The 56,438-nt window shown below is 33.0% G+C and overlaps 3 protein-coding genes, 1 long non-coding RNA gene and 1 other non-coding gene across 5 annotated transcripts; 4 read left to right on the forward strand and 1 right to left on the reverse strand.

Annotated features, from left to right (window-relative positions):
- The first annotated feature begins 1,262 nt into the window (after positions 1 to 1,262).
- LOC128288654 (disease resistance protein RGA2-like) lies at positions 1,263 to 3,158 on the forward strand. The gene is made up of 5 exons (XM_053024914.1): positions 1,263 to 1,268; positions 1,636 to 1,725; positions 2,240 to 2,435; positions 2,532 to 2,917; positions 3,096 to 3,158. Exons 1-5 carry the CDS (start codon positions 1,263 to 1,265, stop codon positions 3,156 to 3,158), a joined length of 741 nt encoding a protein of 246 aa, XP_052880874.1.
- Positions 3,159 to 15,178: 12,020 nt separating this feature from the next.
- On the forward strand, positions 15,179 to 15,250 carry TRNAG-UCC (transfer RNA glycine (anticodon UCC)). Its single transcript has one exon. It is a non-coding gene; the product is annotated as a tRNA-Gly (tRNA).
- A 3,543-nt stretch (positions 15,251 to 18,793) lies between these two features.
- On the forward strand, positions 18,794 to 20,730 carry LOC108462453 (putative disease resistance protein RGA3). The gene is made up of 2 exons (XM_053024915.1): positions 18,794 to 19,419; positions 19,532 to 20,730. Exons 1-2 carry the CDS (start codon positions 18,794 to 18,796, stop codon positions 20,589 to 20,591), a joined length of 1,686 nt encoding a protein of 561 aa, XP_052880875.1. The 3' UTR covers positions 20,592 to 20,730.
- Positions 20,731 to 37,096: 16,366 nt separating this feature from the next.
- LOC128288656 (uncharacterized) lies at positions 37,097 to 38,224 on the reverse strand. Its single transcript, XR_008278780.1, has 2 exons — positions 38,162 to 38,224; positions 37,097 to 37,351 (listed from the first exon to the last, which is right to left on the reverse strand). It is a non-coding gene; the product is annotated as an uncharacterized LOC128288656 (long non-coding RNA).
- A 1,705-nt stretch (positions 38,225 to 39,929) lies between these two features.
- Positions 39,930 to 42,509, forward strand: LOC128288655 (disease resistance protein RGA2-like). The gene is made up of 3 exons (XM_053024916.1): positions 39,930 to 39,962; positions 41,496 to 41,738; positions 41,841 to 42,509. The coding sequence occupies exons 1-3, from the start codon at positions 39,930 to 39,932 to the stop codon at positions 42,507 to 42,509; spliced, it is 945 nt and encodes a 314-aa protein (XP_052880876.1).
- Positions 42,510 to 56,438: the final 13,929 nt, after the last annotated feature.

A 56,438-nucleotide genomic window follows, 5' to 3' on the forward strand; every position in this document is an offset into this window, starting at 1 on the left:
GGGGGTTTATCTCGCAGCATATCGTCAGCAAATGTGTGTAACTAACACCTCTTTCTTAGTCTAGATCGGCAAAAGCCGAAAAGCAAATGCAAAACTAGTATTTTGTAGATTTGGTGTAATGCTCGTGAGGTAAATCGATTAATATTTTGGTAAGCTGCAAAATTTGGACTGCAAAGTGCATGATTTCTGTGCCCTCGATATTTTTGGGCTTAATGGGCCAAAATTGGAATGATGGGCCAACGGGCCCAATTCGGTAAGAACCCTCGGTAGTGATTCTGTTAGTACGTGAAAGGTAGGAATATGCATGAAAACCCTAAAATGGATAAATTACTGAAATACCTTTAAAAGTGAAAAATTTACAATTTTACTCCTAGGAGATAAATTACTGAAATACCCCTAGGGTTAAATTGACCTAAATGCATGTTTGACTGTTGTTATTTACTACATGCCATGTTGTTATTATCTGATGCATGGGACTGGGATATTGACGGAGGAAGTACTGAAAGTGGCTTGTCCACGTACTGGAGGCTTTGCCTCAATTCTTTGATAACGACAAGGTCAAGGTGAATGTTGAGAGTTTGGGTGGGTTGAGCTATTCCCCACATGGAGTGTATGGCTGGTACGGGTGGAGTGTAGTGGTTGGTGGGTTGAGTAGTCTCCCCAAATGGGCTTGCATATGTTTACTGATGTTGCATGTATTTTGAAATGGGCCTATGGGCCATACTATTATCTGAATAAGGGGCTAAGGCCCGTTATTGTAATTTGAAAGGGCTCGCCCATACCACTGTTCTGAATGGGCTTAGGCCCAATAGGCTTGAGTGACTTGGGCTTTGAATGGGTTTTCCTTACACCGAGTTTCCCCAAACTCACCCCTTTTATTTTTATCCACGCAGAAATCCCCAACCATAGTGGGCTTGGAGCGTGAGGGAATTGGAGTGGCCACCCGCTTCGAAAGTTTGATTTTCTTCGGTGAACTGAACATCCTTTTATTTACGTTTGAAGTTTTGGGTTTTAAATGTAATAAGGCTGCTTAATTATTGTTGATGGTTTTAATATGTATTACTAAGATAGGTATTACTTATTTTAACTGTTGAAACTAGATAGCTTTAGGCGCGTTTTCAAAAATAACGATTGATTTCAAAATAACACGACAACAAGCAAAGCTTCCATAATGTAAGTATTTTCCAAAATTAATCACTTTTCCTAAAAATGACTTAATCAAATTGGTTTCCTAGAAATATCCATGACGTTAAGGTGTGGCAATGGCGGTATGCATGTTCAGGATTGGACCCGAAGGAGCTTGGTATAAGCGATCCGATGGACTCACCACCTCTTTCCGGTTTCCTACCGGTGCATAGCTTCCATTCACTTTAATCCTTAATGAATTAATCTTTTGAACATCAAGTACGATTTTCGGACTTAGAATAGAAAAAAAATTTTAACGCTTTTGATGTGGTCATGGGATCCGCCATAACTTCGGGCCGGGTTTGGGGTGCTACAATCTTTATAGGAGAGAGTGAAATATGGAGACTTGAGCAAGATGAAAATGATATTTTACCCGTGTTGAAGTTGAGTTACAATCATTTTCCATCTCATTTGCAACGATGTCTTGCTTTTTTGTCCTTGTACCAAAAGGATGAGATCTATTTGAGTGACAAAATCATCCGTCTTTGGATGGCAGATGGACTCCTTGAGCATCCAAAGCAAAATCAAGAGTGGGAAGATGTTCGCAAACAATATTTAAATGAATTAATGTCAAGGTGCCTCATCCAAAAGGAGATGAAATTTTGCTTGTAATTTACCTTCAAAATGCATGATCTGGTACATGATCTTGTATTAGATGTGTCTCAAAAAGAGTGTAAAACAGTGAATTACGAAACAGAAACGATTGATGAAAATGTTCGACATTTATTATTATGTGATGAGAAGTTGGTTAAAGTTCCACGTGTTTTGGAGGAAATGAAAAAAAATCCGAACAATAATCATCAAAGATGTTTCAACAGAATCAAAGACTACTAATGAATCACTTATAAATCTGTGCATCTCCAATTTCAAGTATCTACGAGCATTAGAATTAAGCTATTCACCATTGAACGCTTTACCAAATTCCATTTGTACCTTGAAGCACTTAAGAGACCTAGACTTGCACAGATGTAGGGGTATACGTGAACTTCCGAGGTCTTTCTATAAGCTTCGCAGCTTGTAATCGTTAAATTTGGTAGGTAGTGGTTTGGAGCAGTTGCCTAGCAGCGTGCTAAGGTTGATTGAGCTTAGACATCTAGTAATAACCGTCGACGCTAACCATTTGAAAGAAATACGAGCAGGATATTGGACTTCTCTTCAATACTTGAAATTGCATTATTGTTTGGAATTAGAATGTTTACCTGAAGGAATGCAGTATCTGAAGTCACTTCGGACACGAACACTTGTCGTAAGTAATTGTATTAGACTTGTCTCATAGCCAAGGAGCTTGAAATTCCTAACTAAGTTAGAACAAATTGAAATAATTGGTTGCTATCAAATCAATTTAGAAATAGAAGTAGAAGAGGAAGAAGACAAAGACCTTCAGTTGAGCCTTAAAACTCTCTTACTCGTTGACTTACATTCTGTAACAGATTTGCCACGATTGCTTCTTCAAGGATCTTCTTCCACTTTGCAGCAATTACGAATTATGCGGTGTCCAAACTTGTCCGTTCTACCAGCATGGCTACTGAATCTCACTTCTCTTCATAGACTTGGTATTATGGATTGCAGAAATTTGTCAGCTCTACCAGAGGGAATAGACCGCCTCACCAACCTTAGAGATTTGAGAATTTATAGTTGTCCGCAGTTGAGCAAAAGATACAGACAAAATGGGGTGAAGATTGGCACAAAATTGCTCACATTCAAGAGCTTGTTATTGAGGATTAAGATTGAGGTATGTGGTAAAATTTTAATTTCTCTGTCAGATTTGATTTCATATTATATTTCCCTTTAGAGTAGAGTAGAGACGTTTGTGTTGTTTACTTTCTTTAAAAAAGCAGGGTTTTGGTTGCAAATTTCGTGTGTTTAATGTTTGTTAAAGTACTTAATGTGTTTTGAAACATTGTATGTAGGAATGTGAAGATGGAAGAATGAAGCAATGGTTGAGGCAGGACACGGAAGACTTTTGCATTTAGATTTTAGTCGTAATTCTAATGACCGAGCTTTTGCTTTGGATGTTTCAAATGGCTTCATGCTATGGTCTGTAATGTTTGTTTGATATGTATCAACTTTTAACTTTATGCATATTTATGTATTCTCATGGTTCCTTTGTTTTTATAATTTAGTATACTTTCTTTTTTTGTTCATTAGTATATAAATAAATTAGTATGAAAAATCAAAATGCCATTACAATTAATTAAAATTTATAAATGAAAACAACATAATTAAATTTGATATATATTAAAAAATCTCTTGATAAAATCTCTTTAAGTGGATCATCACCATTTTAAAAAATTCATTTCATTTATAAAAAGAATAATTTTTATCACGAATCATTGTTGAGTATCCTATTACAATTTGATCCAAGATTTCTAATGTGGCCTTATGGAAACATCACAACCCGACTGCTGCGCACGTAGTTCAGCAAGCTGGCTTGCTGTTTATGATGTGTAGACCTTGATAGCCTACCGTGGGAGGGGTTGATTGTTGGTGCAAGACTCCATTGGATAAGTTAAATTGCAACATTCAGTGTATTGTTTTCATAGATAGTGACGTTATTGAGTGAGCTGTTATTGTTAGAAATGACGTGAGCAGTTCTGTATTTTGCATTTATGGCTATCGAGGTGTTTTTTTGACCCTTATGTGGCTGAAGTTTATGCCGCTCGAAAGGTTCTTAAAATCATATTGGAATTTATTAGAATTGGTTTATAAGTATTTGGAGGTGTTTGGGATTATATAAACGAGTTTTGGAGGGTCGAAACAACTCAAAATAAAGTTTATATCCTACTTTAGCATTGATGTATCAATATAAGCGGGGAAATATATTGATACATCTTCTTGCTATTAGATGTGTTAAACTTCGGTTAAAACCGATTTAATCGACCGAATTGATCTAATTCGGTTAATCGGTCGGTTAAAGGATCTAGTTTGATCAGAATTTGGTTAAAGGTTTTCTGGAATTTTAGTTAACGGTTAACTCGATTTGAAATCGAGTAATTAACCTAACTTAATAAATAATATTATATATTATATGTATCGGCTACTACTAATTTGGTTAATTCGGTCAAATGAACATTATCAAATTTTTATTATTATATGTTTTATATTTGTTTTAACAAAAATATAAAATAAATTCGAGTTAACGGATCGAATTAACGGTTAAAGGATTAAAAAGTTCAATTAACGCGGTTAACATTAGTTCAGTTCAATTAACCGTTTAAACACCCCTATTTGTTACTTTAGCTTTTTGCATTATGTTATACATATTATAATACGACTAGGCCAAGTAACAATATGTATTATACCATCACCCAAAAATCACCTCAAAAGTCACTTATTTTAACACCTATAATCTTGACATCAAAACATGTACTTAGGAGACTCATAATTCATATTTAAAACATTCAAAGTTTAATTCAAATCATCTTTGAAACATGTGATCATCAATACACTACAAGTGTAACCAAAATCAAACATCATACTATCTAACTTCCTACTAGAAGCTAATAACGTGTTTGGTTCGCTGTAATGATAAATTCATTCCAGACTTACTTGCTAAAGAGTTAAAATTCATATGTTCAGTTAATTTTATCCCATTCCACGGAATATGTTATAACAAGAGAAACTTGAATAAGGTCTGCATAGCCATTCAGAGCCTTCCCTCATAATGGATAATTCAATGGCTCCCGTAATAAACATCACCAATAACTCAAAAATGGGTAAGCCAACTAAAAGTGAAGATTTACATAAAAAAATGGAGAATTAAAAAAAAAAAACACCAATAAAAGAAGGAGAAAGTGGGTTGATTGTAGAGAATAGGGAGAAATAACTAGCATGATGGAGATCAAGAGCTGAAATTTTCAGTGTGAGGACACGGTGGTTGATAGCAAAAACCATGGTGGCTGGCGGCGGCAGCTATTGAAATCGAAATGGCAGTGTTTGTTCCAACATTTTCTGGGTTTTATTATGCACTCTTCTAGGAGAATAGGACATTCTAGAGAGGAGAGGAGAATGGATTGTATAAAACGTGATTCCACGTCATCCATATCACTTTCTAATAGGAGAATGACAATTCGGCTTTTTCTTCCTGATTTTGGTTTTTCCAACTGAAAAAATTCAAATCCAACTAAATGTAACGACCCGAATTTTACCGTTACAGAAAAAGTGTATTTTCGGGTCTCCGTTTCTGAAAAACGGATTTGTAAATATTTATTAAAAATATTTACAAAGTAAAATGAGTGGTTAATTAAAGTTTAATTAAGTGAATTTAATTTAATTAAGAGTAATTAAGAAAAGGACTAAATTGAATAAGGGTAAAAGTTGAATTATAAATTAAAAGAAAATAAAAAGGACTAAAAAGGAAATTATACAAAAGTATAAATTGAGGCGGTTTACCGTGAAGAAAATCTAAGATTTTTATGTTTAGTATATTATTATATTATTATATTATTATATTTTTAATTATATTATATTATATATAAAAATAGAGGTGTGCATGGGTAGGCTACTCGGCCTAGGCCCACTGCCAAAAATGGGAGGTTCGGATAAAAATATAGGCCCGAAATATGGGTTTGGGCAAAAAAGAGGCCCGTTTAGAAAATAGGCGGGCTCGGGTAAAATTTTTTTGAAATATATATTTTTATTTTTAATCATATTTATATTTTAATTTTAATTTTAATATAATCAATTTTATTATATTTTTTAATTTGTGTATTGTTTTAAGAATTGTTTTAATATATTTTTATTTGTTTCTTGTTTTAATATTTGTTTTAAATGTATTTGATTATTTAATATATTTTAAAATTTTTATTTAATGAAATAAGTTAAAAAATTTTAATATGGGTCGGGCGCCAGGCTCGGGCTTAAAATTTTATTTCGGGCTGAGTTTGGGCAAATTTTAGGCCCATATTTGGGAGCTGGGCGGGCCTAAAAACGGCCTAAATTTTTTTGTGGGCTGGCCGCCCGCCCATGCACACCTCTATATAAACTAAAGAAACAAAAGAAAGGAAATAGAAACAGAATGAAACGAAACAGAGAGCAGGGGAGAAAAAGAAAGAAAGGGAGAAAAGGGAAAATTAAAGGTTTGAAGTTTTAAGCTTTAATAGGTAAGTCAATAAAGCCCCTTTTTACTTAATTTTGATGTTTTAGAAGTTTTGGAACAAAGTTTTGATAAAATTAAGTTGATATTTTGAAAGTTATTAGATTTCTAGATATTGCCCATGTTAAATAAAATGATGAATTAAGGGCTAAATTGATAGAAATTCAAGTTAGAAATGATATAAGGGTTGAATTGTAAAGTGATTCATAAGTTTTATGCTTTAAGGACTAAATTGAAAGAATTTCGAAATTATAGTTTTATGATGAAAATGTTGGACAGCAGCAGTAGTCTAAGTTTGAAAATTCACCAAAAATTGTAGAAATTGAATTAGAGGATGAATAAAATATGGAATTAAATCTTATTGAGTCTAGTTTCTTATAGAAGAGACGATATAAGCAATTGAATTGTAAATTATGAGATATAATAAATTTTGTGAGACAAGATCAGAATGAATTCAGGTTCCACTGTTCTGACTTTGGAAAATCCCCAAAAATTGGAGAAAAATAATTATAGGTCTAAAGTTATATTTTTAGAATCCCTAATGAGTCTATTTTCAGGAGAAATCAACGGGAATATTATCAGAGTTATGTACTGTGAGATAATTAATTTTTAGTGAAGAAGGGACAAACTGTCAGACAGCAGAATAGGGTGAATTTAAAGAATAAACTGTACTTAATGGCTAAACCAAAATTCTGAAAATTTTATTGTAAGAAGATTTGTGAGTCTAGTTTCAGGAAAAATTAGCGGATCTTAATTTAGAATTCTGTAACTCAAGATATGAATTAGTAATTTATTAATGATTATGAATTGTATTAATTTCAGTAGTCAATGTGGTACCGAAATCTCGGCTAAGAAAGGACAAGACAATGTCAACGGAAGTTAGCTCGAAAATTACGGTTCGTATTTCTATAATCCAAACTTAGTCATTATTTATTATATTTATATACATATGGCAATTGTTAGTGATTGAATTATGATGTTTTACAATTGAAATGGATTGATTTTGGTATGCGATGAATTTATATTGATTGAAATTATTTTGATTGAAATTATATTGATTGAATTATATAATATATATGATTTATGTAAAAATTTGAATATTGAATGAATGTTATATTGAAAATATATTGATTGGAAATATGAGGAAATTGATATGAATATATGAAATTGTGATATTTGAATATTTGATATTGAAAAATGAATTGAATTGTATTGAATTATGAATTAATGTGAATAATTCAAATATATTGTTGAATTGTATGAATTGTGAAAATGGGTGAATATATGTCATTATCAGAATGGTATATTGATGAAAGAATTATTAAATTGAGAAAGTGAATGAAATACCCTATTAACTAGTCGGGCTGAGTCGGATATAATTGGCATGCCATAGGATCTGGAAGTGTACGGGATTTGTCGGCTTTATCGATTAGGCACTTTATGTGTCGTATTTCAGGCACCTCGTGTGTCATATCAGGCACCTCGTGTGTCGTTTTAGGCACTTTATGTGTCGTACTCTGATCAGGCACTATGTACCGTTTTAGGCACAATGTGTCGTATTAGTGTATTTGGGTTGGAATCCGTGTATCCGTCAAAGTCCGGGTTTGTTAATAGGGGTAAATAAGTGAAAGATAAATCGAATAAATTTGATTGATCAAGCTATTGAAATGAAACGAGAAATTGAATTGAGAATTGAAAATTTAGATATGAAATTGAAAATATGAACCAAAGGTTCATGAAGTGATTGGAGTTCGAATTGATGATATATGATGCCACTTGATGAATCGAAATGTGATTTGAGATACATGAATCGTATGTTTATAGTGAAAGCTATCAGGGATAGTAAGTTGATATGATATAAATGAAATTGACTGTTATTGAAATGAATTAAAATGGAATATGATTGATAAGTGTATAGTTGAATATAGTTTAATGATATTGAATTGTGAATAAATTAAGGAAAGCTATACCAAGTAGTAAGTGAAAGAATGGAGTAAATCGTAATGGATTTATTTAAGAATTGAACAATTATGTTATTGTGTTTATTATATGAACTGTATAAAATTTTTATGGTAAATAGTTGAAATTTATCTATGAATAAATAATTGCATAATTGTAATTGTTATTATGATCTTAAGTATTTGTTATATTATTAAATGTTCGGATTATAGAAATACCACTTGAGTATACCATACTCAGGTGCATCGTTTGTTTCCGTGCGCAGGTTAAGTAAAGATAGTACGTTGAATCAGCATCCCAGGACGATCCCGAATTAATTAAGGTAAAGTATGTTGAGTATTGATAATGGCATATACCCAGGATGTTTAATGAGAGTCATTTAGGTTGTAGAAGTATTGATGAAATGAGTAAATTATGGTTGACAACGGTATGTAGTATGAATTTTGAAATTTACTAAAAATTCGTAGTGATTCTAAATTAGTCCCGAATTGAATTTACTGTTCATATTGGACCCGAGGGCCCATTAAAGGGATGACATCTTAAAACTAGAATGTGTGTGAATATTTATTTTAATTAATGACCGAATTGGACTGTTGATGGTAATGTCTCGTAACCTTGTTCCGTGACGGTATAGGGTTAAGGACGTTACACTAAAAATGCTAAAAATTAGGAGGAAAAATCTAATTTGTCATTTTACTATTGGAAAGTGATAGAGATAATATTAAATCATAGTTTTATACAATCTTTTCTAAGGAAGAGAGAGGACAAATTTGCAAAGAAGAGTTAATAGAAAGAGAAACATCTTTGTTTTGATTAATGTAGTTTTCTTAGAGTAATGGATTGATATAAACTTGATAAACTAAAATATTTTAAATTTAAATATTATTAAATAATTTTATAAAATTATTAATTAATTAATTTTAAAAGTTATAAAAATATCTAAAATTTTAAATCTAATAATAAATTATTTAATAAGTAAATTTAAACAATTTAACATGTGCTAATATTGATTATAACTATAAAATAATCATTCCACCTTTCATTAATAATAGTGTAAATTAGAACTTATGCAAAGATGAATGAGTTTATTATATTTAAATTAAAAGATATATTTAATTAATTCATATTTTTATTTATAAAATATTTACACATATTATAATTTAGTGTATATATAAACATTTAATTAATTCATATTTTATATATATAATATTTATACTTATTATAATTTCAGTGTTTATATTAAGATTTAATTAAATTTAAATTTAAATTTAACTTTTAATAAAAATAGAATTTAAAATTAAAATTAATTTTCTAATAAAATAGTGAAGAAATTGACATTTATTTAGTAAAATAGTAAAGAAATGAACATTCATTCATAGGGTAAGTGCAAGTATGAGAGTATTCTCTAGCAAATGTGAGGGTGAGGGTAAGTGTGAGAATGAGAGAGTTCTCTAGCTAGTGTGAGAATAAAAATGATATATAAGAGTATTTTTAATTAATACAGGATTAAAATTAACTTTTAATGGATATAATGAAGAATCATCACTTATTTATAAGGTCAATATGTTAATGTGAGGTTAAAATTAACTTGATATAATGAAAAAATTATCACTTATTTATAAGGTTAATGTGAGATATGAGAGTGTTTTCTAATTAACGTGGGATTAAAATTAACTTTTTAATAAAAATACTGAAGAAAGTGACTCTTATTTATAGGGTTAATGTGTGAGCATGAGAATGTTCTTTAGCAAATATGAGTAGGGGTGAGCATTTGATCAAATCGAATGAAAAAATTTCGAGTTAATTGAGTTGATGAATCATATTTTATCATCCTAATTTGATTTGAAATTTTCTCAAATCGAGTCGAGTGAGATGGAATTCGAATCGAATCGAATATATTTGTTCGAGTTAAATTTTAAAAAATAAATTTGGGTCCTTGTAACCACTGTCACCAATCGTAATAAAATTTATCCACCGTAATCAAATTTTTTATTACCTTTCATCACTTCATAATTTATTTATTGATCTTTTATATAGGGGTTAACTTATTTGCTTGCTTAGTAATTTCAATTATCTTCATATTCTTGTTACTATGTATTTTGAAATTAAAAAATATATTAAATGTTGTAGTGGGCCAAATTTGCCTGGCCCATTAACCTCAAACCAAATAGTAAAAAGCCCAATAATTAAATAAATGTCCATTTACAAATCTGTCCTAAATACAATAGGCCCAATATTAAAACCCAAGACCCAAGTTATAAACCCAATAACTAAACCGATACCTGACCCGAAATACAAGCCCAAATGGCCCAGAAATTTTAGAACAGAAACCCTAGGGTTTCTTTCCTACACTCAAGCATGACCAAGCCTCTACAGCCTTCAGATCCAGCAATGACCACGTTCAGCATGACATCGCATGCGAAAGTGCCACGCATCTTGTACCTGCAAAGAAGGGACAAACAGACAAAACAAACAAAACAACGAAGAATATTGTATTTTTGATTTATTTTTATCATTTTACCCCATTCGCTATAAAGCCGAGGATTTCACTAGTTGTAGGTTTTTACGCACAAGAAATACATTTCAAATACAAACACACAAAAGTAGAAGCAATACAAAGCATTATCAAAAGCAATTCTTTTTACGGAGGTGATTTTCATTTTAATAGTCGCTTTAGGATTTCGTCAAACAACTCTTTTTATCATCAATTATCGAGTTTAAAAAATAGAGAAAAAAAGGAGAAATCTTACCTCATGGATCGCCATAGATCCCTCTTCGCCGTCGGATGTGAAGTTGAAGGAGGGTCTCAAGGTGGAGATTATCGCCAAGGGCTCGAGTCTGCCGATCTTCTTTTGCAAGGCGGATCGACGCGGTGCTTAGAGAGACCGTGGGATCCGATCGAGAACAAAAAGGGGGCTAGGGTTCAGTTGTAGTCTGGCTGGATGAAGGCCATTCTTACCCTTATAAGGGAAGCAAAAAACGGCGTCGTTTCAGCCAAATGCAATGGCTTGAAAAACGACGTCGTTTGAAGTCACGCCCGACCCGATCGGGCTTACTGCCCCGATGACCCGCGTGTTTTAGCGGTGAGGGTTATTTTCCACATAAGTCCTTCCCCTTTCGTCCCGTTTTCAAATCAGTTAACATTTGCATTTTTTTCTTTTTAAATTTCACCCGTAATTTTCGTGCACTTGCACTTTGGTCCAAACCAAGCGTTGCGTTTGGGTCCTGGTTATTTCAGACTTGGTCCTCAAGCATTCGCGTGTTACACGCCATGTCCCTTTTGATTTTAAGTTTATTTTATTTAAATTTTTCTTTTTATTTTAACTTGATTTCAATTTAGTTTCTTTTAGTTTCATTTCATGTTTATTTATTTGTATAAATTGTATCATTGGTATCATTTATTTACTTACTTATTATAATTTTGGTAATCATATTTTCACATTTTTGCATACTATATTTTTTTATAAATGTTTTTATACATACACAATTATATATGTATATATATATGTACTTTGTAATAAAGCTAATGTCACTTCATACATATAATGTTTTTATTCTAACTATGTATTTTAGCATATATTTTGCTACGATAATATATTTTGTATATATATATATATATATTGCATAAAATTATTTTTCTACTTGCTTATATTAGTACACATATTCGGTTTATATATTATTAAATCTATACACATTATCATTTCTTTATAAATTTGCATGTGTTCTCTTTAAAATTTATATATATATATATATATATATATATACACATTAATACACTTATTACTTTAATAGATTTTTATTCTAAAACACCTTTTACTTTGTAATTTACCAAATATTTTCTTTATGTATATATGAAATAATTTTAAAACTTTTTAATTATAAAATTATTATTTTTTGAATGTTTCTTTATATTACATTGCTTTTGTGTTTTATATAGCCTATTATTTAAATGTTTTGATATAAAGATATGTATGGTTTTAGACCAACTAAAATTATATATATATATTATTAATCTCATTCTTTTTATAAATTTATATGTACGTTTTTTTACAAGTCTATTTTGGGCATTATGTTTTGTCATGTATTTTTGTATCATATATTTTTATTATAATATATTTTGTTAACTTCTAAATGAATTCATGTTTAAAATATTTTACGTGCAATTTGATTCAAACTTTTATTTTATAACATCTATTTCTATGGTTATATATCCCTATTCTTTATTCAAGCTTGTCAACCTATATATCTCAAGCTCATTAATCTATGCCATTTTGATTTCTACATTCCATTTGATTCGCATATATCTTGTTGTTTTTTTTTTATATGTTATAGCACATGAATATATATTATCATTGCATGGTATTCATCTTATTGATATGTTAATTGTTCTTCATACGTGATTGAGATTAGGCTACGATTTTTAGATTAATCATATTCAATTGCTTATTCGCTAGTTGATTAATGCTCTCATCCATCAAGTATCGTACCTCATGTGTGCGGTTATCCCATATCATCTTTTTCACTTGGTTTACTGAAATGTGATTTTATAAAATTTAAATCTTTATAATTAATTTCGTCTCATTTCAAAAAATGCATTAATACATTTTAAGCTAGTTTTATAATTAAAATTCTTTGAAACGAAGACGAGATTCGGTATTTGGCAATTTGTGAAATAGTGCCCTAACGTGTTGGGTTGCAATTTCGTGTTTGCTCAAAATAATCGAATATCCCTTCAAAATTTCACTCATGCCTTTTAAAATTCTTTAAAACGAAGGCAAAGTTTGAAATTTGGCAATTCATGAATCGCGCCCTAACGTGTTGGGTTGCAATTTCGTTGCTCAAAATAATAGAATATCCCTTCGAAATTTTACTTAGGTCTTCTAAAAATCCTCTAAAACGAAGGCAATACTCGGTGTTTGACAATTGGGAATCATTACCTATCGTCTTTGGGTTGTGATTTCTCGTTTGTTCAAAACGATCGAATATTTCTTTAGTTTTTCACTCATGTTTTTTTAAGAAAACCCTTTAAAACAAAGGCTATGTTCGATGTTTGGGCAATTCGAGAATCGTGCCCTATCGTGCTGGGTTGCGCTTTTTCATTTGTTCAAAACGATCGAAGATCTCTTCGGAATTTCACTCGTATTTTCTAAGGTGAGGCAGTGGTCAATGTTTGGAAATTCGAAGAATCGTGCCCTACTGTGCTGGGTTTCGGTTTTCCGTTGGACTAAATAGTTGAGCATCCTTTTGTGATTTTTGAATTAAAAATTTTCGGACGTCGAAACAAGAAGATTTTTGAAAACTAACTCGGATTATTCAAATGTTATTAAAAAGAACCACATTTCAAAAAACATTTTTAATTTTAGACATAAGGACAGTATTTAATCGATTCGGTACCAATTTTGGGCGTAGTGAGGGTGCTAATCCTTCCTCATGCGTAACTCATCCGAACCTATTTTCTCATATTTTCATAGACCGAATCGTTTTTTAGTAAACCGAAAATGTTTTATTAAAATAACCAAATTCTTAGGTGATCCGATCACACCAAAACAAAAAGATCGTGACGACTCCATGTTTCATTTTTCAAAGCCGATTCCCGTTTCCATTAAATTAAAAAATTTTAAATAAAAGGGTGGTTTTGACAAATGTAAAAATATGATTTTTAATAAAAGTTATTTTAGAGATAAAATGTGAAATTGATACCAATATAAAATTTTAACACAAATATTTTATGGCATCATTAATAATTCAATTTTAATATAAATATTCAATATGACTAAACAATTCAATAATATAAATAATATAAAATGTGAAAATTAATTTAATAATATAAATAGTAGATATAAATAAAATTATTACTGTTTATGTTCGAGGAATTTTTTGAATAATTTTTATTTTTATTTGGGAGTAAAGAGTGAAAAGTAAAAGTTTAGGGGGAAAATAAAAAGTTTTGAAGAGTAAAAGTTTGAGGGAAAGTAAACAGGGAGAGTAAAATTTTGGAGGAAAATATTAAAAAAATAGTGGGGATGGGTTTGGGGTAGATGGGGGGTGGGATGGGAAGGAAGTAAAAGTTTTGGGGAAAAGTCGGAGGAGTAAAAATTTAGGGGAAAATAAAAAGTTTTAAGGGTTTTAGGAGTAAAATTTTGAGGAAAAGTAAATAGGAGAGTAAAATTTTGGTGGGAAATGGATTTTGGGTAGATGAGGGGGTTGAGATAGGAGGGAGTAAAAGTTTTGAGGAAAAGTGAGAATGAGTAAAAGTTTTGAGGAAAAAATGTTTGAGAGTTTGGGGTAAAATGTAAAATATTATAGTTTGATATTTGAATTATTGAGTTATTCGAATTTGAAAACTCAACCCGATTCGAACTCGAAAAAAATCGAGTTGACTCGAATAACTCAATTCTTTAACTCAAAATTCAAATTTTTTTATTTTTTGAGTCGAATCAATTTTGCTCACCCCTAAATATGAGATTAAAATTAACCGTTTAAGGGATTAAAATTAATTTTAATGAAAATAATGAAGAAGTGAATTATAAGAGTATTATCTAGTAAATTTGGGATTAAAATTAACTTTTTAATGAAAATAGTGAAGAAGTAAACTTTGAGAGTATTTTTTAGTCAATATGAGATTAAAATTAAATTTTTAATGAAAAGAATTTGTCACTTATTTATAAGGTAAATATGATGTATAAGAGTGTTTTCTAGTCAACGTGGGATTAAAATTAATTTTTCATAAAAAAAGTGAAGAAATTGACGATTATTTATACAGTAATTGTGAGCTCTGATTTTCAAAATTGATAGGGATTAAATTGTTCAAAATTTTTGAGAAGGACCAATTTTCTCAATATCAAAATTGAGAGGGAGTGGAGAGATGTTTTTACCAATCTACATAAAAGGCCTTTTGATATATTGACAATAGAATTCACTTATGGATAGCCCTATCAGGCGTTTGTAGTCCAACGGTTAGGATAATTGCCTTCCAAGCAATAGACCCGGGTTCGACTCCCGGCAAACGCAATTAGATTTTTCATTTCAAGCAATTTCCCTTTTTCCTTGTTCTCCGATGGAATGGTGGTAACTGGTGTTAGTGTTTGTTGGATCAACACATGAGAGCCATTTGCCTACCAAAGCCAATCACACACACACAAAGAGAAACATTTGCGATCTTCAAATGAGAGTGCTAAATTCTGTAGTAGAACCCCCTACCCCTACACATCAAACCTTTAAACAATTTATCCTTTCGTTATTCATCAAAGCTTCACCATTTAATTTCACCTAGGAGAGAGATGAAAAAACTAGGGAATCTGAAAAAGGTTGAATGATTTACATAATAATTTTAAATCTAAACATGAAATAATAGTTGCTCTTACTCTTCATTTTTCTTTAAATGCTTGACGCTAGCATTCAATAAATATTTAAATTCAATAAATATTTAAATATATAATAAGTCTGTTGTAATGTGTGTTTATAGTCTTAGAAAGAGTCATGAATCACACATTAACTGTATATTAAAGTTGATCTTGAGATATAAGTGTTTAAACCACTTTCAACCTATAGGTTGCTTTTGTGGATAAAATTGTAAAGTGAAAAGTTTGAAGTTAAAAATATACCTTCCATGGTAACACTATAGCATAAGGTTACCTTTAGTATAATTTTTTTCTCCATTTCCTGAACTTTTTCCATAAATTGATATTAAGAATGAAAATGACATTAAATCAGGCAAATGCCATATATGAATTGAAGCAACAAAGAATACTGGAGATTTTGTTTAATACTGAAAAAGGCTAACCATGTTTTTAGATTAAGATACTTTCATAATTTAGGGAATATTCTAAATTTCATAAACCTCATGCTTTTTTCTCTAGTGTGGCTCAAACAAAAGCATGTTTATCATGCATTTTCCCTATCTTGATTGTCTTCATAATCATTGTTATCATTCGATTTGCTTAATGCTGTTGAATCGCAGAGTGATAGTCCGATAACTGACAATCGATAAAAAATTCCTTTGTGATAGTGTGAAGAAGACAAATAAACAATTTCGAGAGTAATTGTTGCCAATGCAAATGCCTGTGAATATGCAGTCAAAGCAAAGCTGAAATTTTCATTTTCTTGGAGTACGTCTATCCTATATATATAGCTATAAAACTATGCTCTTTTAAGTGTCTAATACCCAAATTAAATCTGAATGAAAAACTACATTAATCTTAACATAAATAAAATGTTCAAATGCATATCCTATTTCGGTTAATGAAATCACTATTATATTATCAAATTAAGACTAATGTAATTTTTTGTTAACTTGAAAAATTACAATAATTCCTACATTAAAAATTCTGTATACGATTATAGAATGATTTATAGAATGGTATAAATTATTTTATTTTTATAAATGTTATATTTAATTGTTTCTATTACTACATATTGATTATTTAAGATATATATAACACTAATCTCTCAACTATGCATTAGTTCTAGATGTAGCCCATGTATTTCAATTTAATAACATTTAACATTTTTTTTTGGAATTGCAGTCACGACTCAAGTAATTAAATTTATTAAATTAGTTTATATTATTTTAAAATTTTATGTGACAAATATATTATCAAATTTATAATATTATATTAGTTTATTATTTTCACATAATATTCACAAAAGTTGGATTATTTTAGCATAAAAATCAAGCATTTCACCAAGCAATAGTAGTTGTTGAAATGCAAACTTGTAGTTCAACCCTGACTTTATATAGTCAAATTAGATTATTAAAGTTGAATAAATTTTTATGCAAATTTTATTAAAAGAACTTCAAGTAATGTTTTTGAAATCGAATTATTGATCAAATCAATTAGATCACTAGTTTTCAATTTGTTAGGTTGAAATTAAATAAATTATTAAAATTCATAAAAATAAAAAATATATAAAATTTAATTCAATTAGTTTTTTAGCTCGATTAATTAGTCTATACTGATTTGTGAGCCAATCAATGCTTTGATTTGTTTTGAATTGGTGTATTGATCGATTCTTGATCTAACCGACTGATCCAATTTTAAATAACTCTTCAATATTAGATTGATAAGTATGAGTAGAATTAGGGTTTTAGGCGAGATAAATGAAAGGGAGAATGGAATGGGGAATTGAACTTCCTTCCCTGTTCTCAATTCTGTTTTAACTCTTTTCTTTACTTGTGTATTATTTCACCATTCACCTTTTTGTTTTAAGCTGATAAATAACTCTATAAATGGCGGTGAGATCTGAATCCACATTTCAAAATTTTTGTTCTAGTATTTATTATTTTTTCGGTTTAGGAGATAGACTTCATCTTCTTACAGTTATATTGGCATCAAGTTAAAAAGAGTTTGTTGATTCAGTATTGATAAGCATATAGTTGGAAATACCTAGTTTGATCGTTTATCGTATTCAATCTATTAAAGAACACATTGACATGTCCAATTAAGTAGTTAGTTGGGTTCTATTAAGAGGAAATAACAATCAGTTTGAAACAGTTGAGGCCATTGGTTCAAGTTAGGTCATTCTAGTTTGCAAAGTTATTGGAGTTAAATTGTGGACTCGTATTTCATAGTTATTCATTCAATAAGGGTTAATTGTTAGACGTTCTTGCAATAAATTTACACATAGAAAGGTTAATAGTTTAAGGCATCCTCGATTATTATAGTTAACTTATCAATCAAAGGAGAGGACTTGATCGTAAATTTAGTCATATATATGAACCTAAATAAAATACTTCTTTTACCCGTTAAAGCCAAACCATTTATTTACCTAACTTCTATTTATTTTGGTAAAAGAAGACTTATATTTATTTACTTTATTCCTATAACTTCAAAGAAACTCATCATTTATCTTTTAACTTTCAAGAAGAGACTTAAATTTTATTTTTCAAGCATTTCCCATTTAACCTAAAAAATCCTTCCTAATCCAAAACAAAGGCTTAACTATGAAAATATTTAAATTATATTAAAATATATAATTTATGAATTTAATTTAAATAATATTTTTAATCTATATACCTTTTAATGGGTAAACTATTAAAATAATTATTTTATTTGCCTCAAGTTATATTTTAGCCACTATTGTTTAAAATGTTACATTTTAGTCACTTACGTTAATATTTTTTACGAAATCATCACTCTACGGTTAAGATTTTTATTGCCCAAACGATAGTCCAATATGACAATTAAAATAGGTTTTAAATGTCAACGTAGAGTGACCATTTTCTTCATAAAACAATAACAAAAATAACTAAAAATATCTTTTAAATATAAATAATTAAAATGTAATCTAAATTAAATAAAAATATTTATTTTGATAGTTTAGCTTGTTTTTTTTATTTAATTTGTCAACACAGCGTAATTAAGTTCCACCAAAGTCAACTATGAAGCCTAGTCAACAATCAAAAGCAGATAATTGGCTGAACCGCATCCACAAAATTTAATGAATGGCTACTTCGATATGAATAGAAAAAAATAAAATCATTATTGAGTACCTCAATCATTCATTTGCCTTCCTTCCCCTCAATCATTCAAGCTTTGCTCTAGAAATTCAATTATGGCGGAAACGTTTCTGTTCGATATTGCAGAAAAGGTTGTCGAGAAAATTGTCGGTCTCACTGTAGACGAAGTTCGCTTGGCGTTTAATGTCAAAGCCGATCTGAAAAAGCTGAAGGACACCATGATCAGCATTAAAGCTGTGCTCTTGGATGCCGAGCGGCAACAGCACCAAAATAAAAAGCTGCGCCTCTGTATGTGCAAGCTCAGAGACATCTTTTACGATGCTGAGGACGTTATTGACGATTTCAAGTGTGAAGCTCTCCGCAAACAGGACGCCATCAATCATCCCAATACCAACAGCTCAAAGGTGCGATTTTTAGCTTCCTGTTGTACTTGTTTGCCTCTTTCATTCTCTTTAAGAATGGGTCATAAAATCAAAGACATCAATCGGAGACTAGACGAACTTGCTACTGAGTGGAACAGCTTTGATCTAGGACCGACTAGCGACGATCGACATGTTTTGCGCAGAGAGACTTCCTCTTTTGTGGATTCTTCTGATGTTATTGGTAGAGATGAGGATAAAGAGAACATTATTAGTATGTTGATGAAACCAAGTGAGGATGGAAATATCCCTGTCATTCCCATTGTTGGAATTGGGGGTTTAGGAAAAACCACGCTCGCTCAGTTAGTATACAATGACGACCGAATTACTAGGCTTTTTCCTTTGAAGATATGGATCTGTGTTTCTGAGGAATTTGATCTTTCTAGATTGCTCAAGCTGATTATTCAGTCTGTAAATAAAGGAGAAAGATGTGGATTCAACACTTGACGCCTTGCAAGCTCGTTTGAGAAGCCTTTTGAATGATAAGAAGTTCTTGCTCGTCCTGGATGATGTGTGGAATGAAAATCAAGCAAAATGGGTTGAGTTAAGAAATTTGTTGAGATCGACGGATGGATTTTCTCGAAGCAAAATTATTGTAACCACTCGGCATTCTAATGTTGTCTTGATAATGAGTCCGATTCGCCCTTATATATTGGAAGGTCTCCCTCTTGAAGACTGTTTGACCTTATTTACAAAATGGGCTTTTAATGATGGTGCTGAGAAACATTATCCAAATCTCATTAGAATCGGGGAGGAGATTGTGAAAAAATGCAAAGGGGTTCCCTTGGCAGTAAGAACATTGGGAAGCCTACTGTTTCAGAAAACGGATGAATCTGATTGGATCTATATAAGAGACAGTGAAATATGGAGACTTGAGCAACATGAAAACGATATTTTACCAGTGTTGAAGTTGAGTTACAATTATTTGCCATCTCATTTGCAACGATGTTTTGCTTTTTTATCCTTGTATAAAAAGGATAAGATCTATTCGAGTGACGATGTCATTCGTCTTTGGATGGCAAATGGACTCCTTGAGCATCCGAAGCAAAATCAAGAGTGGGAGGATGTTGGTAAACGATATTTGAATGAATTACTGTCAAGGTGCCTCATCCAAAAGGAGAACGAATTTCGCTTGAAGTTTACCTTCAAAATGCATGATCTGGTACATGATCTTGCATTAGATGTGTCTCAAAAAGAGTGTAAAATAGTGAATTCCGAAACAAAAAGGGTTGATGAAAATGTTCGACATTTATTATTATGTGATGAGAAGTTGGTTGAAGTTCCACGTGTTTTGGAGGAAATGAAAAATGTTCGAACAGTAATCATCCAATATGCTTCAAAGAGATCAAAGATTGTTGATAAATCTCTTATAAATCTTTGTGTATCCAATTTCAAGTATCTACGAGCATTAGAATTTAGGAAGTCGCCATTGACGGCTTTACCGAATTCCATTGGTACCTTAAAGAGACCTTGACTTGGGCGGATGTACCAGTATACGTGAACTCCCGAGGTCTTTCAATAAGCTTCGCAGCTTGCAATCGTTAAATTTGAGAGATACTGGTTTGAAGCAGTTGCCTGACAGCGTGCAAAGGTTGATTGAGCTTAGATATCTAGTAATAACCATTAAAGCTACACATTTGAAAGAAATACAAGCACGATGTTGGACTTCTCTTCTATCCTTGGTATTGTGTGAGTTTTCCGAATTAGAATGTTTACCTGAAGGAATGCAGTATCTGAAGTCACTTCGGACACTTGTCCTGCATTGCTGTGATAGTCTTGTCTCATTGCCACGAAGCCTGAAATTCCTAACCAAGTTAGAATACCTTGTAATAGTTGGTTGCGCTCAAATCAATTTGAAAATGGATGCAGAAGAGGAAGAAGACAAGGACCTTCAGTTGAGCCTTAAAACTTTCGTAATGGATGAATCAGATGCCTTAACAGATTTGCCACGATTGCTTCTTCAAGGATCTTCTTCCACTTTGCAGCAATTACAAATTAGTTGGTGTCCAAATTTGTCCCGTCTGCCAGCGTGGCTACTGAATCTCACTTCTCTTCATGAACTTGAAATTGTTAATTGCGAAAATTTGTCAGCTCTACCGGAGGGAATAGACCGCCTCACCAACCTTAGAGACTTGACAATTGATAGATGTCCGGAGTTGAGCAAAAGATACAGAGAAAATGGGGGTGAAGATTGGCACAAAATTGCTCACATCCAAAAGGTTGTTATTAAGGATTAAGATTGAGGAATGTGGTAAAATTGTAATTCCTCTATCAGATTTGATTTCATTGTGTTTGGAAACATTGCATGTATGAAATGTGAAGATGGAGATGGAAGAAGGAAGCAGAGGTTGAGGCAGGGCAGGGAAGACTTTTACTTTATTTGCATTTGGATTTCAGTTGTAATTCTAATAAGTGAGGTTTTGCTTTGGATATATGAAATGGCTTCATGGGATGTTTGTTGGATATGTATCAACTTTTAGCTTTATGCATGTTTATCTGTTCTCATCATTCCTTTCTCTTTATGGTTTAGTATCAACTAATTGTGTTTGTATTTTTAGTTTAATTTTATTAATTGTTTATTTTGTGATGGAGAAATGATGCCGTACTTGTAAAATTAATATGATAACATATTTAATTTTTAAGAATTACATACTTTATTGATTTTATCATGATTATAAAAAAACGTAATTCTAAAGAATTAAAATATATTTACAAAATTTAAAAATGCAAATTACAAAATAATAAAAATTAAAAAATGTTATTCTTACATATTAATAATTTCTTTTAAAATTTTAAAACATAATTTCAAATTAATAACTTCTTTTAAAATTTTGACATCAATATTGTTTTTTTTTTACTCAATCCTTTGCTTGGTAGACTGGAAAAAATTGAAATAGTAAAAAATTGAAAAATATAATTTTTCTGGTAGGAAAGAAAATTTGACAGAAAGAGTAATTATCATTCTAACCATTGCTTAGTAGAGTTGAGAAATGACATGAAAGAAAATAAAATATTTGAAAAAATGTATAATTTTAAACTAACATACACATATCTCTCTCGTTTGAAAAAATGTATAATTAGTTTTAAGAATGAAAATAACATTAAATCTGCAAATGCTTACCCCAAATTTTGTTTAAAAAGGGCTAACCATGTTTTTAGATTAAGGTACTTTCATAATTTAAGGGATATTATACATTGTATAGACCTCGATACTTTTCTCCAATGTGGCTCAAATAAAGTGACATATCTTTATAATCGTTGTTATCATTTGGTTTGCCTAATGCTCTTGAATTGCAAAATGACGGTCCAATAATTGATAATTGATAAAGAACTCTCTTGTGATAGTGTGGAGAGAAGACAAATAAACCATTTCGATAGTGATTGTTGCCAAATATGCAAATGCCTGCAAAAGCTGAAATTTTCATTTTCTTCAAGTATCCTATATATAACTGTAGAACCATGCTGTTTTAAGTAACTTTCAAAAACAGAAAATTGACATATCTATATTAGACCAATATCCAAAGTAAATCCGAATGAGAAACTACATTAATCTTAACTTAAATAAAATGAAAAACTACATTATATTATTAAATTAAGACTAATATAAATTTTAATTTAGTAACTCTTAATTTTTTTAAAATTTCAGTCTCGATTTAAGTAGTTAAATTTATTAAATTAAAATTTATTATTTCTAAAATTTTATGCGACAAATATATTATCATATTTATAATATCATGTCAGTTTGTTATTTTTATATAATACTGCAAAAAGTGTCGTTATTTTAATATTATGGATTTAACAACTATCGTTTGAGTTATGATTAAAATTTTAAAATTCAAAAGTACAAAAACTAAATATGATCGAATTGAAGAAAAGAAACTAAACCTATAACTTATGCATAGTATAAGACTAATAGTAGTGTTAAAGTTGAATTACGTCATTTGCCGATCTCATTTACAACGTTGACTTGACATTTTATTATATTTGGAGAAAATGATGAAATATGATATTCAAGAAATCCTACTAAATACGAGAAAACTTGAAAGAATTAGTATCCGACGCTACATCCAAATCCTAAGTAATGTAACTAATTAGAGCATGAATTAACCTTCTTCGCCATGCCACTACAAATCAAGCTATAACATAAGGTTTTTATTATATTTTTCTCCCTTTACATTAGTATTAAACAAAAATTTGAAATTAATCCAAAATCAAATAATCAATATAAAATTTAAGAAAGTAAATCTTCTTCAATTGTGATGAACCAAACATCATATATGGAGAAAAATTGCAACCACTTAGTCCATGATGAAGCTAAAAGGAAGCCCAATCTCATGTTTTTGGCTTGGAATTACGTTTTAAAGTATATTAATTTGGAGAAACTTAATGTAATCAATCAAAGTAGTAATAGAATAATTGTGTTATGAAACTTTCTTGCCATTGCAATGTCAATATGGGTAAGTACCTAGATTTATAGCATCTCCAATCACAACTTTGTTGGCTTAATCGTACGGTTCATGTTCAAGAACATAAAAATCAAGCATTTCACCAAGCAATTGTAGCTGTTGAGATGCAAACGGGTGGTTTATATCCTCAATTTAGAATGTTAAAGTTGAATAAATAAGTGACTAAATATGTAGCTTGCCCTTAAATTTTTTGTCTTGACCGACTTTTACCGCTACAATTTTTTTCGACGGTTCGAGATCAAAATTTTAAAACCCACCCATGTAACACCTCTTAACCCCAAACCGTTACGGAACGAGGTTATGAGGCATTACCGGACATATCGACAACTTGAATAATTTACAATTAATATAACTTTTATAGTATAATATAATAATTAAGTCCCTATCTTGAACTATCGAAGTTCAAACACGTATTAAAAGTAGAACGGGACTTGTTCGAGTATTCCAAATTTTTTTTATTCAATGTCGATAATCAATGCATAACCGATAGAACCATCTTTCTTTTTAACAAACAACACCGGAGCTCCCGGTGAAATGCTTGGTCTAATAAATCCACGATTTAGTAAATCTTGTAACTGCACCTTCAACTCTTTCAACTCATGGCGACATTCGATACGGAGGTATAGAAATTGGTGTTGTACCGGATACACCTCAATAGCAAATTCAACCTCTCTCGGTGGTAAGCCGTAATTCTTCCGGAATACATCCGAAACTCACGTCTGATCCTAATTTGACGACCGACTCCCAACCGAATCGAATTAATAACATATGCCAAGTATCTTGGACAACCCTTGTAGTAATTTATTAGCCTTCATCGCTGAAATAATGCGTGTCGAACCACTGCAGATGCCATTCACTTCAATTCTATCCCCATTTTCTCGAATCATCGAACCTCTTTTATAGCAATCCAAAACTACCCCATGTTCATATAGGCGTCCATACCCAAAATGATATCAAAATCACCAAAAGGCATGATCAACAAGTCCACAAGAAACATTTTATCATGTATTATTAACGGGCACCTCCGACATACTCCATCTACTAACACCGTTTGTCCCAAAGGGCTAGACACTTCTATAGAAACTTTAGACATTTCATATTCTAATTTCCCCGATTCGACTAGTTTTGAATTTATATAAGAGTGTGACGAACCCGGATCAATTAAAGCATAAATAGGCTCAGAATACAATAGAAATATACCTGTAACAACATCATGTGCATCGCCTTCTTCTCGTTTCGACCACATAAGCTCTAGCTGGTACTCGCTTCGATCGCTGAGTAGCAATATCACGCTCCTTCTACCAAAGCCTCCTCCGGAAGCCAATTACCTCTACGACCCTCGCCTCTAGCAGTAGATCCGATCTTTGTGACGTACAGTGCAAGCTATCGGTATTCTGGACAGTCTCGATAAAATGGTCTGTAGAACCACATCTCAAGCAACCTCTAGTTACTTTCCAACATTCTCCTCTGTGTTTCTTTCCGCAGTGCTCACAGTCTGGAATTTCTACACCTCGAGATGGACCTCTCACACTGCTAGTAGTTACTGTCATCTGTTTACCTCAGCTTCTACCACCTCTGTCTGAACTAAAACTAGATTTCCAGTCACTTCTTGATTCTTTGAATCTCTTCGGTAATGGATTAGAACTAGTAGTTCCCATACGTTTCCCAGCTGATTTACCAATTTCTGATTTTTTATCCAGGCCCAGTACTTGTTCTATCATTTTTGCTCGCTCGACCAGATCAACAAGTTCAGTAATTCTGAGACTTACCAATTGAATCTTGATTTCATCTCGTAGTCCCCGTAGAAATCGTTTACAACTATCAGCCTCGGTTGGAACATATTCTAAAGCATACCTGCTCAATCTAGAGAACTCTCGCTCATAATCCAATACTGACATATTCCCCTGTTTCAACACTAAAAACTCTTGCTTTTTCTCTTCGATGTACAGTTCCCCAATATACTTCTTCTGAAATTCTTTTTGAAACAAGTCCCAAGTTACCTGATCATCCGGCAAATGTCTAACCACAGATTCCCACCAGAGATACGCTTCTCCTTGTAACAGTGATATTGCACATATCAGACTCTCTCGGGTGCAGTCTAATTGTTGCAAAACTCTTTTTGTTGTTTCTATCCAATTTTCAGCAACGGATGGATCAGCTCCTTTTAATCCCTGAAATTCCGTGGCACCATATTTTCGTACCTCTTTAATCGGGGCCTGTCTGACAGTAGGTATAGATGTAGTAGCAGGTATAGCTCTCACTATATGCTGTAATGCATCAGCTATATCTCTTAACACTTGTGAGGTATTTATTTCTCTCCCTACGTTAGGAGATTGATTATTTAACGGATTCACACTAGGTGTAGCAGATTCAGTTTCTTCTAATTCTCGACTTCCAGTTTACATTTCCTGTTCAACATTATCCATTCTTTCATCTGACATTTTATCTATAAAACAAAATCAAATAAATACATTAGCATCCAAAAATCCCGACTCAATTTCGACTCGGCAGTGGCATGTACTTCTAAACTCACTTCGAGCCCAATTTAGCCCGAGAATCGGCTAAACCGATAGCTCGATACCAACAATTGTAACACCTCTTAACCCCAAACCGTTATCAAACGAGGTTATGAGGCATTACCGGATATATCGGACAACTTGCGAATAATTTACAATTAATATAACTTTTATGGTATAATATAATAATTAAGTCCCTATCTTGAACTCTCGAAGTTCAAACACGTATTAAAAGTAGAACGGGACTTGTTCGAGTATTCCAAATTTTTTTTTATAAAAATTTCGACATTTCCTTATTTTACCTAAACCTCCTGCAAATTCAAACCAAAACAACCAACACCAATATTTCACATTCATATAACTATTATTTATATCATTAACAAAATTTTAACTTAATAACTATCATAGCATCATTCAAAATTGATTAAAACTTCATTCATTTAACAACTTAATGTTCATGTATCAAAATATCATGTACTTTCCTTACTATTTCATTTAACCATCTAAATTTTATAAATCATCCTTCACTACCCAAAGTAATATACATATTCAAGTGACTAAACAACACCTATGTACATGCCACTTTTATCCAAAAGAAAAATATACATTACCAAATTTGTGTTGGAGTCGGATTGTTTTGGATCTTGAGCGAGACAGTTGACTTCTACTAACTGCAAGCGAAAACAACGTCGCTGAGTATGGATATACTCAAGTGGTATTACTATAAATCGAGTCATATCAACAACAAGAAAACATAAATATTAAAATACCTAACAATTAATGTCATATGTACTAATTCATAAATCAATGTATTTTCTCAAACTTAAATTTATATCACTTATAAATATACATTTCATACTTTTCTCTTATTATCACAATTCCAATTTCAATTGTAATTCTTCTCATTTCAATGCCTCAAATTCACATTTCAATTTTTCACCCTATTAACGTAACTTTCGGACTTTGGCGGATACACGGATCCAACCAAACACACCAATATGGCACCCAGTGCCTCATCGGATAGTTCAAGTAATAATTGACACCCAGTGTCTCATCGGCCTAGCAAGTAAAGTTGGTACCCAGTACCTCATCGAATCTATCCAAGAAATATAGTGACACCCGTGTCTCATCGACTCGAGGTCAAGTATCCTGAACACTTCCAATCCTATGGCATGCCAACTATATCCGACTCACTCGACTAGTTAATAGGGTATTCAATTCACTTTCTCAATCCTATATCACTTTCAATTCACAATTCAAATCACCAATCATTTTTCAATCAATACACTTTTCAAATAATTACATATTCCATAATTCACTTATTCAATTCAATTTGATTCAATTTGCATCACTTTCATTTTCACTCAATATTCATATCAATTTCACATACTTACCTCAAGTCTTACTTACCCTACATAACAATAAAAATTCAGCAATCAATAATAATTAAAATTCAAATTATAGTAATACACACGTAATTCTCCGTTTTAGTCCTCGATGACTTTCTCCTTTCCTTTCGATGCTGATGCTTCAGGTTCTTTGTTGGCTACGAAAATAATAATTTATAATCATCAATACAACATGATTCAATTTAATTCATGGGCCTAAACATGCAAATTTAACCATTTTTAATGTATATATATAATTTCACCATTAAGCTGTCTACTTGAGTCATTATTACTAAATTATTTATATCTTGAGCTACGAAACTCCAAATTAATATCCGTAAATTTTCTTTAAAATTAGACTCATATATCTTCTAACCATAAAATTTCCAGAATTTTTGGTCTAGTCATTTAGTACAGTTTATTCGTTAAATACTCCCCTGTTATTTCATTTGACAGTTCTGACCTCTCTCTACTAAAAATAAATTATCTCATTGTACAGAACTCGAACAAGGTTCTTGTTTATTTATTTTGAAACTAGATTCATTAAGGAGTTCACATATATAAATTACACTCCATAATAATTTTTTACAATTTTAATGATTTTCCAAATTTAAAACAGGGCATCTCGAAATCACCCCGAACCAGTCTTACAAAATTTCAAATATCTCTTGATTCATCAATTCATTGCTTACACTATTTATACTATAAGAAACTAGACTCAATAAGTTTTAATTACATATTTTTTCATCCTCTAGTTCAATTTATACAATTTTAGTGAATTTTCAAAGTCAGACCATTGCTACTTCCCAAAACTGTTTTGATGTAAAATGTTAATAACCAAATTTATAACACCAATTCACACCTTATTCCTATTCAAATTTCATTTAAACTCAAATTTAACTATTAAATTTTCAACATATTTTCTTAATTCCGAATTTTCCTCAATTTAGTCCCTAAAACACAAAACTTATAGTTTACTTTGCAATTCAATCCTTATTTCATTTCTAACTTGAATTCCTATCAATTTAACCCTAATTCATCTTTTTATTCAACATGAACAATATTTAGAAATCTAATAACTTTCAAAATATCAACTTAATTTCATCAAAACTTTGTTCTAAAGCTTTTAAAACATCAAAATTAAGAGAAAAGGACTAAATTTAGCTTACCAAATAAGTTTGAAGCTTCAAAATCTCAATTTTCCCTTTTTCTTTTCTTTCCCTTTTCTTCCCTGTTTTTGAATGCTCTCTGTTTCTTATTCTTCTTTGTTTCTTTTTATTCTTTTCTTCATTTGTTTTATATACATATATATATATATATAATATTATTTAATAATAATAGTTAATAATAATTTATAATTTATAATTCAATAATAATCTAGAGAAATCTTTAGATTTTTTTCTTTGTTTGCCGCCTCAACTATACTAAATGGTCTATTTTCCATTTTGGTCCTCTTCATTTTCTTTTAATCTACAATTTAACTTTCATCCTTTATTCAATTTAATCCTTTTTACTAATTACTCTAAATTAAGCTAAATTTACTTAATTAAAACCTAATTAAACACACTACTAGACTCATAAATATTTTTTTAATAATTATTTTCGAACTTATTTCACTAAGACGGAGGCCCGATAACACACTTTTCTGGTGCCCACGGATTTTGGGTTGTTACATTTCCTCCCCTTAAAAAATTTCGTCCTCGAAATTTTACCTGAAAATAAGTGAGGATACTGCGATCTCATAGTTTCCTCTGGCTCCCACGTTGCTTCTTCTACACTATGGCTTCTCCACAGTACTTTTACCAGAGGGACTCGTTTGTTTCTTAATTCTTTCACTTCTCGAGCTAGTATTTGAACTGGTTCCTCTTCATATGAGATCGGTCTAATATCAATGTTTTCAGTAGAGATAATATGAGATGGATCCGATCGATACCTTCGTAACATGGAAACATGAAAAACATCATGAATTTGTTGTAATTCCGGAGGTAAAGCTAATCGGTAAGCAACTGGTCCAACTCTCTCTATAACTTCATATGGTCCGATAAACCGAGGACTTAACTTTCCTTTTCGGCCAAATCTTAATACTTTTTTCCAAGGAGAAACTTTGAGAAACACTTTATCTCCAACTGAATATTCAATGTCCCGACGTTTCAGATCAGCATAAGATTTTTGTCTGTCAAAAGCTGCTTTTAATCTCTGTTGAATCTTCTCGACTGTTTCTTCTGTTTCACGAATCAATTCCGGCCCAATTATTTTTCTTTCATTCAACTCCGTCCAACATACTGGTGATCTACATCTTCGACCATATAACGCTTCATACGGAGCCATCTGAATACTAGATTGGAAACTATTATTATAGACAAACTCATTAGTGGCAAATATCGCTCCCAACCGCTTCAAAATCGATAATACAAGCTCAAGCATATCTTCTAGTACCGAATTACCGTTCGGACCGTCCATCGGTTTGGGGATGAAAAGTCATTGAAACTAAGTTTAGTACCCAACGACTCATGTAATCGTCTCCAAAATCTCGATGTGAACCGGATCTCGATCTGAAATTATTGATATCGGAATGCCATGGAGTCTAACAATTTCTCGAACATACACGTCAGTAAGTTTCGCAACGACCAATCGGTCTTGATCGCTATAAAATGTCTTGACTTGGTAAGTCTATCAACTATCACCCAAATAGCATTCTTTTTGCTTCGACAACGGTAATCCCGTAATAAAATCCATTGTAATGCGATCCCATTTCCATTCAGAATATTAATAGGTCAAGCAATCCAAGAGGAACCCGATGTTCGCCTTTACTCATTGGCAAGTCAAACATTTACTTACAAATTCTACTATGTCTCTTTTCATCCCGCCACCAAGATAATTCTCTTAAATCTCGATACATTTTCGTGCCTCCGGGGTGCATAGCAAATGAACTATCATGAGCTTCCGTAGAATCAACTCTTTAAGCTCGAAGTATTTGGAATACAAACCGATTTGAAACCTCAAGCATCCACAATCATCAATACTAAAATTTTCTTGTGCCATTCGTACCATCTCTTTTCTTCAATAATTTGTCATCTTCCAACTGAGCTGATCTAATCTGATCAAATATTACCGGTTTTACTCTCAATTCGGCCAAAAGACTCCCATCCTCACTGATACTAAGCCGTGCAAACATTGCTTTTAATTCAATTACAGCTTTTCTGCTTAATGCATCAGCTACAACATTAGCTTTTTCTGGATGATAGTCTATAACACAATCATAATCTTTCAGAAGCTCGATCCAACGCCTTTGTCTCAAATTTAATTCCTTCTGAGAAAGAAGATACTTCAAACTCTTATGATCAGTATAGATGTAGCATTTTTCACCATAAAGATAATGTCTCCAAATCTTCAATGCAAAAATCACAGCTGCTAACTCAAGATCATGAGTGGGATAATTCCTTTCATGTGGTTTCAATTGACGAGATGCATAGGCTATTACCTTCCCATCCTGCATCAATACACAACCCAAACCACTCAAAGAAGCATCACTATACACTACAAAATCTTTACCCGATTCTGGCAATGTCAAAACTGGTGCCTCGGTTAACATTCGCTTCAATGTTTCAAAACTTTTCGACATCGATCATCCCAAAAAAGGAACATTCTTCGCAATAGTTTAGTCATTGGTAGTGCTATCTTCGAGAATCCATTTACAAACCTCCGTAATACCCAGCTAAACCAAGAAAACTCGTACCTCGATACATTCTTTGGCGTCTTCCATCGAATAATTGCTTCGATCTTTTAGGATCAACTCGGATTCCATCTGCAGATACTACATGTCCCGAAATACCACTTCGATAACCGAACTCGCATTTTGAGCTTTCCATATAGTTTGTTTTCCTCGTAAAATTTGTAGAACTATTCAAGATGCTGATTATGTTCTCTCGTCTTCGAATATACCAATATATCATCAATGAAAACCACTACAAACTGATCTAAGATCGGCTGGAAAATGCGGTTCATCGATCCATGAAAGCGAAGGGCATTGGTCAATCCAAATGGCATTACCAAAATTCATAATGGCATAACGAGTACGGAAAGCGCTTTTAGACACATCACTTTCCTTTACCTTCATGATAATACCGGATCTCAAATCAATTTTGAAAATCTGAAGCTCCTTGTCGATCAAACAAATAATCTATACGAGGCAACGGATACGGTTCTTGATCGTCACTTTATTCAACTGTCGATAATCAATGCATAACCGCATAGAACCATCTTTCTTTTTAACAAACAACACTAGAGCTCCCTGGGTGAAATGCTTGGTCTAATAAATCCACGATTTAGTAAATCTTGTAATGCACCTTCAACTCTTTCAACTCGATGGCGACATTCGATACGGAGGTATAGAAATTGGTGTTGTACCTAGATACACCTCAATAGCAAATTCAACCTCTCTCGCGGTGGTAAGCCTGGTAATTCTTCCGGGAATACATTCGAAACTCACGTCATGATCCTAATTTGACGACCGACTCCCAACTAAATCGAATTAATAACATATGCCAAGTATGCTTGGACAACCCTCTGTAGTAATTTATTAGCCTTCATCATTGAAATAATGCGTGTCGAACCACGTACAGATGCCATTCACTTCAATTCTATCCCCATTTTCATCGAATCTGAACCTCTTTTTATAGCAATCCAAAACTACCCCATGTTCATATAGCCATCCATACCCAAAATGATATCAAAATCACCAAAAGGCATGATCAACAAGTCCACAAGAAACATTTTATCATGTATTATTAACGGCACCTCCGACATACTCTATCTACTAACACCGTTTGTCCCAATGGGCTAGACACTTCTATAGAAACTTTAGACATTTCATATTCTAATTTCCCCGATTCGACTAGTTTTGAATTTATATAAGAGTGTGACGAACCCGAATCAATTAAAGCATAAATAGGCTCAGAATACAATAGAAATATACCTGTAACAACATCATGTGCATCGCCTTCTTCTCGTTTTCTGACCACATAAGCTCTAGCTGGTACTCTGGCTTCAGACTGCTGAGTAGCAATATCACTGCTCCTTCTACCAGCACCTCCTCTGGAAACCGAATTACCTCTACCTGACCCTCTGCCTCTAGCAGTAGATACTGATCTTTGTGACGATACAGGTGCAGCACTATCGGTATTCGAACAGTCTCTGATAAAATGGTCTGTAGAACCACATCTGAAGCAACCTCTAGTTACTTTCCAACATTCTCCTCTGTGTTTCTTTCCGCAGTGCTCACAGTCTGGAATTTCTACACCTCGAGATGGACCTCTCACACTGCTAGTAGTTACTGTCATCTGTTTACCTCTACTTCTACCACCTCTGTCTGAACTAAAACTAGATTTCCAGTCACTTCTTGATCTTTGAATCTCTTCGGTAATGGATTAGAACTAGTAGTTCCCATACGTTTCCCAGCTGATTTACCAATTTCTGATTTTTTATCCAGGCCCAGTACTTGTTCTATCATTTTTGCTCGCTCGACCAGATCAACAAGTTCAGTAATTCTGAGACTTACCAATTGAATCTTGATTTCATCTCGTAGTCCCCGTAGAAATCGCTTTACAACTATCACCTCGGTTGGAACATATTCTAAAGCGTACCTGCTCAATCTAGAGAACTCTTGCTCATAATCCAATACTGACATATTCTCCTGTTTCAACACTAAAAACTCTTGCTTTTTCTCTTCGATGTACAGTTCCCCAATATACTTCTTCTGAAATTCTTTTTGAAACAAGTCCCAAGTTACCTGATCATCCGGCAAATGTCTAACCACAGATTCCCACCGAGATACGCTTCTCCTTGTAATGTTGATATTGCACATATCGACTCTCGGGTGCAGTCTAATTGTTGCAAAACTCTTTTTGTTGTTTCTATCCAATTTTCAGCAACGGATGGATCAGCTCCTTTTAATCCCTGAAATTCCGTGGCACCATATTTTCGTACCTCTTTAATCGGGCTCTCGACAAGAGGTATAGATGTAGTATGTGACATCCCAAAATTTGACCATAGTCGGAAGTGGTTTCGGGACCGCCACGACATATTCGAACGTAATATTTATTGTCTAGAATATGTAAAAAATGCATGTGAATTTTGAATTCTTTGATTTAGTTAATTTGATTGTGAATTGAAAGAAAAAGGACTCATGTGAAAGGATTTAAAAATATGTGGCTAAATTTTAAGAGATTAATAAAAGGATGAAGTAAAATAAATGGACTTGCATGACAAATAGCCCATTCCTAAGGCTAGTGGCCGGCCATGTCAAGAGTGATGGGCAAGGGAAAACATGTTTCAAACATGTTTAGTTAACGGATTATGCTTGAAAGAATAAAGAAATGAAATTGAAAAAAAAAAAGGATATGATGAAAACAAAAGAGAAAAAAAAAAGTGTCCATCCTCTCATCTTTTTCTTGCTTGGCCGAATATACTAAGAAGAAAGGGGGAAAAAGCTTGAGAAAAATCAGCCATGGGAGCTTACTAGACTAAGGTGTTTTGATACAAGAAGGTATGTTTTATGCCACTCTTGAAAATGCATGCATGATTTGGAGGATTGGTTCAAAATTTTCCTTGAATCTCGAATCGAAACTAGGTTGTTAGGTGAGTTAAATTTCGGCCATGAATGTTGTCTTCCTTGGTGAGTGTTTTGATGTTGTTGTGATGAAAGCATAGAGATGAGTGAGTTTGAATGTTTAACAAAAAGGAAATTTTGTGCCATTGAGTTCTTTTTGTTATGTGTGTGTGTGTGAATGAGTATTCGGCCATGCTATAGAATTTATGTTGCAAAATGATTAATGCTTAATGAGATGTATAATAGTACTTGTGAATGAGCTTGAGGGCATTTAAACAATTAGACATAAAAAGGGTGGTAATGAGGTTGAAAATTGTTGGATGGTTAATTGGGTAAGGAATGAAGCATTCGGCCATATGGGGTATGAATGGGCATAGGTGTTAAACACTTTGTATTGGAAATTTTGATAAATAAGTAGCAATAAATTAAGATGAGATTGAGTAAATTTTCAGCTTAGTTGTGCTAAGTATTCGCAATAACCAAAATAATGCATGTGAATGCCGTATGTTTGTGTTTGATGGAGAGGTAAATTGTTTGATTCAGCTCAAGAGCAAAGGGAACTAAATTGGACAAAGGAAAGGAGAAAGCAAACGAGTAGCCGATTTGGAACCGTTCTACCCCAAACAAGGTAAGTCGTTAAGCACATATGTTTGATATTGCTCAAATGATTGGAAAATCTATGCAATTGTGTTTAATGGAATGCTATATATGTATGAATGAAATTGTATGTGTATGGAGTGATGACAATTGTTGAATGTAAAAGAAATAGTGAAATGTGTAGAAAGTTTGCTTGGCACTAAGTGTGCGTGTGGAATTATATGGCACTATGTGTGCGATTTACTATGGCACTATGTGTGCGATTTACTATGGCACTATGTGTGCGATTTACTATGGCACTATGTGTGCGATTTACTATGGCACTATGTGTGCGATTCGCTATGGCACTATGTGTGCGAACATAATAAGCACTATGTGTGCCACATTCGGTTGTGGAAATAAATTGTGCATGAACGAGGTAAGTGATTGAGCTACTAACTAGATATCGAAATTGGGATTGTAGGTGTATGCATAAAATTATCTAGTGCATTGTTGTTCCAACTTGTGGAAACGGATCCAAATCGATTGGGCTGACTTGGCGGTTGATTTGGTTGAAGGACTTGGCATGAGATCGCACCAAAAATTTAAGAAATTGTAGTATAGATTGTTATGGTTGGAAACATCGATTTTGTATTATTGTTTATTCACTTATGATTGTTATTGTTGGATGGTAGAGTAGTGCTTACGACTTACTGAGTTATGTACTCATTTGGTGTGCTTATTTGTTGTTTATTTAGGTTCTTGATCCATTTTGCGTGCTCGGACTGTCATCGAAGTCATCACACCGTCTAGCTACTTTTTGGTATCTTCTTCTTAGATGGTTTAAGAAAACATTTCGGCATGTATAGGCTATTATGCTTTGTTTGAACTTGGTATGTAAAATTTTGAATAGCCATGCGAAAATGGCTTATAAATGTTTTGAGCATAACATTATAATCATTTGGTATGTATATGCTCATTAAGAGGCATGGAAGTGTTTGGCAATGACCAGCCATTAGAATGGGTCATCATGCTTATATTTTGGACCATATATGAAAAAGGGTGGTTGAATCATAGAAACTATGTGTTAGAGAAAGTCTACCCTAGAAAATGATGCTGGCAGCAACAGTGACGTGGATGTGAAAATCACTAAAATAGTAGGAATGGAATTAAATAGTGAATAAAATATGTAAATGAACCTTGATGAATCTATTTTCATATGGAGGAAACGAAACGGTTATATGAGTTGTATGTTAGGAGATAGTTGGGTTTTAGTGAAACAGGGCCAGAACGGTTTCTGGATTCCCTGTTCCGACTTTGAAAATTCATTATAAATTAACCAGAAATAACTAGGAGTCATACCACATATGTATAAATTCCTCTTTGAGTCTAGTTTCTATAGAAACAAACGGCACCAGTATTAAAGCCCTGCACAGGGAGTTATTCGAGTTGTAATGCATGAAGGTCAGTGTAGTCGGCCCTGTAACATGGGAGAGTTTAACTAATAAACTGTACTAATTGGCTTGACAAAAATTCTAAAAAAATCTGTAGATGGAAAAATGAGTCTAGTTTCAGAAAAAATTACAAATCTGATTTTCGAGTTGTAAAACTCAAGTTACAATTTTGAAGCGACTAGTATACAGTTTGGCAGCTTGTCTGGAACTTCTCAATAAGTGGTTTGAAGTCGTTAACACCTCGTGTTCGACTCGCTGACGGTCTCGGGTTCGGGTATTACATAGTAGCAGGTATAGCTCTCACTATATGCTGTAATGCATCAGCTATATCTCTTAACACTTGTGAGGTATTTATTTCTCTCCTACGTTAGGAGATTGATTATTTAACTGATTCACACTAGGTGTAGCAGATTCAGCTTCTTCTAATTCTCGACTTCCAAGATACATTTCTGTTCAACATTATCCATTCTTTCATCGACATTTTATCTATAAAACAAAATCAAATAAATACATTAGCATCCAAAAATCCGACTCAATTTCGACTCGGCAGTGGCATGTACTTCTAAACTCACTTCGAGCCCAATTTATCCCGAGAATCACTAAACCGATAGCTCGATACAAAATTGTAACACCTCTTAACCCCAAACCGCTACGAACGAGGTTATGAGGCATTACCGGACATATCGACAACTTGAATAATTTACAATTAATATAACTTTTATGGTATAATATAATAATTAAGTCCCTATCTTGAACTCTCGAAGTTCAAACACGTATTAAAAGTAGAACGGGACTTGTTCGAGTATTCCAAATTTTTTTATAAAAATTTCGGCAGCATTTCTGCTTATTTTTACCTAAACCTCCTGCAAATTCAAACCAAAACAACCAACACCAATATTTCACATTCATATAACTATTATTTATATCATTAACAAAATTTTAACTTAATAACTATCATAGCATCATTCAAAATTGATTAAAAACTTCATTCATTTAACAACTTAATGTTCATGTATCAAAATATCATGTACTTTCCTTACTATTTCATTTAACCATCTAAATTTTATAAATCATCCTTCACTACCCAAAGTAATATACATATTCAAGTGACTAAACAACACCTATGTACATGCCACTTTTATCCAAAAGAAAAATATACATCACCAAATTTGTGTTGGAGTCGGGATTGTTTTGGATGCTGAGCCGAGACACTTGACTTCTACTAACCTGCGCACGGAAACAACCGTACACTGAGGTATGGATATACTCGTGGTATTGCTATAAATCGAGTCATATCAACAACAAGTAAAAACATAAATATTAAAATACCTAACAATTAATGTCATATGTACTAATTCATAAATCAATGTATTTTCTCAAACTTAAATTTATATCACTTATGAATATACATTTCATACTTTTCTCTTATTATCACAATTCCAATTTCAATTCGTAATTCTTCTCATTTCAATGCCTCAAATTCACATTTCAATTTTTCACCCTATTAACGTAACTCGGACTTTGGCGGATACACGGATCCAACCAAACACACCAATATGGCACCCAGTGCCTCATCGGATAGTTTGAAGTAATAATTGACACCAGTGTCTCATCGGCCTAGCAAGTAAAGTTGGTACCCAAGACCTCATCGAATCTATCCGAAGAAATATAGTGACACCAGTGTCTCATCGACTCGAGGTCGAAGTATCCCTGAACACTTCCAATCCTATGGCATGCCAACTATATCCGACTCAGCCCGACTAGTTAATAGGGTATTCAATTCACTTTCTCAATCCTATATCACTTTCAATTCACAATTCAAATCACCAATCATTTTTCAATCAATACACTTTTCAAATAATTACATATTCCATAATTCACTTATTCAATTCAATTTGATTCAATTTGCATCACTTTCATTTTCACTCAATATTCATATCAATTTCACATACTTACCTCAAGTCTTACTTACCATACATAACAATAAAAAATTCAGCAATCAATAATAATTAAAATTCAAATTATAGTAATACACACCGTAATTCTCCCGTTTTAGTCCTCGATGACTTTCTCCTTTCCTTTCGATGCTGATGCTTCGGTTCTTTGTTGGCTACTGAAAATAATAATTTATAATCATCAATACAACATGATTCAATTTAATTCATGGGCCTAAACATGCAAATTTAACCATTTTTAATGTATATATATAATTTCACCATTAAGCTGTCTACTTGAGTCATTATTACTAAATTATTTATATCTTGAGCTACAAAACTCCAAATTAATATCCGTAAATTTTCTTTAAAATTAGACTCATATATCTTCTAACCATAAAATTTCCAGAATTTTTGGTCTAGTCATTTAGTACAATTTATTCGTTAAATACTCCCCTGTTATTTCATTTGACAGTTCTGACCTCTCTCTACTAAAAATAAATTATCTCATTGTACAGAACTCGAACAAGGTTCTTGTTTATTTATTTTGAAACTAGATTCATTAAGGAGTTCACATATATAAATTACACTCCATAATAATTTTTTTACAATTTTTAATGATTTTCCAAATTTAAAACAGGGCATCTCGAAATCACCCCGAACCAGTCTTACAAAATTTCAAATATCTCTTGATTCATCAATTCATTGCTTACACTATTTATACTATAAGAAACTAGACTCAATAAGTTTTAATTACATATTTTTTTCATCCTCTAGTTCAATTTATACAATTTTTAGTGAATTTTCAAAGTCAGACCATTGCTACTTCCCAAAACTGTTTTGATGTAAAATGTTAATAACCAAATTTATAACACCAATTCACACCTTATTCCTATTCAAATTTCATTTAAACTCAAATTTAACTATTAAATTTTCAACATATTTTCTTAATTCCGAATTTTCCTCAATTTAGTCCCTAAAACACAAAACTTATAGTTTACTTTGCAATTCAACCCTTATTTCATTTCTAACTTGAATTCTATCAATTTAACCCCTAATTCATCTTTTTATTCAACATGAACAATATTTAGAAATCTAATAACTTTCAAAATATCAACTTAATTTCATCAAAACTTTTTCTAAAGCTTTTAAAACATCAAAATTAAGAGAAAAGGACTAAATTTAGCTTACCAAATAAGTTTGAAGCTTCAAAATCTCAATTTTCCTTTTTCTTTTCTTTCCTTTTCTTCCCTGTTTTCGAATGCTCTCTGTTTCTTATTCTTCTTTGTTTCTTTTTATTCTTTTTCTTCATTTGTTTTATATACATATATGTATATATATAATATTATTTAATAATAATAGTTAATAATAATTTATAATTTATAATTCAATAATAATCTAAAGAAATCTTTAGATTTTTTTCTTTGTTTGTCCCTCAACTATACTAAATGGTCTATTTTCCATTTTGGTCCTCTTCATTTTCTTTTAATCTACAATTTAACTTTCATCCTTTATTCAATTTAATCCTTTTACTAATTACTCTAAATTAAGCTAAATTTACTTAATTAAAACCTAATTAAACACATTACTAGACTCATAAATATTTTTTAATAATTATTTTCGAACTTATTTCACTAAGACGGAGGCCCGATAACACACTTTTCGGTGCCCACGGATTTTGGGTCGTTACACCCATATCCAACGGCACAAATATTTTAGATCTTCGAAACTCTCGAATTTTACTGATTTAAGTCCCAACCAAGGAAAGTCAACTATCAAATACGATCTACCCACCAAGATATCTTGCTCAAAGCAAGAAAAGAAAATTATTTGTAGGTGCTTCATTGATTGCCTTGCTTTTCCCTACATTTATGGCGGAAACGCTTCTTCGATATTGCGAAAAGGTTGTCGAGAAAATTGTCGGTCTCATGTAGATGAAGTTCGCTTGGCGTTAATGTCAAAACCGATCTGAAAAAGTGGAGGACACCATGATCAAGATTAAAGTTGTGTTTGGATGCCGAAGCGCAAGAACACCAAAATGAAAAGTGCGTGATAATACTCTAAAATGACGTGTTTTTATATATTAATCATGTGCTTATTTTGAGCTTGAGCCTACTAATTTGAGCTATTTATGTCTTTTTATCTTTTAAGGACTAAATTGGAGGCGAAAAGTAAATTCAAGGAAAAAGCGTCAATTCGAGATTAAATGGGCTAATATGCAACGTGGGACAAATATGGTGCCAAAAGTGCGAACATGGAAGGCACAAGGACTTAAAAGCAAATAGAAGAGATTTTATTTTGGAAGACTCTATTTTATTTTATTCTATTAGGATAATTAATATTAAGATAATTATTAGGATTATTCAAATTTAGGATTTTATTTTAATTATCTTTGTTTATCTTTAATTAAATGTATTTATCTTTTTAGAATTTAAGTTCAATTAGACTATCTCCCTAGCACTATAAATAGGGGGTGAAGTGACTCTATTTGGGGCATCTTTTTCGTAAACACTTTCCCCAAAAGTCTTTTGTTCTTTCATATTTCTTTTCAATAAAATTTCTTTTTCCATATTTTTATTTATTTGCTTTCCTCCATTATCATGAGCCACTAAAAACCCTTCTAGCCAAAAGTTGTCAATATTTCCCCAAAAGGGTTCTTGAGGCCTAGAATCGACTTAGCCTTCTCGCCAAGTATTCATTGTTTCTCAGCTACTGGTCGACGCTTCCAGTCCATGGCCCTTAAGAAGTAAGCTTTTCAGATATGCAAAGGCGGCCACTTTGTATGTTTTGGAAGGACGCATAGTCGGTTCGTTAACTTATCAGTCGAGGTTGGCGAGCCAAAGAGACAAAATAGCGTGGATTTGCCATTGAGAAGCGTTGATCTAGCATAGATTACTGGCTAAAGTCAGGTTCCCTAAAAATCGTAAATCTAATCTTTGGAGCTGGTGGTCGTAGGTGTCCTGCTCCACTATAACTGGCTTACTTGAGTCAAGAAGGATCATCCAAAAGCCAAGGATTGAGCCCAAGGCGGAATGAGACAACCGGAGGCTGGAACTTTTCCATAAGAATTTTTTTTCTCTTAAAACTCTCTTTATTATTTTTATTATTTTCGTAATCATAATTTTAGTAAACTTTAAATTCTGTTTTTATTTTATTTTCGCTTCCAAAATCAATTCTTAAATTCTTTTTTATTTTTTTCCAGAACGCAGTTTGCTTGGGCACGATTCGCCAGATTTCGAGACAAGCATTCGTATAATCCGGTCCCGAGGATTCAACCCTACTTCCCTTTTACTATTTCTTTTCATTATTTTACGGAATAGGATATTTTGGTGCTCTCAACGACGCATCACTCGCCTCAGACGTGGAAGCTCAGAGACATCTTTTACGATGCTGAGGACGTTATTGACGATTTCAAGTGTGAAGTTCTCTGCAAACAGGACGCCATCAATCATCTCAATACCAACAGCTCAAAGGTGCGGCTTTTAAGACAGTATAGCGACAACCGACATGTTTTTCGCAGAGAGACTATCTCTTTTGTGGATTCTTCTGATGTTATTGGTAGAAATGAGGATAAAGAAAACATAATTAGTATGTTGATGAAACCAAGTGAGGATCGAAATGCCCCTGTCATTCCCATTGTTGGACTTGGGGGTTTAGGAAAAACCACGCTTGCGCAATTGGTATACAATGATGATCGAGTTACTAGCCTTTTTCCTTTAAAGATATGGATCTATGTTTCTGAGGAATTTGATCTTTCTAGATTGCTCAAGCTGATTATTTAGTCTGTAAATGAAGAAGTAAAATGTGATGCTCTAACACTTGAAGCCTTGCAAGCTCGTTTGAGAAGCCTTTTTAATGATAAGAAGTTCTTGCTCGTCTCGGATAACGTGTGGAATGAAAATCAAGCAAAATGGGTTGAGTTAAGAAATTTGTTGAGATCAATAGATGGCTTGTCTCAAAGGAAAACTATCTTGACTACTCGGAGTTTGAAGGTTGCCTCAATAATGAGTTCGATTTGCCCTTATGAATTGAAAGGTCTCCCTCTTGAAGACTGTTTGACATTGTTTATAAAATGGGCTTTTAATGATGATGAGAGACATTATCCAAATCTCATTAGAATCGGGGAGGAGATTGTGAAAAAATGCAAAGGGGTTTCTTTGGTTGTAAGAACATTGGGAAGCATACTGTTTCAGAAAACTAATGAATCTGATTGGATCTTTATAAGAGAGAGTGAAATGTGGAGACTTGAGCAAGATGAAAACGATATTTTATCAGGGTTGAAGTTGAGTTACAATCATTTGCCATCTCATTTGCAACGATGTCTTGCTTTTTTGTCCTTGTACAAAAAGGATGAGATCTATTTGAGTGACAAAATCATCCATCTTTGGATGGCAAATGGACTCCTTGAGCATCCGAAGCAAAATCAAGAGTGGGAAGATGTTCGCAAATAATATTTAAATGAATTAACGTCAAGGTGCCTCATCCAAAAGAAGATGGATTTTTGCTTGTATTTTACCTTCAAAATGCATGATCAGGTACATGATCTCGTATTAGATGTGTCTCAAAAAGAGTGTAAAACAAAAATGGTTGATGAAAATGTTCGACATTTATTATTATGTGATTAGAAGTTGGTTAAAGTTCCACGTGTTTTGGAGGAAATGAAAAAAATTCAAACAATAATCATCAAAGATGTTTCAACGGAATCAGAGACTACTCATGAATGACTTATAAATCGTATGCCTCTAATTTCAAGTATCTACGAGCATTAGAATTAAGCTATTCACCATTGACCACTTTACCAAATTCCATTTGTACCTTGAAGCACTTAAGAGACCTTGACTTGCACAGATGTTCGGGTATACGTGAACTTCCGAGGTCTTTCTATAAGCTTCGCAGCTTGCAATCGTTAAATTTGGCAGGTAGTGTCTGGAGCAGTTGCCTGATAGCGTGCTAAGGTTGATTTAGTTTAGACATCTAGTAATAACCGTTGTCGCTAACCATTTGGAAGAAATACGAGCAGGATATTGGACTTCTCTTCAATACTTGAAATTGCATTATTGTTCGGAATTAGAATGTTTACCTGAAGGAACGCAGTATCTGAAGTCACTTCGGACACTTGTCGTGAATAATTGTATTAGACTTGTCTCATTGCCAAGGAGCCTGGAATTCCTAACCAAGTTAGAACAAATTGAAATAATTGGTTGCTATCAAATAAATTTAGAAATGGAAGCAGAAGAGGAAGATGACAAAGACCTTCAGTTGAGCCTTAAAACTCTCTTACTCGTTGACTTACATTCTGTAACAGATTTGCCACGATTGCTTCTTCAAGAATCTTCTTCCACTTTGCAGCAATTATGAATTATGCGGTGTCCAAACTTGTCCGTTCTACCAGCATGGCTACTAAATCTCACTTCTCATAGACTTGGTATTATGGATTGCAGAAATTTGTCAGCTCTACCAGAGGGAATAGACCGCCTCACCAACCTTAGAGATTTGAGAATTTATAGTTGTCCACAGTTGAGCAAGAGATACAGAAAAAATTGGGGTGAAGATAGGCACAAATTAATTGCTCACATTTAAGAGGTTGTTATTGAGGATTAAGATTGAGGTATGTGGTAAAATTTTAATTTCTCTATCAGATTTGATTTCATATTATATTGAGGTATGTGTTGTTTACTTTCTTTAAAAAAGCAGGGTTTTGGTTGCAAATTTCGTATGTTTAATGTTTGTTAAAGTACTTAATGTGTTTTGAAACATTGTATGTAGGAATGTGAAGATGGAAGAATGAAGCAATGGTTGAGGCAGGACACGGAAGACTTTTGCATTTAGATTTTAGTTGTAATTCTAATAACCGAGCTTTTGCTTTGGATGTTTCAAATGACTTCATGCTATGGTCTATAATGTTTGTTTGATATGTATCAACTTTTAACTTTAAGCGTATTTATGTGTTCTCATGGTTCCTTTGTTTTTATAATTTATGTAGCGACGTAAAAATTTTTGCTTTTCGGTCGTTAATTGAAGCGATTTATTGAAAATTTGAAAACCGACTTTTGATTTTATTAAAAAGGGAGTCGCCATCGGTCTTTTTCTAGGTATGATCAGACACCTAATAAATTATCTTTTAAAGAAAATTTATTCTTGAACAAAATGAAGGCCAAATTTGGGTCTATGCGAAAATCCGAGAAAAATAAGGTTCGGAGTCTAGCATTACGAGGAAGGTATTAGCACCTCGCGACGCCTGAATTGGTATCTTTATTAAACTCGTGTTGTCTTGATTTTCAAAAGTACGAATTCAATTTGACATTTACTCGTGATCCAATTGAAAAATGATAATTTTGGTTTTCGATTTTTAGAAATGGTGTCCGTTTTTAACACTAATCGATTTAATTTCACCAACATAGCGATGAAGTCGATGACTTAATCTTAAATCGGTACATTGCCTTATTTTTGAAATTAATTAAAACATGAGAAAAATATTCCTAAAGTGAGAAATTAAAATAGATAAACGAGCAAAAAATGATATCATTAATGAAAAATATTAACATGGAATACTAGAATATTAGAATAACAGTAATAATGATATTTACAAAAAAAAACAAATCATGTACTAATAATAAAATAGGAAAAATGATATATTTGGTAATAATAATATAAAATAATAATATGTACATAAAAATACATATATATATATATAATAAAAGTATGTAATAATAACAATAATAATATCTACAATAAAAAAATATTAGGAAACGTACATAAAAATATATACATAATTTTTTTACAACAAAATATAAAATAATGATATGTACAAATATATATATACATAATATAGTTATAAAAATATATCTATTAAATTAAATAGGTAAATAAAAAGGGTAAGAATATACCGAAGGCCCAATGTTATGGATTACTGAAATTAATCTCTTTTCTTCTAGGGCTATTGAAATGGGCCTTTGTTGGTGATCTTCACCGGATTAGATTGCCGCAAATAGAGTCAGGTTCCAGCAATTAACCCAAACTAATTAACCCAAACTAAATTTAACCCATCAAACCTTACATAAACCAACCCATTAACTAAAATATTTTTTTTTTAATACTAAACCCCCCGCCCAAAACAGACAAGTTCCAGCAACAAAGAAATAAAGAAAGAAAGAAGAGATCCAAGCTTCAAGCCGCCGAACCCCTCTTTCTCCTTCCACCGTGCGCACCACGAACAGCCATCGTATGAGCCGCGTGAAATCAAGCTACGGGTAGTTGAGGTTTGGGTTTTGGGGTGGCTGATAATCGATTGACTCGGGTATTTAGAGTGGGTTTCAGTTTGGGAGCTTGGTTGTGGTATTAATGGTGGTTAGTCCTTGGTTGCTTGGTTGCTTACTGGATATTGGGGTTCTTTCTTGCTTAGATTGTTGAATATTCCTTTTTTTGGTTTTTTTTTTGCTGGAAATTTTTTTTTGCTCTTTTTTCTCAAAATAGGAGAATCCTCTCTTTTTTGGTGCGGTCTCCTCCTTTCATTTCTACCATTTTGCTTGTTTTTTATGCCATTTGCGGTAGTGGGTGAAGAAGGAACAACCACCCATGTTTTTGGCCTAAAATCGGGAAGTGGGTGCCCTAAATCACGTAATCATCTCAAGGACCAAATCACAAATGCAAGAAAACTTCTAGGGCTAAATGTAATTTTAGAAAATTTAAGGTTAAAATGTAATTTAAGGAAAGTTTAAGGGTCTAAGTGAAATTTAAAGAAAGTTTAGGGTCAAAATGAAATTTAAAGAAAGTTTAGGGTTAAAATAAAATTTAGAAAAATTTTAAGGGTCAAAATGAAATTTTTTTTATTTTTTTAATTTTTTGAAATTTTGGAAATTAAACACGAATTCTAGTCGGACAAAAATTTAGTGCTTACAGCTGCCCCTCTTTGCTCAACATTGTGAAACAAGGATAGTGCAAAGACTTAAAAGCACTAAATTTTGTTCAAATGTCCAATCTTTATTCTTTATTGAAAAACAAGAAATTGAAAATAGCTCGGGATGTGACCAAGTTCAACTCACCTCTCGAATTATGAGTTGATCTTTGAAAAAGCAAAAATTGAAAATATCTCACTTGTGACCTAAGGCTTAACTCACCTCGCAATATGAGTTGATTTTTTTTTGAAAAATAGAAATTGAAAATACCTCAGCGTGATTTGAGGCTCAACTCACCTCTCGCAATATGAGTTGATTGATTTTTTGAAAAGTAGAAATTAAAAACAAAATTTGAAAAGACATCGGCATGTGGCCGAGACTCAACTCACCTCCGCAATATGAGTTGATTTTTGACAAGAAATTGAAAATACCTCGCGTGGAGCCAAGGCTCAACTCACCTCTCGCAATATGAGTTGATTTTTTGAAAGAGAAATTGAAAATACCTCAAGCATGTGAACCGAGGCTCAACTCACCTCCCGCAATATGAGTTGATTTTTTGAAAGAGAAATTGAAAATACCTCAAGATGTGAACCGAGGCTCAACTCACCTCCCAATATGAGTTGATTTTTTAAAAGATGAAATTGAAAATACCTCAACGTGTCTTGAGGCTTAACTCATTTTTTGCAATATGAGTTGATTTTTTTGAAAGACAGAAATTGAAGATACCTCAATGTGTCTTGAGGCTCAACTCACCTCTCGCAATATGAATTGATTTTTTTGAAAGACTGAAATTAAAAATACCTCAACGTGTCTTGAGGCTCAACTCATTTCTCGCAATATGAGTTGATTTTTTTGAAAGGCAGAAATTGAAAATACCTCAACCTGTCTGAGGCTCAACTCATTTCTCACAATTTGAGTTGATTTTTTTGAAACATAAATTGAAAATACCTCAGCATGTGACCTGAGGCTCAACTCACCTCTCGCAATATGAGTTGATTTTTGAAAAGCATAAATTGAAAAAACATCAATTGAAAATACCTCGGCGTGTGACCTGAGGCTCAACTCACCTCTCGCAATATGAGTCGCAATATGAGTTGATTTTTTTGAAACATAAATTGAAAATACCTCGGCATGTGACCCGAGGCTCAATTCACCTCTAGCAATATGAATTGATTTTTGAAAAACATAAATCGAAAAATGAAAATCGAAAATACCTCAGCGTGTCCTGAGGCTCAACTCACCTCTCGCAATATGAGTTGATTTTTTTGACTGCAGAAATTGAAATTACCTCAGCAGTTCTCAAGCTCAACTCACCTCTCAATATGAGTTGATTTATTTTTTGAAATGTAGAAATTCAAAAGCAATTTGAAAAGACCTCGGCATGTGGCCGAGACTCAACTCATCTCTTGCAATATGAGTTGATTTTTGACGAACAGAAATTGAAAATACCTCAACGTGCCCTGAGGCTCAACTCACCTCTCGTAGTATGAGTTGATTTTTGACAAACAGAAATTGAAATTACCTCAACATGTCTTGAGGCTCAACTCATTTCTCGCAATATGAGTTGAATTTTGAAAATAGAAATAAAAATTACCTCAACATGTCTTGAGGCTCAACTCATTTTGCGCAATATGAGTTGAACTTTGAAAATAGAAATAAAAACATCAAAATACCAAAACCTGTTATCTGGTGGAACTCAGGTGCCTTTTCCTTTGATTTAGTATAACTATCATCACATCTTCTTACTCTACTGGAGTACCTGTATATGTCATGCATGATGTTATCATGATATGCACATGTTTGTCTTAAATGCTTTTATGCCTACACGATTATGCTATGCGCCTTAGGCATGTTTGTCGTATGTCCTTTTTCATCACGATTTTTGTGATGATCTGTATTCATTACTTCGGCTCTTGACTTTCTCTTTAGGCCCTGTACCCGTCCTCAAGCTTCACGAATAATCTGCGTTTCTCAGATATCGCTCTTTCGCCCTGGTTGAACTTTGTCCTTGCTTTGAAGCTCTTGTCCTTATCAAATTCTCATCCGGGTAATACTTAACATTTGTTTTGTTTGGAGTTTGTAATTTCAGAATGCTTTAGATGTTCAACGCATGAACTCTTCCATATTTCTTAATCAAGAATCTTTTCGAGCATGGCTTCTTGCGTAGAAAGTTTCGGACTATTGAAAATGCTTCCAATACTGTAGCCTTGCTGTTTGACTCGCTGCTTGAATCGTTTTACTTCTTGGGTTCAAATCTGCTTCATTAGGACGCCCTTTCGGGTCTTAATCTTGATTTTTGTTTATCAAGATTCCATTTTCAGGTTTTCATCTTGGTCTTCTTCTTCTTCTTTTTTTTAATGTCATCACTCATTGCCCATCAGGGCTCTATTACTAACGCAGCACGCTGTCCTATTGCTCGATTGGTATTTCGACCCAAAATCGTAGGAGAAAATCAAGTTTTGCTCAACCATCTTGCCCCACCGTAACTTCAGGGTCCATTCCACTGTAATTTAGGGATACAAGGTTGGCACCATCTTTAAACCATTCCACTGCAATTCCTGGCTATAGGATCTGTATCCTACTGTAACTCAAGGGTGTGTGATCGTAACTTGTTCCATCAATCGACCATTCCCGAGTGACTGACCAGAAGTTTATGCGTGATATTTGCATGGATGCAAAATGTCATTTTTTCGAGAATGATCCATTTTTATGCTTATGTTGACTTTGCTTGTTTTCATCGAGATTATATCACTGACGCGATATCTTGTTTCTGTTCAGCTAATATCTTTGACAGAAAATCTGAAGAGATAAATTCAATTTAAGCTAAAATATTTCCAACTCTTACACTTGGTGAGCTCTTGAACAACAGTCGTGTTTCAGGTTCCTGTACTATTTAGAAGCTTTCAGAGTAATATGCAAAACTCCTTTTATAAAAGTATGATTAGTCCATTAATCATTATTTCAATACGAAATGCTTGAAAAGGATCGAACTGATGGACAAGAAGAAAATTGATTAAGAGCATAGCTCGAAACAAACAAGTCGAACAATGAGAGCAAATGTAAGTTTATTGGAAGCGCATTTTGAAAAGAATAAGATAGTCAAAGATAAATTCGAAATAGGTAAAATGGAAAGCTAAGTGCCCCAAATATCGCACTGAGCTTCTCAGACAAACTCCTTTGAGACCATTTTGAGTTTAACATGTGTTTAGGGATTCAGAGTACTTTGTCGATGCCCCAAGACGTAGCATACTTCTTTACTATCAATTCAAGTATATCAAGACTACCATATGCCCTACCTTTGAACAAAATTTGAGCCGCCTTTTTCAGGTTTTCAACTCAAAAGCCCTTTAGTCTCAAGGCGCCCTTTGCGGGTTTTCACCTTGACCTCTCCATTTTCTTTTCTTTCTTTTCTTTCTTTCTTTTTTTGCTTTTGAATAAATGAAGGTCACAAAGTGCCCTTTACGGGTTTTCACCTTGGCCTCTCCTTTTTAAGTATCTCTGGACTGAATCCGAATTTAGGATTGGATCAGTTTTCTTCCAGGGAAAGCCTCCTTTACCTCATAAAGTTCTTAAGCATTCATTTTCCTTTGAAACCCTTTTGTATAGAAAGGATCTTCTGCAATACCAAGTTCCTACTATGAAATTTCTTTGGGTGAATCATTTCCATCATAACTCAGCATCATACACATTTGACTTTCAAACCCTTGTCTGCATTCAAGTTTACTGAAGACATTTTACTTCATCCATTTCTTGATTCAATCAAAGCTTAGAGAAAAAGAATCTTAATTTCCATGGACAGAACCACCTCTAATGCCCCAGTGAAGGTCCTGGTCAACTTTAATAAGCACTAAGAGTAAAAGGTAGCTTCTTATGCCAATATTTACAAGTCTCGGTCACCTTCCATAACTTTTCTTTATTTTTACTTTTTTCTTTTGGCAGCCATTGTTGCATTGTGATATGCCATTATACAGTTACGCATTAAAACATGATTCTTTTTGGCATTTGATCTCACTTTTTTTGTTTTTTGTTTTTTTTATTTTTTTCTTTTTATGACTGTCGACTTTATGATATTGGCATATGAAGCAACATTCACCCTCTTAGTGAAGCAATTGACTGCTACGACGATGATGTCGACTAGAAGCTTTTGACGAGATCATCCTCAGAACATCTATACCCCACGTATTGAAAAGTTTGTGAAGAGATGGAAGAAGCACTTGAATCTTGATAACATAACAAATGCCATTCCCTTCCCATGGTGGACCAACAATATCCGATCCTCATTGATTAGCCTAGCTATTGTAGAACCATTGTCATGTGTTCTTTAGACACCCTTATGAACCTCTTTCAAGCTGTTCCTAAGTGCGTCTTAATATGATCATGCGAAAACATCCTTGAATTCTTGGAAATGATTCAATAGTCTTGCCTTATTTCTGCGGTGAGCTAGGTTTCGATCTTCATCTCTTTCCCAAGCTCACAATGTCAGCTGACCCTTTGTAAGTTAGGGTCTGTCTTTTATCTCATTCTGTCATCCTTCACGAATCAGAAGATAGATACAATCTCTGTCATCTTTGAAGTCCTAAGATCCCTCTAGACACATATCTTGCTCCAAAGGGAGTTAGTAACAGCGTTGCTCGTGACTTTGATATCTGGGGACCTACCGTGAGTACGAAGGCAAATTCCAGAGAATAAATGCTCCTAAGGATGATTATTTATATAGGATGATCGTGAATGTAAAATAAAAGAATAAAAGTTCAAATAAATAAAGAATCTATAAATAGAAGAAAATTTACTCAAAAAGATGCATTTCATTGAAATAAAAATCTTAGACCGAAACCTATTTCTCAAAAGAAGTCTTATCACCTCTAGGTCTTAAGGCAATAAGTATGTTTTGAATATTACTCTAGATTAGCTTTAAAAGTACACGGATCTCTTCCACTGTCCCATTTTTCAAAACACTCCCAAGTATGTGAAGTTCGGAGGTGGGTGATATCAAGGTCGTGGTTGAGTTGGGTACGAATTAGAAGTATAGTGGCTTCCTATTACCACCACATGGGTTTCGCTCTTTTTCTTCATGGTGCTGCCTTTTGAGCTCTCGAGGCCTTCCATCCTTCTATTTTTATGGCATTCTCTATAAGTTCCCCAGATATCACAATGCCTGCAAAGTCTTTCGTAGCACTTCCTACCAACTTATCATAAAATGGCGCTTTCAAAGCGTTGATAAAGAGAACCACTATTTCAGTTTTGGTTAAAGGGGGTTCTACTTGTGCCGAGATGTCCCTCCATCTCTGCGCGTACTATCTAAAAGTTTTCGTCGGCTTCTTTTCCATCATCTGCAGAGTCAACCGATCAGGCACCATGTCAGACACATGCTTGTACTGTTCACAAAATATTGATGCTAAGTCTTTCCATGATCGGATCATTTCTCTACTAAGTTGATTATACCATCGAAGAGCCGCTCTGACCAAGCTGTCTTAGAAACAGTGTATTAGCAACTTATCTTTATTCACGTGACTCGTCATTTTTCGGCAGAACATGATAAGATGCGCTTTTAAACATCTTGTGCCATCGTATTTTTCAAAATCTGGTACTTTGAATTTCGGAGGCAGAACCAGATTGGGCACCAAACTGAGCTTTTAGCACTTAATGCAGAGAAAGCTTCAGTACCTTCTATCACTTTGAGTCTTTCTTCCAAACTCCTATACTTATTCTGAACATCATGATCATCCATTTTCAATCTGGCTATTTCTAACGGGTCATCCAAATCTGGAATATTGGGATCAACAGGATTAACTCCGGGGTTTGATATAGATATACCTTGCCCTGGATGAGTAGGTGATACAGGTCGTTGCTCTAGGGCTACAGGTTCCCTTTGAGGACATCCTCTTTGCGTTACATGAACGTGAGGTAGGGTGAATCTTGAGGGATAAAATGGATCCTGATCATGATTAACTCTCGACTGAGGTTCCATAACGCCGGACTCGCATAAGTCCCTTCCCTTTAACTAAAGCTGACATCATCTCCATCATTTTGGCCATTTGATCCATTTGCTCGAGTGATTCCTCTCGAGATCTTACCATCAGATCTCTCATTTCCTGCTATGATTTAGCCAACTGTTCTTGCAATTCTCTTTGGGCTCTTTCCATCCTTTTGATTCTTTCATTGAATTCAGCCTCCATTGCTCTAGCTTGTCGACGCGTTCTATACGAATGACGTGGTTCCAGTCTTGTAGTATTACAACTGCGAATTGTATGTTTTAACCTCAGCGAACGATTATGGGATATGCAATTAATGAAAGAATGAATGCATAAATGCCAAATGAATGTCAGTCATGAATGAATATGCAAAAATTTGGTGTTAATTTCAAGATAGCCCCTATTTAGGCATTTCCTTAATCAAAAGAGTCTATTACACAATGTTTCGGTCACTCGTGTAATTGACTCTTCCATCAGAAACCCGTTTTTGGAAACCAATCTCTAATCAACACCTTCCTAACAAGATGCCTATGATGCATGATGAAAAATAGAAATACGACAAAAACCTTGGTTAGCACAACACATATGAACAGAGAAAACTGTGGAAAATCTAACAAATTAAACTACTTGGTCCGATGGACTCGATCCCTTGTATAGAAAGTGATAATGCAAAAGGTAAGAGGCGTCCTTCCGTGCAATTATTTGGTGACTACTAAATGGACGGAGGTTCAATATGGCTCTAATTAGGTGGCTCACGGTTCACTATATGCGGTTTCAGTTCTAGATAGGTACTCGAATTGCTCGTACTATCGCCTACTAAGACTAGTACGAAGCCTCGTCATGGCCCATCACAGCTCACGAGTTCAATTCGAGGATTACATTTACTTATGCCTATGCGAGGGACCAGTTAACTCACAAAAGCATAAGTCGATGTAACCCTAAGTATTCACTAGCTGCATGGAGGGACGAGTTAACTCACGAAGGTATAGCGTTTACTTCCACTTAAGTGGACGGAGCCCGAGTAGAGAGCTCATGTATGCAAAATGCAAGTGCACGGTGTGTGGGGAGAAACTCACAAAACTTTCATCTTATTTTAAAACTACGAAACTAAAATTATAAAAACTTAGAGCTGAAAAGCAAAAGATAAAACAAATTAGAAAAATATTTACAACATAATGCAAATGCATGATTTTTTTAAAACAAAATTTGAGGATCACAACTAAATATTAATTTGAACAAGGAAATTCAAAATTTTGACAACACGCGTTTAATTCGACTCGACTCTCAAAAATTAAGTCCCGTGGAGTTGCCAGATGCGACGTAAAAATTTTTGCTTTTCGTCGCTAATTGAGGCGATTTATTGAAAATTTAAAACCGACTTTTGATTTTATTAAAAGGAGTCGTCATCGATATTTTTCTAGGTGTGATCGAACACCTAATAAATTATCTTTTTAAAGAAAATTTATTCTTGAACAAAATGAAGGCCAAATTTGGGTGTACGTGAAAATCCAGAGAAAAATAAGGTTCGGGAGTCGGTTACGCACGAGGAAGGTATTAGCACCCTCGCACGCCTGAATTGGTATCTTTATTAAACTCGTGTTGTCTTGATTTTCAAAAGTACGAATTCAATTTGACATTTACTCGTGATCCAATTGAAAAATGATAATTTTTGGTTTTCGATTTTTTTAGAAATGGTGCCCCATTTTTAACACGAATCGACGAATTTCACCCAACATAGCGATGAAATCGATGACTTAATGTTAAATCGGTACATTGCCTTATTTTTGAAATTAATTAAAACATGAGAAAAATATCCCTAAAGTGAGAAATTAAAATAGATAAACGACTAAAAAATGATATCATTAATGAAAAATATTAACATGGAATACTAGAATATTAGAATAACAAGAATAATGATATTTAAAAAACAAATCATGTACTAATAATAAAATAGGAAAAATGATATATTTGGTAATAATAATATAAAATAATAATATGTACATAAAAATACATATATATATGCATATAATAAAAGTATGTAATAATAATAATATCTACAATAAAAAAATATTAGGAAACGTACATAAAAAATATATATATCAATTTTTTACAACAATAATATAAAATAATGATATGTACAAAATATATATATATATATATATATACATACATAATATAGTTATAAAAATATATATATTAAATTCGAATAGGTAAATAAAAGGGTAAGAATATACCAAAGCCCCAATGTTATGGATTACTGAAATTAATCTCTTTTCTTCTGCTATTGAAATGGGCCTTTGTTGGTGATCTTCACGGATCGATTGTCAAATAGAGTCAGTTGACCCGACCATTTTAAAATTTAATATTTTTATTTTTTTATTTTTTAGACCAATTTTGTTTAGACCAATTACAAATAAAATCTACATAAAAGATACAAAATCCAAATTACTTCAATCCAACACAAACCAATCTCACCCACTAACTTAATAATCCAAGACAACCAACCCAACCCACTAACTTAACATATCACCCAACCCACTAATTAACCCAAACTAAATTTAACCCATCAAACCTTACATAAACCAACCCATTAACTAAAATATTTCTTTTTTTTAATACTAACCCCCAAAACAAACAAGTTCCAAGAAGAAAGAAAGAAAGAAAGAAAGAAAGAAGAGATCCAAGCTTCAGCCGAACCCTCTTTCTCCTTCCACCGTAGCGCCACGAATAGCCATCGATGTGCGCGTGAAATCAAGCTACGGTAGTTGAGGTTTGGGTTTTGGGGTGGCTAATAATCGATTGACTCGGTATTTAGAGTGGGTTTCGGTTTGGGAGCTTGGTTGTGGTATTAATGGTGGTTAGTCCTTGGTTGCTTGGTTGCTTGCCGATATTGGGGTTCTTTTTGCTTAGATTGTTGAATATTCCTTTTTGGTTTTTTTTGGAATTTTTTTTTGCTCTTTTTCTCAAAATAGGAGAATCCTCTCTTTTTTGGTGTGGTCTCCTCCTTTCATTTCTACCATTTTGCTTGTTTTTTATGCCATTTGCAGGTAGTGGTGAAGAAGAAACAACCACCCATGTTTTTGGCATGAAAATCGGAAGTGGGTGCCCTAAATCACGAATCAGTCTAAGGACCAAATCACAAATGCAAAGAAACTTGGGGCTAAATGTAATTTTAGAAAATTTAGAGTTAAAATGTAATTTAAGGAAAATTTAAGGGTCTAAGTGAAATTCAAAAAAGTTTAGGGGTCAAAATGAAATTTAAAGAAAGTTTAGGGTCAAAATAAAATTTAAAAAAAGTTTAGGGTCAAAATGCAATTTTTTATTTTTTATTTTTTGAAATTTTGGAAATTAAATACTAATTCTAGTCGGACAAAAATTTAGTGCTTACAATTTAGTATACTTTCTTCTTCTTTTTTGTTCATAGTATATAAATAAATTGGAATGAAAAATCAAAATGCCATTACAATTATATTAAAATTTATAAATGAAAACAACATAATTAAATTTGATATATATTAAAAAGATCTCTTGATAAAATCTCTTTAAGTGGATCATCACCATTTTTAAAAAATTCATTTCATTTATAAAAAGAATAACTTTTGAAAACGAATCATTGTTGAGTATCCTATTACAATATGATCCAAGATTTCTAATGTGGCCTTATGGAAACATCATTACCCGATCGTCAAGACGTAGTTCAAAGCAAGTCGGCTTCTTTCTTCTAAGTTGGCGTACCGGTGTCTGTTTATAATGTGTAGACCTTGATAGCCTACCGTGGGAGGGATTGATTGTTAGTGCAAGACTCCATTGGATAAGTTAAATTGCAACATTCAAGTGTATTGTTTTCATAGATAGTGACGTTATTGAGTGAGTTGTTATTGTTAGAAATGATGTGAGCAGTTCAGTATTTTGCATTTATGGCTATCAAGGTGTTCTTTTGACCCTTATATGGCTAAAGTTTATGCCGTAAAGGTTCTTAAAATCATATTTGAATATATTAGGATTGGTTTATAAGTATTTGGAGGTGTTTGGGATTATATGAACGAGTTTTGGAGGGTCGAAATAACTCAAAATAAAGTATAGATCCTATTTAGCATTGATGTATCAATATAAGTGGGGAAATATATTGATACATCTTCTTACTATTAGAGGTGTTCAAACTTCGATTAAAACCGATTTAATCGACTGAAGTAGTTTAGTTCGGTTAATCAGTCTCTTAAATGATCTAGTTTGATTAGAATCGGTTAAAGGTTTTTGGAATTTTAGTTAACGGTTAATTCAATTCAAATCTAGTAATTAACCTAACTTAATAAATAATATTATATATTATATGTATTAGGCTACTACTAATTTGGTTAATGCGGTCAAATAAACATTATCAAATTTTCCTTTGATATGTTTTATACTTATTTTAACAAATATATATATATATATATATATATATATTTGGTTAACCGTCAATTAACGGTTAAAGGATTAAAAGTTCGATTAATGCGGTTAACACTAGTTCATT

The sequence above is a fragment of the Gossypium arboreum genome, unplaced genomic scaffold (genome assembly GCF_025698485.1).
Source record: "Gossypium arboreum isolate Shixiya-1 unplaced genomic scaffold, ASM2569848v2 Contig00246, whole genome shotgun sequence".
Lineage (NCBI taxonomy): Eukaryota > Viridiplantae > Streptophyta > Magnoliopsida > Malvales > Malvaceae > Gossypium > Gossypium arboreum.

Coding starts and splice junctions, on each gene's coding strand:
- LOC128288655 (XM_053024916.1), top strand. CDS start 39,930: ATGGCGGAAACGCTTCTTCGATATTGCGAAAAG. Junction 39,963..41,495: donor TTCTTCGATATTGCGAAAAG/GTTGTCGAGAAA, acceptor CTCTGCAAACAG/GACGCCATCAATCATCTCAA. Junction 41,739..41,840: donor AAACCACGCTTGCGCAATTG/GTATACAATGAT, acceptor CTGATTATTTAG/TCTGTAAATGAAGAAGTAAA.
- LOC128288654 (XM_053024914.1), top strand. Junction 2,436..2,531: donor GACACGAACACTTGTCGTAA/GTAATTGTATTA, acceptor AAATCAATTTAG/AAATAGAAGTAGAAGAGGAA. Junction 2,918..3,095: donor TATTGAGGATTAAGATTGAG/GTATGTGGTAAA, acceptor CATTGTATGTAG/GAATGTGAAGATGGAAGAAT.
- LOC108462453 (XM_053024915.1), top strand. CDS start 18,794: ATGGCGGAAACGTTTCTGTTCGATATTGCAGAAAAGGTTGTCGAGAAA. Junction 19,420..19,531: donor GGAAAAACCACGCTCGCTCA/GTTAGTATACAA, acceptor ATTCAGTCTGTA/AATAAAGGAGAAAGATGTGG.